General features: G+C 34.7%; 2 protein-coding genes across 4 annotated transcripts; one reads left to right on the top strand and one right to left on the bottom strand.

Annotated features, from left to right (window-relative positions):
• Positions 1-41,856: 41,856 nt before the first annotated feature.
• Positions 41,857-43,360, top strand: LOC121243088 (intracellular ribonuclease LX-like). Its single transcript, XM_041141149.1, has 3 exons — positions 41,857-42,039; positions 42,304-42,553; positions 42,978-43,360. The coding sequence occupies exons 1-3, from the start codon at positions 41,880-41,882 to the stop codon at positions 42,997-42,999; spliced, it is 432 nt and encodes a 143-aa protein (XP_040997083.1). The 5' UTR covers positions 41,857-41,879; the 3' UTR covers positions 43,000-43,360.
• Positions 43,361-43,944: 584 nt separating this feature from the next.
• LOC121243678 (F-box/kelch-repeat protein At3g06240-like) lies at positions 43,945-45,532 on the bottom strand. Of its 3 annotated transcripts, XM_041141796.1 has the most exons (3): positions 44,818-45,531; positions 44,552-44,606; positions 44,335-44,485 (listed from the first exon to the last, which is right to left on the bottom strand). In XM_041141796.1, exons 1-2 carry the CDS (start codon positions 45,412-45,414, stop codon positions 44,568-44,570), a joined length of 636 nt encoding a protein of 211 aa, XP_040997730.1. In that variant the 5' UTR covers positions 45,415-45,531; the 3' UTR covers positions 44,335-44,485; positions 44,552-44,567. The 3 variants fall into 3 exon arrangements, with proteins under 3 accessions (XP_040997728.1, XP_040997729.1, XP_040997730.1); XM_041141794.1 differs by having other exon boundaries at positions 43,945-44,485; positions 44,552-45,532; XM_041141795.1 differs by lacking the exon at positions 44,552-44,606 and having other exon boundaries at positions 43,945-44,372; positions 44,818-45,530.
• Positions 45,533-72,089: the final 26,557 nt, after the last annotated feature.

Below are 72,089 nucleotides of genomic sequence, written 5' to 3' on the forward strand. Positions count from 1 at the left end.
TTTCTCTAATTCTTGCTTACTGTTTATGATTCTTGTTAAGTTTCATGCTTGTGTTGCGATATACTGTGATATATTAGCAATCTGTTCAAATCGTGTAATATTGGTATTTCTTTGGTTGTGAATAATATTAAACTGCGATCCTTGGGATTTTATTATATCTTTTGTTTGGTTGAATAAAAACTGGAGTTTTTATCTCTAAAGAAAGAGAACCTTTTTATCACAAACTAATGAAAGTTATTCTTTATAAAACAAATATTTTATAACCTTTTATAACAAACTAAGTGTATTATTATTCGTATTAAATATAATGGTTGAGAATTAAAAGAGAAGACATGATTTTCATTATCTTATTTAAATGAGTTATTATGTTTTGATTTTATGTTAAAGGGATTTAATCTTTTATTAGTCTTAACCGATCAATCTGTTTTGATTCAAATTCATTTATATGAAATTTAAACATATTAATTTCAAATTCATTTATATGAAATTTAAATATATCTGTTTTGGTTAAAGCACTTGGAAGAGAGAGATCAGAGAGAGAGTTGTAATGAATTTCACATGCAGGTCTGCGAATATTTATAAGATTTCGTGAGTTTGGGTCCAAGTACGTACATTGTATTATTTTTATTTTTTATTTTTTGTCATCGTTCACTTTATAGCTCCCTTATTAGTATTGATCTATGTATATGCACATGCAAAATCATATTTGCATTGCTCCCTTGTTAGCATTGGTCCAAGTAATAATATTTTTAATAACATTTCTTTTTACCGTTGCTTTCCTTCACATAAATGGCAGCATTCAAGTGCTAAAGATAGGTATTAGGTATCTTCAAAGTTGTTTTTGACGGGCCGGCATGAAAAAGTTGCCCTTTTTTACTTTGGGAAGAACGTTGGCTTTGAAGTGTTTATTAAAGACGGTTATTTAAGTTGGTTGCCTTCATTGTTTCTCACGTTTACGTCCAGACCGGTGGGTTTTTTGTCCAATAGGCAATATATATGTTTGTTTATTTCGGATGTACGAGTGAGATAAAAATATTTTTTAGTTAATAATATTTTTAATAACGTTTTCCTTACCGTTGTTTTTTATGTTTGGTTCATACCGGCTATTTGTTAATGGTGTATGTTATGGATATGTTTAACCGCCACTACCTCACGGTCACCGGCAATCAAAGTGTAGAGAGTACGGGGGTTCGAGAGAACGCCTCCAATACCTAAGCCAGTAATTTGTGGATAACAATAATAATAACAATAATTCGATCCCCTTACTTACCTGTATTTTTCCTTTATATAGAGCTTTGTGAGCTATCTTCGTTCCCTCATGGATAATGGTTATCCTTTATTCAAATTCAAATTTAGAGATGAGGATTCATCTCTTAGCAAATTCGAATAACAACCTCATTTGCTGAGTAAAACTGCCCCCCAGAAAGGTGAGAGCACCAAGGTGGCCACTTCTCAGAAAGAACCAAGTGTTATGGATCCACTACCTCTTTCTTTGGATGACGTTATGTTGCAGCCGATGAAGACCTTGATAGTATACTCGCCGCAGAGACAGCCACTGAAGCTGCTGCACAGCCTTCGACCACTCCCACTGGTGATTCTGGACAGCAATGTGATGATACTCCAGTAGAAGAAGACATTCTTATTTTGAACCTTGTCCTCCTTACAATGCCACCTCCTGCTCCTACGAGCTTCCTGCCCTTTGAAACTTCTACGCCTCTACTAACCTCGCCCTCGCCAATTGTTTTTGCACCGGTATTGTTACGTTCTCCTTATTGCTTTGGTCAATAATTCCAAAGAACATATTTTTAATCCTTCTTCCCCCCCCCCTTTTTTTAGGGGATTGATCCTCTTGCTGCTGAGTCCAAATCTGAATATGCTTTTCACCTGACCTCTCTTGGAGATGAAAAGAGGTAGTTACTTATAAAGCCAGAGGCGGCTGAAGGGATGAAAGCTGAAGCTGAGAAAAGCTTGGCTGAGGTGAATGGCCTTCTTAAAAATAGCAATCATCAATACCTTCCGCTTGATGAAGTTGTTAAATCTACCAAGAAAACAATTTCTATCCTGGAATGCCGATTGTCTGAGATGGGATCTGCTTTGGAGAACTCTCAGAATGACCTTGATCGGGTTCTTCTCCAATTTTGGTTGTTGCCCCCAAGATTCGATTATGAGCCTAAGGTATAGGCTTCAAGTTAAGGGTAAAACAGCTTCATGAGCTTCTTCTTTGGGAACCCACAACGAACTTGTACACCTTGGAATGGAAGTCTATTCCTTCATTTTTGTGACTCCCTTGGTTGGGCCGAGATGCCTAATGCTTTTCACCGCCAATCCTAACGCCTTCTAAGCTTGGAGCTTTCTCTTTTTTATTTTTCTTTTTTTTAAGGCCTTGTAAATGACTGAATTTTGGAAACCTCTCTTTCTCTTTTTACATATTGGACTTTTGTAAGCCCTTTTTTAGGCTTTTGAACTTTGTTTGTTGGCTGTAAAATATTCATTGCTGCTTTTGCATCATGAACTCAATCCATGCTATTCGTTCCTTATCTATTGGCCTTGTGTTGTTCATGATTGTGAGCATTACGTCATTTATCGGTAGGAGCTTCTCTTGAATTCCTTTAACCCTTAAGGGCTAGTGCCAGAGTTCCTCGATCATGTCTCCTACTGGCTAGAAGGCGTCAATGGGGAATTTCTCGATCGTTTTAACCTTTAAGTTTTTCGGCTCGTGGGAGAGTTCCTCGACCACGTCGCCTTCTGGCAAGAAGGTGTTAATGGGAGGTTTCCTCTACCATTTTACCCTTTAAGTTTTTAGGCTCGTGGAAGAGTTCCTCGACCACGTCGCCTTCTGGGGAGAAGGTATTAACGAGAGGTTTCCTCTATCGTTTTAACCTTTTAAGTTTTTAGGCTCGTGGCAGAGTTCCTTAACCATGTCGCCTTCTGGCGAGAAGGCACTAACGAGAGGTTTCCTCTACCGTTTTAACCTTTAAGTTTTTAGGCTCGTGGGAGAGTTCCTCAACCACGTCGCCTTCTAGCGAGAAGGTGTTAATGGGAGGTTTCCCGTACCGTTTTAACGTTTAAGTGTTTAGGCTCGTGGGAGAGTTCATCGACCACGTCGCCTTTTCCTTATTTTTTCAAGTTTTGGATACTTATTGAAAAGCCAAAAAGGAAAAAAACAAAAGAAAGGGTGGACAAAACGTGCCGGCATTTATTGAAAGTGATATTCATATGTAAATTAACAAACGAACTAAAAGAAAACTACATATATTTTCCTTAAACGTAGTACTTTTGTAGGTGCTCTGCGTTCCCCGTGTGAGGTAGCTGGCATCTTGTGGCATCCTTGAGGTGGTAAGTCCACGGTCTATGGCTTACCACTGCAACGTAAGGTCCCTCCCACAAAGGGCCTATTTTCCCTTCTTCTCTGAAGGTCACGCTGGTTTCCTTCAGCACTGAGTCGCCTGCTTTGAATGACCTGGGCCTCACTCGTCTGTTAAAGTACTACTTCACCTTCTTCTTAGAAGCTGCAACTCTGACTTCTGCATCTGCCCTTATCTCCTCTAACAGGTCTAGGTTTTCTTCTAACCCTGCTATGTTTGCTTCTTCATCAAAATTTCTTCTTCTGTAGCTTGGTAAACCGACCTCTACTGGCGCCATTGCCTCACTTCCATAGGCTAGGGCAAAAAATGTTTGGCCTGTTGAGGTTTTTGCTATCGTTCTGTAAGCCGCCCACAAAATTTCTGGGAGCTCGTCGGCCCATAGCCTTTTTCTGTCGCCTATCTTCTTTTTCAGTATTCCCATGATGGTTTTATTAGTTGCTTCCACTTGTTTGTTTGCCTGGGGATGGCCTGTGGAAAAGTACTTGACCTTGATTCCTAGCTTTGCACACCATTGACGATAATGTTCGGAGTCGAATTGTCTTCCGTTATCAGAAATGATACAATGAGGTATCCCGAACCTACATATTACTGCCTTCCATAGGAACTTTGTTATGCTTTGAGCAGTTATTGTAGCCATCTCATCAACTTCTACTCACTGTGTAAAATAGTCGACAACAACAATGATGAGTTTGTTTCCTCCTTTGCTAGGGGGCATAGGGCCTACCAAGTCTACTCCCCATTGGGCGAACGACCATGGGGATGTTATGGACCACGACTCTTCAGGGGGTGCACCTGGGATTGGTGCATGAATCTGTCAATGAACACATTTTTTCGTAAACGCCTTCGAATCTTTGAGTGCGTTTGGCCAATAGTACCATGCCTTTACAATCTTTATGGCGATAGATCGTCCTCCTGAGTGACTCTCACAAATCCCCTCACGTACTCAGCTTCTTCCTTTGTTACGCATCACAACAATGGATTTGAGAAACCTTGCCTATAGAGTACCTTGTCAATGATGGTAAACCTGGTCGCCCTGCTTTTTAACTTTCTCGCCTCTTCCCAAGGTGAGGGAAGTTCACCTGTCTCCAAATACTTTTTTATATCAGTAGCCCATCCTGGCGTGTTCTCATCGATGTGTAAACTTTCTTCTTCTACCACTGGTCTAGCCATTGCTTGTAAACCAACCTTCCATGGTAGTGTTTCTTCTTGCTTTGTTGAAGCCGCGCATGCCAATCAGTCAACCTTAGAATTGTCTCCACAAGGTATCTTCTCGATTAGAAAGTACTTGAGATCTTTGCTTTGTTCCTGTACTTGGTGAAGGTATTTTATCAGCTTGGATCGCCTCGCCAAATATTCCCCTGTGATTTGCCCAACTACCACTTGTGAATCGACTTTCATCATGACTTCTTCGCCTCCTAATACCCTTGTGATCACCAAACCGGCAAGTACTGCTTCATACTCAGATTCGTTGTTTGTCACCTTGAACTCCAATTGTACTGCGTGGTACAATTCCTTCCCCTCACTTGTTACTATGTACACCCCAACTCCTCCACCTGCTCAGCTGGCTGACCCATCTACATACACTTGTCATGGATTCTTCTCAGGTAGTTTGTGGACTTCTTCTTTGAAATTGAAAAAGTCTACTACAAAATCAGCTAGTATCTGCCCTTTCACAGCGCTTTTTGGTATGTAGTTGATATCGTACTCACTTAGTTCAATTGACCATATGACCAACCGTCCTGAGGTGTTTTGTTTCGGCAACACCTTTTGTAGAGGTGACGAAGTGATTACCCTTATTGGATGGGCTTGGAAATAAGGCCGTAATCACCTTGCTACTTTTACCACTGCGAAGGCGACCAACTCCACCTTTTGATTCCTGGTGTCTGCTCCGCTCAACACCTTGCTTACATAATACACTGGCTTTTGCTCCTTCTCTTCTTCTCGTACCAACACAATAGATACTGCGTCTGGAGTTACTGCTAACTACAATGATAATGGCTCTTCCGGCTTGGTGTGACTGAGCAATGGTGGCTTAACTAGATACTCTTTCAACTGAGAAAATGCTTCTTCGCACTTGGCATTCCATTCTCGTGCTTTTATAAGCACCTGAAAGAAAGGAAGACATTTATCCGTTGACCGAGATACAAACATGTTCAGAGCCGCAATCTGGCCTGCCAGTTTTTGTACTTCGTTCAAGTTCGTGGGTGACTTCATCTCTATTATTGCTCTGAGTTTCTCGAGATTTGCTTCGATTCCTCTATTTGATACTATAAGACCGAGGAATTTTCCTGATTGTACTTCGAATGCGCATTTTGTTGGGTTGAGCTACATTTGGTACTGACGTAAAACTTGAAAAGCCTCTCTGAGGTCTTCTATGTGTTGGTCAAATTCCTTACTTTTTACTAGTAGATCATCAACGTACACCTCCATGCTTCTCCCGATCTGGTTTTTAAACATTTTGTTTACCAACCTTTGGTAGGTTGCCTTAGCGTTCTTCAAGCCGAAAGGCATTACTTTATAGCAATATAGTCCCCGATCTGTTATTTTAGAAATAAAATAACATTACTCATAAAGGAAATGGCTAGGAAATGAACGAAACCCAACAAATGGGGGGGAAAGGAAAAAAGCATACCTATTAATTGGCCGCACTGTATTACTGATGGGGAAAAGAACTAATGCTTGATCATTGTTACCGCATTAGCTGGATGGATATGGATAATCACGAAGCTTCTTTTGACGGTCAAAGCAAATATGAACCTCAACAAGCTGATACCCACTGTTTCTTATGTTGCATTTCGACTGTCCATATGTGCCAAGTGCTTCAGACAACATATTATAGATAGTTATCCGTTTGTATGGATTGGGGTTCGGTCGACATCCTTAGAAGCGTGGAAAAGAACTTGCAAATCAGTTGATTTACAAGGGATGAAGGCCAACCCACGCTAACGATAGGTACTCTTACATTTTTGTAAGGTGGACAACCCATTTAAATCTTACCTTATTTAAATTTTATATCAAATTTACAATTTTATTATAATTATATTGTTTTATGCACAGTTACAAATATAATACAAGATATTATTTATTTCCTAATTTTATCAATTCAAATAAAAGCATGCAAAACATTAATGTATAATAAATTTTAAATTTTCCTAAAACCTGCCATTCTATTCAAATTGATATAATTAATTTTTTAAAATAGGGATTGAGCATTACTATATGCAATTGCATCCATATAAATCATTAAAATAACAGGAAAAACAAAGAATAATTTATTCAATTACAGGCATTTTTACATTGGGTTATAAGTATAACCCCACCAAAATATGTTTTGGAAAGACCAATTCAGGTATATTGGATTATTTTAAATGGCTCGTAAGTCCAAAATTTATTATGATGAATTAATGGCTTTTATTGGGATAAAATAATTAGATTTAAAACTCATTTCATATTTATGGAGCAATAGAACTCATATTTATTGGTTCCTAAACTGAATAATTAATTTAAAAGTCCAAAAAAATACAGTGCACAAGTTGGACTCATTTTAAAATTTAAGATCAGTCCATTAGAATTGTTAATTGACGTAATTCTTTATATTATAGATAAGCCCTATAATTTAATATTAAATGATCCAACCCTTATGTTAAGAGGGTAGTGACTATTACTATCCTCTTACTACCGATTTATTACTTGTAGTGTATTTGAATTTGTTTTTTTATCATTTTTAAGTATTTCTTAACATCCTTAATTATTTAAAAAAAATTAAAAAAATATATAATTTTACTAATAGTCATTTCTTTAACTATTAAGTAAATAAAAAAATTTTAAAAAAATTAAATATAAAAATAATAATAAATAAATAATAAGAAAGTAGTAACCTTATCCCAACTCAGCTCCTAATAGACAACTCTAAAAACCAATGGATGAAAACCATCAATTATAATTATATCCCAGACCAATGAAAAGGCCCAAACATGATTACCTAACCCTCAGACCTGAAACCTTATAAATATTCCCAGACCCGCATGACAGGCCCGATAACCTTGTCTGTGAAATTTTCATTGTTATTGATAAGCATATTAATGTCGAATTTAATAAAAGTATAAATAAGAACTCATTTAATAATAAACTAAGTTTATAATCCTACAAATAACAAGAAATATGTGAACAAAACAATTTTTTTATAATTCTCTACGCATACTTGGGGCATGTTGGACACTATGACATGCACTACAAAAAATTAGAAACCGTTGGAAGGCGAGATTTAAGTTATTTAAACGATTTTTATGGTGGGAAGTAATAAATAAGTTTGGCGGGAATGGTTGTTATACTGGTCAAACACATTTATAAACTGTTCGAACTCTCATAAGAGTATTTGAACGGTGGCGTAAACAATCGAAATAAATTTAATTATAGAAATTTATTGAAAAACATTTAAATATTTTAAAAATAAATATTCTTTGAGTTTATTAATTATAACTTTCAAAAGATGACAAATCTATCTATACAGATTAATTATTATTTATGGTAAATTAAAATATATCATATGGTAAATTAATTATTATACAGATTAACTTAAAAATTAAATGATGACTTTTGTTATGGTAATAAGAATTTGCAATTAATTATTTTTTTAAATTTTCATAATTTCATTTCCAAACTTTTCGTAATTTCATTTTCAAACATCAATTAAATACTGAATACTTTTCAATTTCAAATTTCCAACATTTTTAGGTAATCATTGCCCAATAGTTATTGAAGCAAAAAATGGATATAACTTTTATAAAACTTCAAACAAAACAAGAAAATCAATATAAGTTTTAAACGGTTAGGACGTATTTGTACGCGTTTGTGATATAAATTCAAAATAATTAATTATCGTATCTTGTCCTTCATAGCACGACCTTCTCAAAGTAATATATATTATATATATCAAAACTGTTTTGAATAATACATGTCACACCATAGAGGTGGAAAAATCGAATTGCAAATATAATTTTAAACTCTTCTCACAAATCAACTTCTATTAGAAAAATAATATTTGCAATTATAAAGTACGCAAGTGTCACACACTCATTTTGAAAAATTTCTCTTTCAATAATGCGAAAAATATGTCTCGATATTGATTTTTGAGGAGGGTGACTCACTCACAATACATACACATATATATTCATCTCTTTCTTCTATTCTATTAGATTCATTTTTTTCCAAGAGTTGGAAGCTAAAGAAAACAGCAAAATTAAAATGGCAAGAAGGTATATAACATAGATGAGCCAACTAGTAATCTTTAGAGACAAAGGAAATGGAACAGTGGTGGCGATGAAAAACACAGTGAAAATGTAAAGTACACAATGTACAATAGGGCGAGAACTTGAGCTGTCTTTAAGAACTTGGGATGAATGTACTTGCTACCGAAGAAAGAAGCAAAAATTCCACTAAAATTGCTACATCGATGCCTGTGCTCAAGCAGAAAGCAACCATAATCTTCACCCAATCCTTGTTTGGGTGTTCATCAACCACAAAGCCAGGTACTGGAATTGCTGCTTCTGGGTCGGTAGCATCCTCACAAGGCTATGACCTCCATGGAGGTTTAAAAATGCTCATGCAGTAAGTAGGTATAGCCTGCACCATAGATTTCAGTAAAACATCTTTGCCAGCTTGTGTTAAGAATCTAACCTTCTAATTTTGCAATCTGCTTCTGATACATTTTAGAATAGAACTGAAAGTTGCTACCTTATGTCTCCTCACATAGGATGGAAGGCCCAAATACTTCTCATATGACCCAAATACTTATTCCAATAAAACATCGACTTCATTCTGTAATCCTTTAATAGAATCATTAAAATCCACTTGGTTCAACTTTTTCATTTCCTGAATTATTTCTCTCTTCAAACTGATATGCTTTCTCTGGTTGCCATCATAAGTCTTAGCCCAATTCTTCAGCTGATTCCTGAACCTCTGCAGACCACCCTTAACAGAGTTAAGAGAACGACCTCCTTCCACTGATGACCTCCAGGTCCTCTTGATTATCTCTTTACAACCCTATCTCTTAGACCAACATGCCTCATACCTGAATATCTAAACATTCCTACTCTCTTCTTCTCCCACATTAACACAAGAGATGAAAAGTGGAGAGTGGTTTGGAGTTTGTGCTGCCAGCACTTGAACATCAGTTGTTCCAAAAATCATTGGCCAATAGTTATTACCCAGGACTCGATCAAGCCTTTCTTTTGTAAACTCACCCCTCTTCTATTACTCCAAGTAAATTTTAAATCTTGGAAGCCCATATCACTGAATTCACATAACTCTAAAGCTTCTCTAAACCTTTCTATTTGAGAGAAAGGCCTATTAGCACCACCCGACTTCTCCTCACTGCTTATAATCTCATTAAGATCTCCCATGTATAACTATGCCTTCAGATCTGCAGGTTTAAGCATTCTCAGTAGTTGCCAACTCTCCTTCCTCTTTTCCATTGCAGGTTCCCATAGAAACCAGAAAGCAACCACTTAAGTGACCCTTCCTCATGTTCCATGTCCAAAGAAATATGGTTCCTTGAATAAACACTGCAATTTTTCCTTCACCACCTGCTTCCATAGCATAGCCAGACCTCCACTCTTTCCAAAACAATCGACTACAAAGCTTTGTTCAAAACCCAACTTATCCCTGATCTTCTCTACTTTTTCCCTTCTACACTTTGTTTCAGATAAGAACACCACATATGAGACCTCTTCCTTCACCAAACGGTGAAGCTCATGAATTGTTTGAGAGTTCCCAAACCCTCTACAGTTCCAACATAAGAGTTTCATGGTGATTAGCAGGGCTGCACAATAGCCTCTGCCTTAGTATTGATCTCCATAATCTCAACCTCTTGAGACCCCTTATGCCTTTTATCAGTTTTAACATTCTTCGAGCCCACTAGTTTCATCTTCTTGGGCTGTGAAACCATATCCAAATCCATCATACTTTTCTTAACTTGATCCAACACACCTGAACTGCCAGCCCTTGTTCTTCTCTTCTAGCTCAGCTGTGTTTTGGTGCCTCTATTTCCACCTGTAAATAAAGACCCCTCAAACTTTGCGGTATTGATTGGGTCAAGAAGGACCATGTCTCTTTGTTAATGCCAAATAATACACCCCCCACTCCTAAATTCGTGCCTTCAATCATGTCATGATTATAGATAGAATATTCCTTATTAACTGCCCCCTCAATCTCTGCCTCCCTTATAGCATCCTAATTCTAGTCCACTTGCCTAATTGGTGAGGAGTTATGCTGATTACCATAAAGAGCCTCAGTCTGCTTCTCAATCCCAACGTCTCTAGGATTCTTAATACCACTTTCCAAACTTCTACCTTCTTGAGAATTATGACCATCTTTAGTAGACCTTCCTAAAATAGCAGCTTCACCTTGTGACTCAACTGAGGTCTCCCGACGGCCACTCTCAGAGGAGCCTCCATGAACATGATAGGTCTTTGACTGTGAACTACTGCTATGAGGACCCTTAGATCTAGTCCTCCTCCAATCCCAAATTGTTGACTAAATCCACCACTGACAGTTTTACCTTCTTCTAACTGAGAACATTTTCTTGCATTATGTTTGATCAAACCACAGTGATAACAGAAATTTGGCATTCGTTCATACTTAAAAGAAATCCAATATCTAGTGTCACCAACTGATAGAAATCTACCTCTAGCAAGAGGTTTGGTGATATCAATCATCACTTTGACACGTAAAAATTTATCCCAGCATGATTCATTGTCAGCAACATCCACCAGAATAACATCACCTAAAGAACTACCCAACTTCTCACCCATTCCCTGAGTCATACCAGCAAATGGTAAGTCGTGACATTGAACCCAGAAGGGCTCATGCCTAAACAGCATCTCCTGCACTGACTCTGCCCCTTCACAATCAAGCATGCAAACTAAAGAGTTGTCAAAAGACCATGGACGACCCTTCAACACTCTCCTCCTATCAGAAACTTCCTTAAACTCTATCAAAAACTTATTCCAACTCACCTCTTTGAAAACTGCCTTACCTTCCACCTGCCAAACTCTTGATAAGGTCGACATGAACGCCCCTCTATTGATTCCTTTATCAGAAATAACACAAGACATAATGCCCTTCTTACTCTTAGAGATAGAAGATAAAATATCTGCAGAACTTACCACTATCTTATGTTGTTCCTCTTCTGTCAGCCTCAACCCCTCACACATTGTTGCTAAGTCACCAACCATCACACTATACTCCACAGACCAAGGCTTGACAGAGAGAGATCTCTAAGTTTACCAGGAAACTTAGAGAGAAAAAACTTACCTTCACTCAGTGAAAGAAGGACCGTGTGGCAGGTTTTGCCCTTAATGATAAATTTAATTCTGAAAATTTATAAAAGATTTATTTCATGAAATTATTTATTAGAGCTTTCTATACCAATGCTTTAAATTCCATTTCGGTAATTATTCCGATTTAAATATTGGAACGGAATATTTCAGTACTATTGTATTCCAATGTACCATTTGTAGTTATATATTATATATAAATATTTATATGTATATATAAACTAAAAATTAATACAATAAATACATATATGTGTGTGTGTATGGAAGAATTGAAGATTTATAAAATGAATATACGTTGAAAAAATCACAAACTTGTACAAAATCGATGATTAAATCATTTTCAATAATTCTATTTGGTCATCTGAAACTTAATGCTCATATGACCCTTTTGAAGTGGTGGCACTATGACCATACGGTGTCACATGATTTATTAAAAAAGAATTAAAACAAAAACACAAAAATAGTAGAGAAAGCCCATCCACAGGTACGGGTGTAACTGGTCCGGTTTTGGACAAAATCTAGGACCGAACCGGTATGTACCGGTTTTGTATTTTCTAAAACCGATTACACACCGGTTACCCTCATAGACCTATACTTCCAGTTTTTCCGATTTTTTTAAAATGTAAATTTCACAATTTGTCATTAAAAATTTGTTTATGAAAAAAAAAAACGGATTTAAAAAAAAAAACTGTTTAATACTTTTATTAATATATTAGACTATTGGTATAGATATAAGTTATATATTAGTATTAGTTATAAACTATATATTTAATATTAGTGTTAGTTATAACCTTTTAGTGATTTAGTATTAACATTTTATGTAATAATTTATAAATTATAATAAGAAATTATTTCATATATTAATATATATAATTATATATATTATATATAAAAATTTCACATAAAACTTTATAATTATATATAATATATAAAACTTTTATATATTAATATATATATAATATTTTGTATAATACTTATACATACAATAATACAAATATTATTTTATATATATTTTTTATCAACCGGTCCCAGACCGGACCGGTTCAAAACCAGTAAAACTGGTGCGGTCCTGTCCGGTCCGGACCGATTTTCTAGTTTTTTGGTTTGAATTTACACCCCTATCCATAGGTTTTGTGGTTCCCATTGCTTCTCAATTCATGGTTAGGCCTGAATTTGACAATGGAGCTACTAATGAAAATGAAATGTGTTTGTGAGTAAATTTTCTCAATCTTCCATTTTTGTATTTTTTGTTTCCGTTTTGTTTAGAAAATATATATATTTTTTAATTTTTTTAATAAATTATGTTCTACCACAAAGTAATACTCCATCAAGAACAACATATGAGTGGTAAGTTTAGATGACCATTAGTCGTACTTCTTAATAAAATTTCTAAATCAGTTTATATGATCAGTAGGCGATTGAAGCCTATAATGGTCTTTTTGAATTAAGAACCCAGTAATGTGCAGTAATAGGAACAATAAAGCAAAAAATAGAACCCAGAAAGAACACAAGATTAAACCAAGAAATCTACTTTTGATTTCTTGAGAGAGGTTTTCAAGTAATCTCCATACTCCTCACAATAATGAAATTTGCTTCGTAATTTTTCAGTCCCCTTCCATTTACAAGAGTTTGTTATTTATACTAAGGCTCCATAGTAAAACACAGCCGTTTAATACAACTAATAAAGTGAAAACAACGACTATATACAATTTCCCAATCGCGCCCTATCATTAAACGCAATGCACCGCTTCAAGTAGCCGTTTCACTTCTTCAGACTTAAACGCAACGCACCGTTTCAATCTTCAAATAACTGTTAATCTTCAAATAGCTGTGAAGCCCACAATTTCTTCATACTTCTACTGCTTCCTACTGCTTCTTCAAAAACTTACCCACGACAAATTCTTCTATAACTTTTCTGAAAGAGAGCCAATACATTCCCCCTCCCTTAAGACACTTGTCCACAAGATATTATTAGAAAAAATTTTCCTTCTGGAGAACCTTACCCACTTGGTGTGGATAAAGGCCTTTCAGGTTCCATAAGGATTCCCAAGAACTGTCCTCAATGGGAGCTCCCAACCACTTGACAAGGACCTCAGTAATAGACTGATTACCATGTTTCCTCATCCTCCTCTCTAAAATTAATTCAGGCTCTGGTTGAATCTATCCAGCTGCATTTGTTGGGGGAAGAGTTGGCAGTGGAGCAATGCCTTGACCCAGTTTCTTTTTTAAACATGACACATGGAACACAGGATGTATGGAAGAAGAAGATGGTAACTGTAACTTATAAGCAGCAGATCCTATATTTTCCAAAACCTGAAAAGGTCCATAAAAGCGAGGAGCAAGTTTCGTATTATGCCTCAAAGAAATTGACTTTTGTTTGTAGGGCTATAATCTCAAAATCACCCAGCCAGGATATTGCACATTTTCATGTTTATTAACTTGACAGATTTCACACTCTTGTACCAGTTTCTTATTATCTCACCTCATGCCTTCCCAAAAGAAATCGAACCTAGCCTTTTTAAGAGTTCTATGGTAGCCTACATGGTCTGCCTGTGGGTTATTATGAATAAATTGTAAAATTTTTGCCTGGAAGGGTGAAGATGGTATCACAACTAACCTTCTCTTCCTTAACAATAACCACTGCTGCAAAGAATAGTGTTTAGGACCCTTTTGCCCTTGTTGCAACTTAGATAAACTCTCAAAAGTTTTGGCACACAAGGAGTAACTATTTTTGAGTTCCTCTATCCACAAAGGGGTAGGGAAAGATATTAGAGCAACTGTGGCTAAATCTTATTCATTTCTTCTAGAAAGTGCATCAGCTACAACATTTTCCTTGCCCTTCTTATAAACAGCTGTAAAGTTATATCCAATCAACTTGGAAATCCATTTTTATTGTGCCTCAGTTCCCACCTTTTGTTCAATCAAATACTTTAAAGCCTACTGGTCAGTCTTCACCTTAAAAGTATGGCCAAGCAAGTAAGACTTCCATCTAGTCACTACAGAGACAAGAGCTAACAACTCTTTCTCATAAGTGGACAACAATAAGGCTTTACCTTTCAAGGCCTTGCTGTAGAAGGCAATTGGGTGGCCTTCTTGCATAAGGACAACTCCCATCCTAATGCCTGAAGCATCACATTCAATAATGAATGTTTTGAAAAAATCTGGTAAATTTAAAACCGGAGGATTGCTGACAGCTTTTTTTAAAGTTTCAAAGGCAACTATAGCTGTTTCATCCCAATGAAATGAGATCTTTTTTAACAAGAAGGTCAATGGGGTTACACTGGATCCATAATGTCTTATGAATTTTTTGTAATAGCCTGTAAGGCCCAAAAACCCTCTTAAGGATTTCAAAGTTTTGGGGCTAGGCCACTGCACCATGGCTAAAGTCTGGGAAGGATCTGCTTGAAACCCCTTTCTTGAGATGACGTGGCCTAAGTATTCGATTTTAGATGCCCCAAATTTACACTTTGACATCTTAACAGATAAGGTGTGTTGCTCCAATACTTGCAAAATAGATTTCAAATGATGAACATGCTCTTCTATATTTCTACTACAGACCAGTATGTCATCGAAGAAAACTAGTACAAACCTCCTCAAGAAGGGCTTAATATGTTATTCATCAGTCCTTGGAAAGTTGCTGGTGCATTGGTAAGCCCAAAGGGCATTACCAAGAACTCATAGTGCTCTTCATGAGTTCTAAAAGCTGTTTTGGGAATGTCTTGCTCTCTCACTCCGATTTGATGATATCCAGCCCTCAAATCTAACTTAGAAAATACTTGTGCACCAAAGAGTTCATCTTACAATTCATCAATGACAAATATTGGAAACTTATCTTTGATAATTACTTGATTGAGTGCACGATAATCAATGTACATCCTCCAAGTGCCATAAGCTTTCTTAACTAGCAAAACAGGTGATGAAAAAGGACTTTTGGTTGTGTCTCACCACCCCAAAAGCCAACAATTCTTGGACAATCTTTTCAATTTTTGCCTTCTGGTAATGGGGATACCTATATGGCCTAACAGAAACAGGATTTGCCCCTTCTTTAAGATTAATAGGATGGTTAAAAGCCCTTTTAGGTGGTAAGCCCATAGGTTCAGAAAAAACCCTAGGGTATGCATTCAATAACTCGGTAATGATCCTAGGAGTGAACTCAGGTGCTACCTTCTGATCTACACCCATTAGTTGTAAGAACCACCCTTAACCATTTACAAAATCAGGTTTAAGCCATTTGTCTCCCATCAGCACATCAATAGTGCCAGTACTAATTCCCTGCAACACTACATCTTCCTCTCCTAACCTGAAACTCATTGACATCTTAGTAAAGCACCAGTGAATAGACCCCAGAGTTTTGAGCCACTGCACTCCAAGAACAATGTCACAGCCCCCTAATGATAACACATGAAATGGAACAGAAAACTTAGACCCTTGTATCCTGACTACTTCTTCACCTTTTCCTCGACTCAGTACTTTAGTCCCATCATCAACCCTTACCTGCAAGCTTGAATCCCTTTTAATCCTCAACTCAACCTTCTGAACCACTAGTGGATCCAGGCAGTTATGAGTACTTCCTGAGTCCACTAAAATTTCAACAGCACATGCACCAATTCTCCCATGCAATCTCATTGCATTGCTGGTAGAACAGCCTGAGATGGCATTAAGAGACACCTCAACACCTTCCTCCCCTTCTTCTTGAACTATAGCATGTCCATCTTCATCTCCTACACGCAACTCATCCTCATTCACCCCAGAGGGGTCTGAAACTTCTTGATCAACTTGCAAAAGGTAAACAATGGGAATTTTACATTTATGAGTGGGATTCCACTTCTCATCACAATGATAACAAAGTCTCCTCCTCCTTTTCTCATCCATCTGAGAAGAGAAAACTTTTTTGACTGGTATATGCCTTCTTTGCACTATGGTACTATCCACACTCTTTTCTTGCTGAATCTTGCCTCCACTCAACCCATTATATTTCCAAGATTTCCTAGAAGCCCATAAGTACTCTTCTTGAATCTTTGCAAGACTAAAGGTTGCATTCAAATTGATAGGATTGAGCATTCGAACAGGCAATCGAATCTCATCCTTCAATCTAGTCATAAAACAACTTAATTTGAGCCTATCTGACAGTCCCTTAAGCCTATTAGATAAAGACTCAAACTGTGCCTTGTAAATGGCCACAATGGAAGTTTGCTTAAGACGAGTCAAAGCTTCCATGGGATCATCATAAGCTGTAGGCCCAAACTTGGCCAGGAGGGCCTTTACAAATGAATCCCAACTATTGAAAATGCTCTCATCCACAACATCTTGATACCAGAAGAGGGCCTCACCCTCCATGTGATAAGAGGTCATAAGAAGCCTCTGAGTTGAACTCAAAATACTGAGTTGCCTTAAACACCCAAGCAGAAGGATTGGTTCCCTCAAAGTGAGGAAAGTCCAATCTGACTCCCCGAGGCAAAGAACCCCTTTCCTTCTTTAGGATTCACACCCCCCAAAGAATCAGAATTACACTGGTGAGATTCAATTAAAGATTGCAGCAAATCTATTAACTGGTCTAACCTGCCTGTAATCCCAGAAATTGCAGCATGATGTTCCTCTAGTTGCTGACGCATGCCTTCTTGCTGCCTTGAAAACTCTTCTTGATGTGCCTTCATTGCTGCCGGCTCTGCTACCCTTGTATTATCCGCCATGAGAGGACCACCCAGCTAATACCACTTGTAATGGTCTCTCTGAATTAAGAACCAAGTAATGTACAGTAACAAGAACAATAAAGCAATAAATCAGAACCCAGAAAGAACACAAGATTAAACCAAGAAATCTACTTTTGATTTCTTGAGAGATATTTTCGAGTAATCTCCAAAATCCTTACAACAATGAAATTCGCTTCGTAATTTTTCAGTCCCCTTCCATTTACAAGAGTCTGTTATTTATGCTAAGGCTACACAGTAAAACCCAGTCGTTTAATACAACTAATCAACTGAAAACAACGACTATTTACAATTGCCAAAACGCACCGTATCATTAAATGCAACGCACCGCTTCAAGTAGCTGTTTCACTTCTTCAGACTTAAACGCTACACACCATTTCAATCTTCAAATAACCGTTATTCTTCAAATAGCCGTTAAGCCCACAATTTCTTCATACTTTTACTGCTTCCTACTGCTTCTTCAGAAACTTACCCACAACAAATTATTCTATAACTTTTCTAAAAGAGAGAGCCATTACAAAGCCTAATCCTCATGATATGTTTTTTGTTATGAAAGAGAGGATTGCATTAACGTGATCGAGTGGTAGATATTATAGGGATAGGCGTAATTGGTCCAACCCAGGTAGTCAAGTCAATAGATGTACAACGCATGCATATTATATAAGGAAAGCTATTAGTCTCCCATAAAATCAGCTCTTACCCATTTGTTTCTACAAAGTTTAAAATTTGAATGTTTACATTTGTGTACAGCTCATAGTTGACATTGTATACAGCTTAGGAAGTCAATTATAGAAAATCATAATTTCAGACTTAACTCAAGCCTTAGAACTTTATATTTATACCAACTAATGTAATTGGAAAATGTGTGCGAGTCATTCACTACAATAAATAAGATCTTTTGGGATGAAAAGTTTTGTCCCAAAAGACTGGATTTTCGTCCGAAAATATATTTTAGGATGAAAGTAAAGCGTTTCAAGGTCGTTCCAATATCACTGTCCCAAAAGGTATTTTGGGATGAAAATCGCAATTTCGTCCCAAAAAATATCTTTTGCGATGAAATTTTTCTAGACTGTTCAATCATGTTCGAATGGAATTTTTATTCTGGGACAATTGAATTTCGTCTTAGGAAGTCGTTCTGACGGCCAAAAAATCGTTCGAACAATATGTCTATTCAAACGGGTACTTCATGGCTGGTTGATCGATACCAGTACGTTCAACTAAATAGATATGAGGAAACGTTTCAACAAACAAATTGATAATCAAACATTAATTATATTAATTTTTATAATTGAATAAATCGTTTGAAACATGTTTGGGACGGAAAGATTGAGTTGCTTGTTCGAACATGTTCGAACGGTTCGCAACGTTTGTTTACCATTCGAATTCTAACTTGTGATGTTTGAACGGTTGTGTCTGATGTATATAGATTTGAACGTTTGATAATCGTTCGAACGATTAGTATTTTCATGGAGAATACTAATTTAAAACCAAATAGATATATATATTTCAAAAATAAATTACAAATTGTTCAATATAAATAAAACTAATCAAATAAGTCAGAATTAGTTAAATAAAATAATAATATTACGAATAATGTTATCAATACAGAATTTTATAAATCCTAAAATTTATGCAAAATACGAAAATCAATTGTTTGGAGGCCTGAATTGTTGCATAAGCTTATGCATTTGGAGTTGTATTTCTCTTTGCTGATCTTCTTGTTGTTTTATATACATCTCCATGTCTGCTTGTTTCATCAATTGAGCCTCTAACTCTTGTTGTTTTGCAATCAATTCTTCGATCCAAGAATTCGCATTCTCTAATGTAATGACAGTAGTACTTGACATTTATGAAGAGCCTGAAGGCCTTACACAACAATCCAAACCCTTCAAATATCCTGAACGTTGACCTAGAATTTGTGTAAAAATTTCAGCATCATTTGTTGATAAATTCTGATCTGATGCAGCTTCAGCACGGAGGGCAACCATTTTATTCTACACACAACATAAAAAATTAATATTGACACAATATATAATTTAAATATGTTTAATTAAAATAAATTATAATACTTACATAATTCTCACGAGCATCGGGATGAGTCCACTTTCATTTACTATTAGTATGTGATGCAGCATATAATTTTGTCAGATCATAATTGGTGTTTGACTTATGCTACAAGAGACATTGTTAAGATATAAAGTTAATATTAAAATTAGTAATTTAAAAAAAACTATATAGAATAAAAAAAAAAAAGAGTACATTGCTTGTTGTCCCTCGTCTCTGGTATTTTCATCAGGAATGTTAACCTTAATCTTACCCACTTTACGTTATTTTTCTAACGTCACGCCTCTAGTAGTACCTCGTCTGTGACGAAATTGTACTGTTATCTCTATAAAATAATCTTTAGTTATTTACCTTGTATCAATTATCAATTATCTTAATTTAAAAAATAAATATTAGCTATTTACCTTGTTCCGTAGAGTCAGTCTCTAATGGTGAGTCAGACGTAGAGCTAGGAACAAGTGGAGATGGGAGGCGAACCTCCTTCCTCGTTTGTGGCATAATTGCGAGATACTATGTAATGTGAACACAAAACCGATCAATCATCTGTATCAGTTTCATCTATAGTTTCGCTCTCATCATTTGTAGATACTTCAGATGACTCAACACTTTGATCAACTATCGCATCAACTATTTCAGCCTTAATATCTTCCCTATGTAATGGGATCATCTCATATTGGCTCAAATCCACAAATAAGCTAAAAACAGGTTGACTCTCTTGGTATGCTTCTTGAGTAGAGGGGTCATCATCTTCTTCATCTTGTCTCTCCGCCTCAGGGATAACGTCATATATATTTCTTGGAGAAAACTTTTGTACTATTTGCCATTGATTTCCTAACTCAGGATCGTCTAAATATAATACTTGAGATGCTTGGGAAGCCAAAATAAAAGGATCATCTTCATACCATTTTTTTGATGTATTAATACTCAGAAAATATTCATCGTGGTATTTTCCCCTTCGAGGATTGCTTAACTCCTACTAATCACACTTAATAATATAAACCACAAGCTTTCTGACATATCTCATTCCAATTATATTTACGATAACTCTATAGAAATCAACGTTGTCTCCATCTTGACTCTATTCGACAAGGATACCACTATTTTGTATTTTCCTATAAAGTTCTCGATTAATTGTGTGATAGCTAATTTCTCAATAAATACATGCAGAATATCGAGTAGCGCGTCTTGAGGGACCACACACCAGTGCATAGAGTTCGTCTGATATATCGTTCAAATTACTCGCATGCATTTGTACAACCTACATATTAAATAAAACATAAACGTTCAATCATGAAACATTCCAATCTATTTTTTTAATTTAGTGCAAAATCGCATCTGTATTAATGTCATTACCCGTTGTTCGAACCATTTCGGGAACTTTTGTTCATGTCTCTGGTCTATATTATTCACTCTCAATTCCTTGAGCACGTTAATATGATCACCGAAATTAAACATTATCAACAATAAGTATATTCGTTAATTGTTTAATAAGTAAATTATAATATGAATTAAAAATTAATTTGAATGTACTTCAAGTGACTCTCTATCTCAAGACAATTGTTTAGCACATACTACTGAACTTTCTCGAACTCTCTTCCACACAAATCATAACCACACTGAGCATCAAGCGGACGTACTTGTTGGAAAATATAGAAAACCCATTCCGTTGTCATGCTTGATCAACATCAAAGTTTATTTTCGGCCGATCAAACCTTGTGTCAACGCCGTGGAAGTATTTGGAACGGAATGTATGCCACTCATCATCAATATATGTTTCTGCAATTGATCCTTTTAGGTGGGCCTTGTTACCCACTGTGCGTTTCAACTTTCCAAGAAACTGTTCAATGGGATACATCCATCTATACTGGACTGGTCCTACAAGTCAAGCCTCAAGTGGCAAATGAACGAGTACGTAAAACATGATGTCGAAGAATGATGGTGGGTAACCACTCTCCAACTTACATAATATTATAGCAATTTCTTGTTCCATACGATTCAAAACTTCTACATTCAACGTTCTAGCACATAAATTTTTAAAAAATGCACCCAACTCAATTAATGCAACCCAAACATCTCTCGTCAAGAACCCATGGATACCAACAGGTAAGATACATTGTAAAAATATATGACAATCATGACTTTTTAATCCAGTCATTTGTTCGCATACACCTTGTTAGATTCGAGACATACCCGTCTGGTAGTTCAATCTCCTGCAACCACTCATAAAATGTAGCCATTTCATTTTTTGACAATGTATACCACATAATCGGCATGTAGGCAGACGAACCACTTTGTTGCAAGTGCATTTCAGGTCTGATTTCCAACCGCATTAGATCTTTTTGTGAGTTTATATTATCCTTCGTTTTGCCTTAAATTGACATCAATGTTTCTAACGCGGACTCACATATATTTTCCTCACTATGTATAACATTGAGACTATGCCGCAATTTTAACGTTGGCCAGTTGGGGAGTTTAAAAAATATACTCTTCTTTGTCCAATTCAACTTATTTACACTTCGTTTTCTCACATGTTATTTTTTACCAAAATCATTACTTCCAACATCCACAAACTGTGCAATAACATATTCACCAGACAAGAATGGTAGAGCATGCCCCCATTCAATAGTGCCATCAAATATCCTACCATTTCCACGCCATCTATGGTCACTAGGTAAAAATTGATGATGACCCATGAACCATAGTTTCCTCCCATACGTAAGCCATTCAGATTGGGTATGTTTGTTACAAGTCGGACATGCTATTTTCCCCTAAGTGCTCCAACCTAACAAGTTTCCATAAGCGAGAAAATCATTTATTGTCTATAACACCGCATCATGCATCTTGAACGACTTGCCTGTCGATGAATCAAATGTTAAGACCCCATTCTCCCACAATTCTTTCAATTATACAATTAGTGGCTGTAAGTGTATGTATATATCATTTCCAGGTGATCTCGGACATAGAATGAACAAATTCATCATGAAATATGGATCTTTCATACACTTGCACGGTGGTAGATTATACAGCATAAGTACAACTGGCCAAGTACTATGACTAGTACTCATTTTCCCAAACAGATTCAATCCATCTATTGCTAACCCAAGTCGAAACATTATGAGGTTTTTCAGCAAACCATGGGTATTCTAGGTCAAATTCCTTCTAAACTTAAGAGTCTGCAGAATGTGACAAAATATTATCATTCTTGACTCTAGATGATAAGTCCCGTGTCATGTCCACAACCGTTGAACGTGACATAAATAATTGTTATAATCTAGGTATCAATGGAAAGTGATGTACGACCTTCCACGGCACATTCTGCTTCTCAGTTGTCCATCTTGATTTATGACAAATGGGACACTCGTTCAGCTGCTCATTCTCCTGCCAAAATAACACACAATCATTCTTACATGCATGTATTACATTGTAATCAAACTCGAGTCCTCTTTTCAATTTTTTTGCTTTGTAGAAGTTGTAGGGTAAAATATTGTCTTATGGAAATGCCTCTTTAAACAATTCAAGCAACATATTAATAGCTTTAATAGATATTCGCCACATGGATTTTATATGGAGTAGTCTAACAGTAAATGACAACTTTCTACGCCTTCTATACCCTGGATATAACTCACGCTGTGAATCATTCCACATGCGGATAAAAGTGTTATGGCTCGGATCATTTGAATATGATAGGTCCGTATCACCTGCATCTATAAACATTCAAGCACCAATGTCGCCCAACATTTGCTCCATATCCTCTTTGGGATCGTCACCAATAACGTCGGGATGTACATCTTTATCGATGTCTTCTTCTTCATCTCAAACTTTGAATGACGTTAGATATGGTTTTCCGTGTAAGACCCAATCGATATAACGTTGGTCAATATATTTGACAAACAGATGCTCTCTCACCAATTCTATCTTATGAGAACGAAAATTCTTGCATTGTCGGCATGGGCATCTAATACGACTGTCACTGCCAATTGTACAAGATGCGAACTCTAAAAATTTCTTAACACTTTTAGCATATACATTGTAATCCTCACCCAACCGATTTCTAACTCGCATCTAACTCTTATCCATGTCTAATATCCTATTGCAAACAGTCACATGTATCAAGAAACAAAACATTATCTAACATATTGTGCAATTTCTTCCTTTCACCAAGTAGTTGGTCCTATCTCATTCGGGATCGTAAGATCATAATCGACAACCTACCAACTATTATTGGTCACGTCCAACAAAATTTCGGCAGCATCTCTCCATAGTTCTCCAAATATGCTCATTTGGTCGTGCACACCAACGAGTAATAACTCGTTGCACCATCCCCGAAACTGCATATCCAAAGAACATGATGACTCTACCAAAATCATAATGTCGGACACAACAAATATAATTGGATAGTTTGCGAGAATGATTTTACAATCCCAAATTGTCCACTCTGAACAATTCAAGAGTTATTAACCAACCGTTCAATAGGATTGATAAGTCTCGAACGGGTCAAAAGTTTATTTCAATGAAAAGTACAATATACAATATTAAAACACAACAACAATAGAGGAGACGAGAAAACAAGATACGAGAATACAATATACAATAATAGAAGATACGAGAATCCACAAATCTTAATTATTAACTATTTTAATTATTATGTATTTTAATTATCCTAAATATTATGTTTTAAAATTAAGTGTATTATTTTATATTTAAATTATTAAGTGTATTTTAAGTATTTTAATTAAGTGTATTATTGTGTATTTTAATATTAAGTGTATTTTAAGTAACTATACATATTAAGTGTATTTTAAGTATTCTAATTATTATAATTTTTTAATATTAAGTGTATTTTAAGTATCCTAAATATTATGTTTTTTAATATTAAGTGTATTTTAAATATTTTAATTATTAAGTGTATTTTAAGTATCCTAATAATTGTAATTTAATAATGGCAAATTGTTTTCTATGTTAAAGTTCGAACGTGTTCGAACATGGACTATCGTTCGAATGATTTGATATTGCGTTCGAACAGTCGAATCCAGAATACGAACCAGAGGACAATCACAAAACGTTTCTCCATCATGCCAAACATCAATACACAATGAAGACAAATACACAAATATATAGATTCGATGATAAAAACTATTTTGGAGATAAATACACAATGAAGATAAATACATAATGAAGATAAAGACATAAATATACAGTTCACAATGAAGATAAATTCATAATATGGACATACCTTGAGCTATGCAAACCGAAATAACTAAGAAACACCTACAAAATGGTGTTTAAACAAATCTTATCACTATAATGAAGAAAATGAGTTAATTTACATAAAAATTTAAAAAAACAACTTACCTTGAATCAATAACCTGCTAATGTTTATAGATTTTGTGGATAGAATGAAGGATTATGGTGGGAAATGTGGAGGATTGTGGAGAAGATGAGTGTTTTGGGCGTTGGTTGAAGAAGAAGAAATGATAAAATGAGAGAAGTTTGTGGGCTGAGGGGTTTTGTAGGGAAAGTAGGTTTTAAAACTTATAACGACGACTTTTGTCATTGTAATAAGTTCCCCACATCGTGACATGGCACCATTCTAATTAAAATACAACTTATTACAGCGGAATAAGTTGTCACATGGATCGTCAGCGACCATCCGAACGACTAATTGTGAAGTTCGAACGTGAAAATTCAATGGGTGCCAAAGTTTTTCTATTTTGGCAAAAACGTTCGAACGGTTAATTATGGTGCTTGAATGTGAAAATTTAATGTGCGCCAAAATTTTCCCGCAGCCAAAAATTTGGCGGCAGAAGCATTCAAACTCTCTTCTTTATGTATATTACCGTTCGAACTATATTACATACGGTCGAAAATGTGTTATATCACGTTCGAACATACTTGTGGATTTAAATAATAATAATTTTATCTCTTTTAATTGAACTATATTATTATAATTATTTAATTCAACCACAGTATTAAATTAGTTTATTAATTCACTATATATATTTTGATATATAAAGATAGTATTAGTATAAGTATATTAGTACATTCTGTAAGTATAATAACTATATATGTATTACTATATATTTGTACAAGTATATAGCATAAGTGTAATAACTATAAGTATATAGTATAGCTATTATAAGTTAAGATAACTATACTAATATAAGTTATATAATAATAACCACAAATATAGTTAATAATATATCATATAGTTATACAATAGTTACTATTATAAGTTAATTATACTATAGTTATTATTAGAAGTTATGATAACTATTATAAGTATAGTTATCATAACTTATAATAGTAACTAGTAACTATATTTAGTGTTATATTATTATATGACTTAAAAGAGTATAGTTATCATAATTTATAATAGCTATATTTATACTATACTTACAATATAGTTATACTATAAGGTAACATAAAGTATAGCATATAGTTAGTATTAGAAGTATAATATAAGTAGAGTAATGCTACATATAGTCATGGAGTGTGCAAGTACCGTGTAGTCTCTTTGGAAAAAAGTGGGGTCCATCATTAAAAAATTATTTTGGGGTCCATCATTAAAAAATTATTTTTTTTCATGTGGATCCCATATTTATTCACTTTTCTCAAAGTGATTGCGTGATATTTACACACTCATAACTGCAACTATAATTTCTCATATAAGTATTATATTATACTAACTATATAACTACTATAAGTTATAATAACTATACTCATATGTTATATAATAATAATATAACACTAAGTATATTAGTATATATAGTTACTATATTTATATGTAATTACTATATATTAATAAGTATTATATATATAGTCAACATGATTATATAGCTACTATAGTGTAAGTATTATATATAGTTACTAAATAGCTATTAGTAACATATAATATACTATATAGTAATATGTAATGATATAGTGCATATATGTTTGAACGTTACAATTGAGCGTTCGACCAGGAATTCGGAAGGATGTACGTTTGAACAGGATACAAAAACGTTCGAACTGTACAACACTATAAAGGGACCCAGCTTCACGAACGGACTCATTTCCGTTCAAACATTAAAACCTTTGAACGATAGTTGTATCGATGCCATTTCACCGCCGTATCACCGTCATCGTCGACCAACAGTACCACTATCAAAGAGGAACATTTTTTATGTTGTATTTTTGTTGTTATTTTCCATTATTATTTATAATTTATATAAAACTTATTCTAAGTTTAGATTTAGTACTCTAGGGTTGCAAAACACAAGGTCGAAATGGTTCTATGGACATTTCGGCCTTGCGTGTGTGTTATTTTGTTGAAGAAATGAAAGGAATCAGTGGATTCCTTTTGCTTCAATGGCCATTGAGTTGACTCAGCCATTGCTGAGCTCGATCCAGTTACCGTTCGAACGTTTTCATCACGTTTGAATGGCAAGAACCAAAAAGGCTTTATTGGGAACGGTGCCTCAACCGTTCGACTGCCTATATACAACACTGTTCGAATGGTTGTATACCGTTTGAATGATTAGAACCCAAAAGACTCTCTTGGGAACGGTGTCTCAACCGTTCAACTGCCTATATACATTACCAGTCGAATGGTTTGATGCCGGTCGAACGAGTAGAACCCAAAAGACTTTCTTGGGAATGGTGTCTCAATTGTTCGACTGTTTATACACAATACCGTTTGAACTCTTTATTAGTGTTCGAACGTCTATGACCCAAAAGCAAAACCTTTCGAACTCTATTAGCAGCGTTTGAACGGTTGAATATAGAAAATAAATTTATATTATTTCATTAATTATATAATTTTATGATTGTTTTGTATATTATATTTTGTAACTAATCCTTTTAATTTTATTATTTAAATTTCAGGTTCAAATGTTTGCTAGGGGAAGGTCAATGCATGCTAGACCAAGGGAACTAGATTCTTCTAATAGTATGGTTAATACAATGTTAGGCCGTAAAGTTTTACTGAAGCGTCAAGTGAAGATCGATGATTTTTAGAATATTCTCTTCAAGGGCTGCTACTTGACATCTATTCGTGGAGTGCAGTTGGTCACGATTTTGGATCACATGGACTAAGCATTCCAGTACGTGGCATATATTGATCTTGTCACCGACTTTTATAGAGGGCTTGGAGCCTCCAGTCTAGATGCTGAGGGTAAATATATTATCGGCATGAAAGGTATTTCATTCCCATTCTCGGCAGATATACTAGCTGATTTTTATCAGTATCGCATGTTTGTAGACTGCATATCCAAACGTGGTGCCCATGGAATCTACAACTGGTGAGGAGACAGCTGAGGATGAGGGCATTGATCCTCATGGACTGGATGGCCTCTCAGATGCAGAGGTGAGGCAGTTGGTTGTGGGTCCAGATGCTCCTCCTTATGATGGGATTCAGAGCATCAAACATGTTCATTTATCAAATTTTTTCAAGATTCTGAACATAATCATCGCCCACAACATTGACCCTCGGCAGCACAAGACGAAAGTTGACATGGATAGGGCGAGATTTATGATACGTGTCGCTTGTATGATGCCTATCGACCCAGTGGGTTATATATTCACTAGGATGCGATCAGAGGTTTCATACGTTATGACAGATATTTTGCTGTTCGGCCTCCTAATCACACGATTCCTATTGTCAGTTGGGGTCTTACCTGATGTTGCTGAGCGAATTCGAGAGCTGATTGGACCGATCAACGCCTCCACCCTGTCACGGAGCACGAGGCACTCGAGACTTCGTCTTTGTGCTCCTACCACAGAACTGGTCGATACTTTAGACTAGAGATGCACACCCGACTGATCATGAAGTATCAACTAGTCAGACATCCAAGCAGCCTGAGGCATCACACACTCTTACTGCTGATTAGATTGCTGATATAGTGCGTACAAAGATCCAGATTGCCTTCAGATGCGTACGTACAGAGTTCATGGGTGCCATTGATCACGTGTCTCGGACTCAAGAGACGATATCTACTCGATTCACACAGATAGAGACAAAAGTAGATTCAATCGAGGATGTCCTCAAAGAGTTGAGGACATAGTATTTTATATCTTGTTTTATTTTTGGTATAGACAATATTTGATGTTTTCTAAGTATAATTAATTATGCATTATATCTTTCTTTTAAAAATTAATCGTTGATTACTATTATTAATTCTTTAATTGATTAAATTTTTTATTAAATTAGTGTCATCGTTCGAACGTTAACTGACCGTTCGAAAATGATGATTTACATGTTCGAATAGTTTCAATGGAAAAATCATCCCAAAAGCTCAAAACTAAATAATAATATATAGTCCAAATCGGTGATAACAATATCATAATGATCAAGTGTATTGTTGCTCAAGCACATTCCTCCATCCATTAACTAAAACTAGGCTCTCTTTGTAACTCACCAGCTTAAACATTTCCGAGCCTTCGTCATATATTGGAAGATTCTTAAGTTCTACTGTTCTTGGATCAAACAGTACCAAACCATCGTCCCGAAATTGTAATTTAATATTTTCTGCAAAGACTCTTTGCTGTAATGTCTTAACCTTAGACATTAAGCATTAATTCCATACTTGTCGTTGCGTTATCAATCTTATCTGTGCAAAACCAATGTAATAAATGTTCATATTTGGGCAGGTTTTGTCCTTAAATGTGGGTTTTAATGATAGATTTAATGCTGAAAATTTATAAAAGATTAATTTGCTGTAATTATTTATTAAGCAGGAACAGAGAAGAAGGTTATATATGGGGCCAATTACCATATATAGTAGCAGGTTGGACCAATTATATATGCCTATCCTATTCAGTAATATCTGCCACTTACATTAATGTCCTCATGCAATATGCTTTCATTTCAATGATACTTCTTCCACGTGAGGATGAGGCCTCCATAAGTCGATTCAGTACAATAGCAACTGATCAGCTTTTAATTTTGATTTCCAAGCGTAGAAGCTGTCAAAGTAATACAAGGGTAAATCCCAAGATCGAATTCACAGGGACAATGAGAATTTAGCAAACATTTCATTTTCACAAGACAACATATTACCGTTTGGAGTGACATGAAAGTTTAAAATAATAAGAAAAGATTAAACTAAATGAGCTAGCAATGAACAAAAAAATAATAATAAGAAAAGAAAAATAAATTTTAGAAATTAACCGCTAACAATATTAACATCTAAATGGGGCTATTTACTAAGAGAGTGCGGAATGGATTATGAGTGAAATTGTCGGGATGATCAAACATAAGTAAAGCTGAAAATAAAAGTGAATCTATTTTTCTTTTTCTAAAATTGCTAAGAATCGAGATTTAAAGAAAATGTGCGGAAGTTGACTTAAACTTGTAAGAAGCAATTAAACAAACACTTGGGATGCAATTTTCACCCACTAATTTGGTGATGGATTTACTTCTCTTTTCATTTTCTCTCAACCATTCTCTCATTCCTAGAGATCATGGTCGGATAATATAGCAATAAACCACCATTTTTATTTTAATAAAACTACTTGACAAATTATATGACAATCATAGAAAAATGAAAGAAAAACATCAAAGTCGTGTTACTTGTTCAAGTATCAATTGTGCCTTACGTCTACAATTGATCTAAACCAAGAACAAAGAACTCTAATCTTTTCTAGATGCACATTGAAATATAATCCATCAAGTTAATCATCAAAAGCACTAAATATCAAAGAAAATCCAATCCCAAATAGTTATGGGTTACTCATTGAATCCCAAGCTAAAAATCTAGCCTATCATGTCAAGATTAACAAAATGTCCAAAAAGATTAAATTCAAACATCTTTAACTACTGCACTGAATGAAAATTGCAAAATAAAAATACTGTAATCTCAAAATCTGCTGAAGCCCCGAAAACTATGAAGAAAACCAAACGAAAATAAAGAAAAACAAAAAGAACTAGAAAAACGAAGAAGATGAACCAGCCGCCCGAAAATGAGTCCGAAAGAAAAATACAGAGAGAGGCGCTCGGCCAAAAATATTTCTTTTTATACTGTGCTTTCCAGCTGCGTTTTGAGTCTCCCCTCTCTGCGTTTCGCATTGCTTTTTCTGCGTTTCATCTCCATCCCAGGTTCCTGCATTGCACGTCCATGCCCCTGCGTTTTGCGTCTCAGCCCAGCATTTCGCGTGAGTGGGTCTCGTCTCTGCAGTGCGCTTGTTCCCATTTCTGCAGTTCGCGTCCAGGTCCTGCAGTGCGCTTCTTGCGCTTTCCTCCCCCAGCAGTGCATCTCTTGAGCCGATTGATTCTTGCCCGCGTGAGCTCTGCTGTTGCGCTAAGCTTCAGTCCTTGAAACTCCCTGCAATTTCGCGTGCGTGAGTGTGCTGTTGCACGGCTTGAGACCAGCTGCTGCCTTCCTCATTTTCTTTCTTTTCTTCTTTTTGATTCCAATCCCTAGCTGCTATGCATTTCTGTTACTGCCATGCTAATTGGGTACTTCCAATAATACCCATATATTTTTAATATCTTTCCCATAATGCCCTGCAACATTAGTAAAATATCAGAATAAAATTTGGGACATTAAACAGAATTTAACATTGAGTTAAGCATTAAATTTCACTATATAATTAAGTGCTTAATTCATTTTTTGATTAAACAAATCATTCATTTTAGCAACTTAATCATGTAATTTTTAACACTTTATCAGCAACTCCATATTGCAGTAGTCAAGACAGCAACTGGCAGCAATTGCAGAAGCACAAAAAGCTGATATTTAAATTTAATGGTTGAGAATTAATTAAAAGAGATCAAGACATGACTTTCATTATCTTATTAATTACTTGGATTGAAATAATTAAGAAGTGAATGATACCTTGTATTATATTTGTGATTGTGCATAATTAAAATACTATAATTATAATAAAATTGCAATTTTGATATAAAATTTAAACGAGTTATTATGTTTTGATTTCATCTTAAAGGGGCCGGGTTTCCTCCTTTATTAATAAGATCCTAACAGATCAACCTCGTTTTTATCCGAATTTATTAATATAAAGTCCAAATATACTAATTTCGTATCTGTATTAAGTTTATGAATCGTATCACATATTAACACCTCTAATTGATTGCTTCCAACAACCTGTACCAACCAGATGATGCTTTTCATGAACCCAATAAAACAAATTATTACCTATAAAAAGCTTTACACAATAATGCTGCTGCCTTCCCTTTTTTGCTCTTTCTGGAAATTGAAACTCCATTCTCTTTTTCTTCCTCGTGGCAATATCAGTCTTCTCCTTTTATTTAGTTTTGCTTACTAAGAAAGGTCAGAGCTCTATACTCAATAGCTCTAATTAAGATTTATATTGGTCGTCCACATTACAATAATGTAAGTGTACTATCGTTAGTCATGTGGGTTGGCCTTCATCCCTTGTAAATAAAAGTTTAGTGTACGAATTTACTGCGTTGCTTACACAAATGATATGATGACAACATAACAACCAATTACGGAACTCCTTAAGGTCTAAGGAAAAATATTTACTGCAAAGCTTTAAATCTGTAATTAATTAAATAGGAAGGTTTAATTGGAATTGATCCTAAAAGCAGTATTTAATTGGCACAGGCAAAAATAATAAAAAAAAACTATATTAAATAACGTTTGTTTGTTGTAGAATATAAAATAAAATTGTCTAAATTTGAGAGAGAGGGAAAAAAAAAAAACGATGGATAGTTTCTTAGAATATATCTCTAACGTTGATAAGAGAGATATATAAAAAGGTAAGAGCAGGTGGAAGTAGCACGAGAGGGAGAGGGTATAAAAAGAAATATTTTTGGCCGAGCGCCTCTCTCTCGTATTTTTTTCTTTCGGATTTATTTTATTGCGGCTGGTTCTTCTTCTTCGTTTTTCTAGTTCTTTTTGCTTCTTCTTTATTTTCGTTTGGTTTTCTTCATAGTTTTCGGGGCTTCAGCAGATTTTGAGATTACAATATTTTTATTTTGCAATTTTCATTCAGTGCAGTAGTTAAAGATGTTTGAATTTAATCTTTTTGGACATTTTGTTAATCTTGAGATGATAGGCAAGGTTTTTAGCTTGGGATTCAATGAGTAACCCATAACTATTTGGGATTGGATTTTCTTTGATATTTAGTGCTTTTGATGATTAACTTGATGGATTATATTTCAATGTGCATCTAGAAAAGATTAGAGTTCTTTGTTCTTGGTTTAGATCAGTTGTAGACGTAAAGGCACAATTGATACTTAAACAAGTAACTGTGGCGCCCCCAAACCCCCTTATATAAAATACACGGGGATCGAGACGCCGGGATGATGACAATACGGTCACGCTTCCCAACGAAAGTGCCAAGTGTGTGTACATGCAATAGTGTACAATAAAAACGCAGCGGATAATTAAGTCTACTAAGTACCAGAATTTAAATACAATCTAAACATCAGTAGAGGTTTAAAAGCAGTTATACAATCATCCAAAAATAAAGTTTAACACATGCCCCAAAATACAAATGAGTAAAATAAAATAACAAAGCCAGTGATCCCAGATCACTCCTCGGGCGGAGCCGCCTCCTCAGGCTCGCCCTCCTCCTCCTCATCTGCATCAAAATCTGCGTTACCACAGAATGGTACCGCAGGTAAGGATAACCCAAATAATCCTCAGGAATAAAATGCATTTAATGCAACCAACATGTATGCATATGATGAAATATGCATTTTTCCTCAAAACATCATTTTCCCCGAAAATGATCATTTTCCAACACATGCCAAAATCTCATTTGGCCCAAAAATAATCCGTAAAACATTTTCCCAGAAAATGATTTACACAAAATCCAACGCACACTATTTTCCCAGAAAATAGCCAATTAATCCGTTATTACCCTATGCACCATGGCCTCCCCTATGGACCATCCGCACGTCCTAGCTTCGTAGCGGTGCTCAGTTCTGCGCCCAGCGCGTACATGGCCAAGCACCCACACTACGCAACGAGCGATGCCCAGTTCCGCGCCCAGCGCGTACGTGGCCAGACATCCTCTAGTCCCTGCCAGCAGAAGGACCACCGAGTCGGCACGAATCTCTCGTCCGATCCCATTGTCGCCCGGCGATAATCCAGGGGATGTTACTCAGTATATTCCGCTCCCGAGTAACCAGAAGAGCTCCATGGAGATAATGCCCCATCTCGGCTTGGGGTCGTGATACACACGTACCCAAATTCCATACTCACATGAAAACTCAGTTTTCATAAACACATGAACATGAATGCAATACACGAAAACCCAGTTTTCCTTTACAAACATGATCATGCGTGCCAAATGCAATGTACATGAACCAACACAATATTCAAACCAACAATTACCAATCCAATCAAATCCAACCAAACAACTCCAATCACCAATCCATCCGACCCCCGTACTCCTCAGACTCAGTCCGACAAAACCAATCAACAGTTCAAATACAGTGAAATGTGTTAGTGCAAAAATACATTAAATTCACAAGAATTCTTTGAAGAAATACTTACAGCGCTATATAGCAATTTCCGATGGATCACGAAGCTGCAAGAAATGACGTCTGAGCAACGTAACAGTGCAAAATACACTGTGGCCGTGGGTCACAAATACCCACTTTCAAACGGGGACAAATGAAGACCCAAAAATGATAGGATAGGGCCTAAGGAGGTCGGTGAAGCTAGTGGTAGTGAAGGTTGGCCGTGGGTGGCGGCGCAATGGGCGGTAGAAGACCAAAATACCCAAATCAGAAATGTAGATGGTGGAGCTTCACCGGTGGCGGATCGGAGCTGGGGTTGGGTCCAATGGGTTGCCAAGAGGTCGAGGATGATGTGGTGAGAAGATGGTGGCCAATGGTGGTGCGACGGCGGCGCAGTGACGGAAAGAGTGCCGTGGCTTCAATGGGCTCGTGGTGGCTAACGGCGGCACGAATGGAGGTGAGGTTGGTGGGGTAAGGTTGCCGACGGCTGGGAAGCTAACGGGTTGGGCGGTGTCGACCACCGCCGACGCACGGCGGCGCTGGGTGGTGAAGAAGGAACGGACGGAAGAGAGAGGGAGGGGGGACGGGCCTCGCGCGCGGGAAGGAAACCGAAGGAGAAATAAGGAAAAGAAAAGAAGGAGAAAAGAAAAGGAGAGGAAAGAAAAAAATAGAGGGAAAAGAAATGAGGTCCAATCCTCATAACTTGGGTAGCAAAAATGATCCAACGGAAACGATTTTAAAACCATAAGTTAAATAAAATAATTTAAACGTAATGGTAAAGTCAAATTGAAATAATTAAATCCCACAGTAATTAAATAAATATTAAAAGCAATTTAAATGCATAACAAGAAATAAATATTAAGAAAGCACATAAAAATAATTTTCACCAAATTAAAATCATAGAAATAAACTCATTAAAAATCCAACCATTTTAAAATAAGAGGATAAATTTTTTGAACAAATAAAAATAATCCTTCAGTAAAAATACACTAAAATACGGGGTGTTACAGTAACATGACTTTGATGGTTTTCTTTCACTTTTTTTATGATTGTCATATAACTTGTCAAGTAGTTTTATTAGAATAAAAATTGTGATTCATTGCTATATTATCCGACCATGATTTCTAGGAATGAGAGAATGGTTGAGAGAAGATGAAAAGAGAAGTAAATCCATCACCAAATAAGTGGGCGAAAATTGCATCCCAAGTGTTTGTTTAATTGCTTCTTATAAGTTTAAGTCAACTTCCACATATTTCCTTTAAATCTCTTGATTCTTAGCAATTTTAGAAAAATAGATTCACTTTTACTTTCAGCTTTACTTGTGTTTGAACTTCCCAACAATTTCACTCATAAATCATTCCACACTCCCTTAGTAAATAGCCCCATTTAGGTGTTAATATTGTTAGTGGTTAAGTTTTGAAATTTATTTCTCATTTCATATTTTTTTGTTCATTGCTAGCTCATTTAGTTTACTGTTTTCTTATCATTTTAAAATACAAACGATAATATGTTGTTTTGCGAATATGAAGTATTTGCTAAATTCTCATTGTCCTGTGAATTCGATCTTGGGATTTACCCTTGTATTACTTTGACAGCTTCTACGCTTGGAAGTCGAAATTCAAAGCTAATCAGTGCTCCCATTCAACAGTGCCATCAAATATCCTACCATTTCCACACCATCTATGATCACTAGGTAAAAATCGATGATGACCCATGAACCATAGTTTCCTCCCATACGTTAGCCATTCATATTGGATATATTTGTTGCAAGTCGGACAAGCCATTTTCCCCTAAGAATACTTCTTCCACGTGAGGATGAGGCCTCCATAAGTCGATAAAGTACAATAGCAACTCCATATTGCAGTAGTCAAGCAACTGGTAGTGTAAGGCCCAGTTTCTTCATCAAAGTCGCTCGGACCGTGCGTGAAAATGGCCCAGCCATTTTAGTGCTTAGTAAGACCACCGAACGGCGTCGTTTTGGGAAGTAAGTGTTTCTCCTCTATTTTCCGTTTCTTCCTCCCTTTCTTCTCGCACAGTCAGGTTCCTTTCGGTTTCTTTCCCTCCCGCATTTCCTTTCTCCCACGTTACTCTTTCCTTTTCCGTTTCTTTTCATTTTTCTTTTCGTTGATTTCTGTTCCTGTTGCCGAAACACTTGCCCTAAACTTCTTCAATTTCGGTTTCTCTCTTGCGTTGCACTTAGTTTCAGTGGTTGCCGTCTGCTGCATTTCTTCTTCCTCTCCTTTTTGCATTTCAGTTTTTCCTCTGCAAGTCAGCGAGTGGTACCTCTCATCCCTCCATTTTCGACTGGTAAGGGTTTCTTTCTCATCCCTTTAAGTTTCGGTTTCTTCTACTGTAACCTTGCAGATTCTGCTTCTTAGTTTTTGGTTTGATTTATCTTCATTTTCTGTAGTTTCTGTTTTGGCCGTGAGGTTTGGGTTGCGTTTTGTGAGTCTGGGTGTTGTGCGTGGTGAGTCTTCGGGTTTGTGTGTTCCGTGTAGTCAGTGAAGCCTTTGCTGGAGATTCTTGTTGCCGTAGGTAAGTTTTCTTGCCTCTGTTTCCCACACACACTCACACACAGTTACACCTCCAGTTCTTTCTCATTGAAATTTATGGGTATTATATTCTTTTTAGATCAGTTTTATGGGCGGCTCTTTGGGCATTTCTTGGTATAATGAATTTCTTGTGGTGTAGTGTCCTAGGTTTTGGATTAATTGAAGTTACATTGTAATGGAATTGTTGGATTGGTGGTTGAGAAAATATTTAGAAGTATTAGTTTATACTTTCTGTTACGGAGTTGTGAATGGAAAGAAGTGTGCTTTGTGTAGTGTTGTTTGGTTAAGTTGGTGGTAATTGTTTGAAATTGTGAACGGTTGGAATTAGTGTGAGTTATTGGAATTTGAACCGGCATTGGTCTTGACGCTTGTATTGGACAATACTGAATTTAGTATAGAATATTTCGGGTCGAAGTGAGGGCTGTCCGGATTGTTTTTTTGGTTGTTTGAGGTTGATTAAACTCACTGAATTATGGTCTAGAGTGTGGGTCTTGAGTTGTTTAAGACCAATTTTGTGTTGTTGGACTTTAATATTTAGTTTATATTATTTTATGAATAGGTGACGAGACGGATAGAGACCATATTCAAGTCATAGATTATACACTGCAGGAGTCAGGTAAGCGGGGTTCCTATGCTGGGTTTTATACAAACTAATAAGACTGAGGTTGATTTTATGAAAACATGCATAATTTGTGTTGTGTTGGGAACTTGTGAAAACAAAGATCAACCTCGGTCACTTATCTGCATTATTCATGAAATCTGTGTGAAAAAGGAAAAATATATTCTGACATGCATTGTGTAGACATGAGCTAAATTCTGTCATGTGGTTTCTGAAATCTGGAAAAAGAGCGATATTGAGAATATGAAAAGTTGTGCATTTATTTAGAAAGATGTTCTGGCTTTTGTGTTCAGCGTGTGTAAACTGTATGATTCTGTTTTGGTACTCTGTATTATTTTGATACAACATCTGAAAACCTTTGGCATGGTGTACTGGTTTTTCGTATCTGACTCTGTCTCTGCTTTGCTCTATTATGCTCTGCTCTGTTTGAGTTGGTACCAACTTCTCTATCTCTGAGTGCACCCACTTTGGAAACAAAGTGGTTTTATTGTGGTCTTTCCTGTGTGCACACTCGGGGCTCCGAGAAGAATAAAGGAAAGATTTCACCTCTGTCTCTGCCTGGTTTGGCCACCGGGGTTAGCACAACCCTACCACGGGGGTGAAACATGGTCTCTGCTCTGTTTGATGCTCTGTTTTGATCTGATGATGATACTCAGTTTATGTTATGCCAAAGTATTATGGGTTTTACTTATCTTAAAACCATCGCTCTGTCATTTTGAAAATATGTTTTGTTCTGCATACTCTATTTTATAAATGCTCATGTTTGCACGCTAGCTTATGATTTCTGCTTATTGAGTTGTTGATAACTCACCCCCTATCATTATAATATTTTTTAGATGATGTGGTGAGTCCAAATGAGGACCTGGATTAGAATGTTGTTTGTGTTTAAGCTAAGGAGATGTTGGTAGAAGAAGGACTTCTGGTGTTCTTAGTTTTAATGTCTTTGAATTTTATTTATGACTTGAGTTTAGTAAGATTTATGAAATATTTAGTTGGTTTGTTATGACTACCGGGAGGTTATGGACCCCTTTGATTTATTATTATTGCATTAAAGATTGTGTGAAGTTTGTAACGAGATTATTGAGAAGATATGAGATTGATTTCATTTATGAAGTTTTTGGAGATTATTCTTTGGATGTGTTGGGAGACATGTTTATGAGTGACAAGTAGTAATTCTCCAAGCCACCCGGGTTTGGGGCGTTACAGGCAGCAATTGCAGTAGCACAAAAAGCTGATATTAATCGCGTGTATGTTAAGTGCCCTCATTTACTTTTACTAATTAACTTTTAAGGAAAATGGAGAAAATACGAACTTCTATTCCATTTTTATCAAACTTTTTCTTTTCATTTATTTTATTATGTTTTCCTTATAAAACCTGACTTTCTATGCAATTCTACAAAAGTTTGAAAGAGTGTATACTATTTCAATAGTTCATAACTATTTCACAACGTCCGGCCTTATACCTTTCATGTAGAGTAATTTTATAATACTAAAATTTACTTTTAATGGAATGAAACAATTTTATTGGTTGTTTGAGAATTTGTTCATATAAAAGACTTGTAAGTGCATCATTATTCGTATTTAAATTTAATGGTTGAGAATTAATTAAAAGAGATCAAGACATGGTTTTCATTATCTTATTAATTAGTTGGATTGAAATAATTAAGAAGTGAATGATACCTTGTATTATATTTGTGATTGTGCATAATTAAAATACTATAATTATAATAAAATTGCAATTTTGATATAAAATTTAAACGAGTTATTATGTTTTGATTTCATCTTAAAGGGGCCGGGTTTCCTCCTTTATTAATAAGATCCTAACAGATCAACCAGCTTGTTTTGATCCGAATTTATTTATATAAAGTCCAAATATACTAATTTCGTATCTGCATTAAGTTTATGAATCGTATCACATGATATTAACACCTCTAATTGATTGCTTCCAACAACCTGAACCAATCAGATGATGCTTTTCATGAACCCAATAAAACAAATTATTACCTATAAAAAGCTTTATACAATAATGCTGCTGCCTTCCCTTTTTTGCTCTTTCTGGAAATTGAAACTCCATTCTCTTTTTCTTCCTCGTGGCAATATCAGTCTTCTCCTTTTATTTAGTTTTGCTTACTAAGAAATGTCAGATCAGCTCTGTACTCAATAGCTCTAATTAAGATTTATATTGGTTGTCCACATTACAATAATGTAAGTGTACTATTGTTAGTGTGGGTTGGCCTTCATCCCTTGTAAATACAAGTTTAGTGTACGAATTTACTGCATTGCTTACACAAATGATATGATGACAACATAACAACCAATTACGGAACTCCTTAAGGTCTAAGGAAAAATATATATTTACTGCAAAGCTTTAAATCTGTAATTAAATAAATAGGAAGCTTTAATTGGAATTGATCCTAAAAGCAGTATTTAATTGGCACAGGCAAAAATAATAAAAAAAACTATATTAAATAACGTTTGTTTGTTGTAGAACATAAAATATAAATTGTCTGAATTTGAGAGAGAGGAAAAAAAAAACGTTGGATAGTTTCTTAGAATATATCTCTAACGTTGATAAAAGAGATATATATAGAGGTAAGAGCAGATAGATGTAGCACGAGACCTGTCCTGATAAGAATAAAAATATATATTTTTTTTTCATTCATTTTTTTATATTTTTAAACATTTTTTCTTTTAAAAAAAATCACAACATCATTAAAAAATATTTTTTTAATCATTAAATAAATTTTATAAAAATTTATGAAGACCCCAAATTCAATGACTAGCATTTTTGTAAAGGTTGTATTGAAACCTAGGCGCTCTCAATATATCTTTATTGCACCATTATTGCATAAGGCTTTTTATAGGTAATAGTTTGTTTTATTGGGTTCATGAAAAGGAATGTGGTTGGTACATGTCAATATCACATAATATCGGAAGCAATGAAATCAAAATTAGGGGTGTAATTAATATGTGATACAACTCATAAAATTAATATTGACACGAAATTAGTATATTTAAATTTTATATAAATGAATTTGGATCAAAACAAGTTGATTTGTTAAGATCTAAATAATAAAAGAGTAAACCCTTTTAACACAAAATCAAAACATAATAACTCGTTTAAATAAGATAATGAAAATCATGTCTTCTCTTTTAATTCTCGATCATTAAATTTAAATACGAATAATAATACACTTATTATTATAAAATTGTTTCATTCCATTAAAAGTAAATTTTAGTATTATAAAATTACTCTACATAAAATGTAGAGACGTCGTGAAATAGTCATTAACTAATGAATAGTACTATTTCAAACTTTCCTGGAATTGCATAGAATGGCAAGTTTTAGGAAAAATTAACAAAAGAAATGAAAAAGGTTCAATTTTATCAAAATGGAATAGATGAACTTTGTCTTTTCTCCATTTTCCTTAAAAGTTAGTAAAAGTAAAGATCAATGGCCAATTTTACATGTTGAAGATATATTTATTTATTACTGAATTAATGGTGATCTCATCCACTACCCATGCATTTATTTAGTCCAATAAATTGTACTGAATCGACTTATTGAAGCCTCATCCTCTCGTACGTGGGTTTATATCAATATTGGTAAGATATGGAAGAAGTATCATTGAAATGAAAGCATATTGCATGTGGACATTAATGTAAGTGGCAGATATTACTTAATAGGATATGCATAATTGGTCCAACCTGCTATTATATATGGTAATGCACATATATACCTGATTACATAAAAAGCAAGGAGAGGTCGTGGGCTAGTTTTGAACCTGAATTAATGGATATTAATCTCAACTTCGAGTCTTGAGAGAGAGTCGTGGGATGGTTTCCTATAGAATATAAAGTTTCCTAAAATATACATCTCTAATGTTGGTAAGGGAGCTATAAAGTGAATAAAGATAGAAAAAAAAAAAAACAATACAATGTACGTACTTGGACCCAAGCTCGATTATCCAACATCCCAAAACCTTATAAATATTCCCAGACCTACATGACCGGCCACATAACCTCATCTGTGAAGTTCTTTGTCATGGAAGTGAAAATCACACTTTTGCTTGCTGCTTCGTTCTTATTACTCACTAGTCTTGATTTTACAGCTACAGTTTTGGGAGGTAATGTTTACATCTAACCCCTATTTTGGCTTTCACTCTGATTAATTTGTGCTTTGAGCTAGTTCATTGTGCTTGTTATTTTATTTTGCAATTTTCTTGTGGCAGTTTTAGTACACCGAAATTGATTTGCTTCTTTTTTTTAATGGGGTCTCTTATAGCATACTTGTGTTCTCTCCCTGATCCCTCCCTCCCCTGTCTCTCTCTTCTTCTTCTTCCATTTGGCTTTATTCTAGAATTTTATGGTATCCTCGTCTGTTTCAACAAAAGTTGATTTTCATTCTGAAAAAAAAAAACAAAAAACAAAAGTTGGGTTTCTACGTTCTTTATTTTTCATCATTCAAGTCTTAGCTTCTAGCAATGTTGCAGAGGAATTCTCATATTATAAGTTGGCACTCCAATGGCCAAATTCTGTATGCAATGTCGGTGTTCCTTGTTCAAAGAAACCCGATGAGATTAAAACAGACTATCAAAGATTTTTAATACACGGACTGTGGCCTTTCTGGCCAAATAATTCTGCGCTAGCTCCTTGTCCGGGAAAGGAATTGACAAGTAGCCAGGTACGTAATTAGACTACATTACAGTCATGTTTGCTCAAAAATCGTTGCACTCGGTTTAAATTTGATATGTATATATCTTGGCATGACTTGTAGGTAAAAGGTATAAAAGATTCGCTAAAAATGTATTGGCCAAACCTTCTTCGCCCAGATGACTTTAGCTTCTGGAAGTACGAGTGGGCGACACATGGTAGATGCCTTGGTCTAGAGCCATCCGTGTACTTCAAGGATGCAATTGAACTTAGAGAACGCTATAACGATTATCTTGGTTTAGATGACCAAGGTTCGTTTTATAATTTTTCATGTGGTTAATTTGAAGGTAGTGAAAAAATTAAGATTTCTCAGATGCCATCTAGTGCAAATTGTTTTTATTTATAGAATAGAGCCATAGAAATGCTTAAATCATTTGTTGTTTCGATTATTTTTTTTATCGGTTGGTTTGACAATTACAAATGGGTACTGTAAATAATTAAGGATATTCGGGTTAGTGCCACTTGATTTTTCATATCAATTGATTTGCAAGTTCTTTTTCACCTGCACTTCTAAGGATGTCGACCGAACCCCAATCCATACAAGCGGAAAACTATCTATGATGCATTGTTTGAAGCACTTGGCAAAAAACGTGGACAATTGAAATGCAACATGAGAAACGGTGGTTATCAGCTGCTTGAGGTTTATATTTGCTTTGACCGTCAAAAGAAGGTTCGTGATTGTCCATTTCAGTACATCCAATGCGGTAACGATGATCAAGTATCGGTTCTTTACCCCACCAGCAATACTGTGCGCCCAATTAATGGGTATGCCTTTTTTTTTTCCCCCTTTGTTGGGTTCCCGTCATTCCCCAGCCATTTTCTTTATGAGTAATGTTATTTTATTTCTAAAATATTATCATGCTTAGTGATAATTTTCTTTATGAGTAATTTGTTCATATAAAAGACTTGTTGATTTGACACATTTTAAATAATTCTATATTTCAATCACTTAGAAAATTATCTCTAACATTTTATAATCTTTATTTCTTTTTCTTTTTCTTTTTTTTTTTTTTTTTTTTTATATAATCTTTATCATTCGTTTTTATTTTATATTATTTTTCTGAATGAATGAATGTTGCAGAACATAAGAAATATCCTGCATATGTTAGTGGATGACATGTAGAAATAGAGGATCGTTTTCTCTTTTATCATGCTGATCCAAAACTTCTGTAACACGCTGAACGCACAGATCCAAGGAGATCCAAGGATAGGGACGACGGAAGGGTCTGGAAGTCTTCTAAGAGTGAAGTATGAAAGGCTGGAGAAGTACAAAGACAGACCCGAGAGCTTGATCTAAGCTGATTTATGAACAACTGCAGATTTTCTTGTTGATTTTTCTGTTTTGCTGTTTGTGCGCTTCAATTACAACTGTTGTGGTGGCTGAGATACCCTTTTGAGTGGTCTAAAACAGGGTAAATCAGTGACTAAGGTGGTGAGAGTTGAGAAGAAGGAAGGTTGAATATTTTCCTTACTGCTACAACAAGATTTTCTGCACTGGTTTGGGAGTGTGCATGTTGATCTATTGCTGTTTGTATATTTCTGTTTTCTTCAATAACACAGTGGTTTAAGGTTTAAGGTTAAGAATGGCTTGAGCTCAACTAAGTAAAAATTGAACGCTACCTAAGTTGATCACAAGATTGAAGGATATATAGGAAAGACTTAAGTGCTGACTTACAAAACAAAATCCCCCAAAACAGAATTATATTCTCATTTCACCTCTTCATTTCATTCACTACACACTCTACTAGCCCACAATATGACTCTAGTGTTGAGGATAGTCAAAAGGAACAACACACTAAATCAAAATGGCAGAAACTTGAAGGAAAAGGAAAACTGTTTTATGAATTGCTGCCCTAAGACTTGGACCAGAAAATTAATCACGATTTTTCACAAACCAAGAAGGAATGATATGAAGAAAAGAAAGTGACACTTACATTATATATGAAATTGCTATAAGTGCCAAAACAAGAAATTCAAATCCCTATTTCAAGAGGTTCTCAGCATGGCTGAAATGGTGAAGAGGGAAAGAGCCAAGTAAGAGAGGGTTGAAGCATAAATTAAGTATAAACCTGAAAAGTATAAAACGCCTACTGCAGCAAGTATATATAAATTCCCTGTGCTTTCACTTTTTGTCCAATATTAAGCCAATGGCCATATACTTTAAAGTGAAACCATCTCAATTGAAGCTAAAATCTGTCATACTCCTGGACGTCATGGTCCTCATGTAATTCCAATCCACAAACCATTGTATTTAAGCAAAATAGGACCAACTCTTCAACTAAATCAACTTTTGTTACATAAGCAGTCAATTGACTCCATGACCAAAATCACAACATCGAAACCACTCAGTTTCACAGTAATTAATCTATAGTCCTCTTCGAATACATAAATAATAATAGTCCAAATCTGTGATAACAATATCATAATGATCAAGTGTATTGTTGCTCAAGCACATTCCTCCATCCATTAACTAAAACTAGGCTCTCTCTGTAACTCACCAGCTTAAACGTTTCCGAGCCTTCGTCATATATTGGAAGATTCTTAAGTTCTCCTGTTCTTGGATCAAACAATACCAAACATTTATCTGAAACACAATGGCCGCCGTTAAGCACAATCAAACCATCGTCCCGAAATTGTAAAGGACGGCTGGGTACTGCAATCGTAAATAGTTTAGTCCAAGAACATTCCACAATAGACTCGTTCATCACCCATATTTCATACTCCATTGATAATCCAACGTCATTCCTACTACTATTACTATACGTAGGAAAAATCACAGCTACAGAGTCATTGATAATGGCAATGTCAGCAGGAGATCCTACATCATCAGGCAACATTATTTCCCGGAACATCTCATTGCTCATATCAAAGGAAAGCAATAAATTATGCTCCCTGTCGCAACGCCGAGGAAAAATCAACCAATAACAGAATCCATTTAAGTATGAAGGAAAATTAGATCTACAAATAAAATGGGCTAAGTTGAGGGATGCATCAATCACTCTCCAAGAATCAGTAGTAAGGTTGTATACCTCAACTTGGTAATGCCGCGGAGAATAGAAGCACGTGATTTTAACCACCTTGAAGTCATTGGTGTTGAGATCGATACCAAAGCCAAAATAGTAACTCGGGACGCGAAAATCAGGGGGGAAAGGGACAAAATCAGGCGGGCGAGGGACAAACGGAAGCCTCTTAGATTCGCTGGTTGCAGGATTCCAAAGCCCTATCTCCCAAGCCCGGTCTGGATCAGGACCAAAATGAAAACGCTCTGAAGAAATACCAACAACACAAACTATTCCATTACAGGAACCGATGAAAAGTACTGGGTTAATATCTTCTGAGAACAATTGTGGGATGAGATGTATGTCGCCGGAAAACTCCAGGGTGTCGTTAGAGTGCATGGAGAAACGTGGGGTATCTATTGCTCGGTAACGCTCAAGGATGACTCGACGACAGTGATTGCGATTGTGATCAGAAATGGCGAAATTGTCGTGCTTTGCGATGAAATGAGGGTTTCTGATGAGAGCATACCAGGCTTTACTCACAGATTTAAATCGCATCAACGATTTTACCGGCAGCGTCGACAAAATTTCAGTCACCACGTCCTCTGGGAGATGGCGGCTCAACATTCTTAATTCAATTTCACCACCAGTTGAGAGTATAAAAAAGTATTACTTATAGTGAATTTGAATTTTCTGTAAAGACGCTTTACTATCTGTAATGTCTTAGACATTAAGCAATTCCATACTCGTCGTTGCGATGTCAATCTTATCTGTGCAAAACCAATGTAATAAATGTTCATATCTGGGCAGGTTTTGTTCTTATTGTGGGTTTTCATGATAGATTTAATGCTGAAAATTTATAAAATATTAATTTGCTGTAATTATTTATTAGAGCTTTCTATATATTAATTTTTCTTTTATTTAACCCATAAATAAATAAGATTGGTTTTGTTCAGTTAATGGACTTGTTCTGACTTTTATCATATGAATAACTCATCTGTGAACGTAAAATTTTAATTAATTATTAAGATGGTTTTGTTAAGTAGATGAGGTAAGATAAAAGTTAAAAATTAATTAAATATTATTAGAATAAAATATTTTTAATATTATTTTTATTTTAAGATTTCAAAAGGTTAAATTATTTATTTTATTTTATTTGAGAGTTTAAAAAATTATAATAATTAGATAAAATGAAATAACATGAGATAGTTTATTTTGTATAACTAAACCATCTATAAAGTCCAACTTCGAATAACTTGTACAAGGTTGACGATTAAATAATTTTGAATAATTCTATTTGGTCATCTCAAACTTAATGCTCATATGACCCTCTTGAAGTGGTGATCCACCATATAGTGTCACTTGGTTTATTAAAAAAAAATTAAAACAAAAACATAAAATTAATAGAGAAAGTCTAGAGTTCAGTCTTCTCCCTTTGTATTTTTGGATTTCGTTTTGTTTAAAACAGCATCTGAGTGGTAAGTTTCAAATTACCACTAGTTAGAACTTCTCAATAATTTTTCTAAATCAGTTTATATCAGTCGGCTTTTGAAGCCTCATCCTCATGTGTTTTTCGTTATGAAAGGGAGCATGGCATTAATGTGATTGGGAGGTAGATATTCCAGGGATGGGATGGCAACATGTTGAAGTCGCACTACCATATGATGCTACGTGATTTATTAAAAAACTTAAAATAAAAATACAAAAATAATAGTGAAAACCTAGATCAGTTCAATCTTTCCCTTTTGTATTTTTGAATTCCATTTTGTTTAGAAGATATATATATATATATATATATATTAGTAAATTATATGATACCACAAGGTAATGCTACGTCAAGAAGAGCGTTTTTTATAGAATAACTGTGTATACCTTTATTGAATATATCTAAACATAGTTCAATCAATACAATATTTCTCACTGAGAACAATATTTGTTTACTGTCGAGGGCCTTCTTCTATCCACACCCTCATCATACACTCCGCATATTTGTTTTCTGTCGAGGGCCTAATCCATCTATCACCAAAACCCAACCTCCTCATCATACACTCCGCATATTTTCACTCAATCCTATCATATGCTTTAGCCATATCTAGCTTTAAAGTCAAATTTCCCACCCTTTCTTTTTGCCTTGTTTCATTGTATGGAGGGCCTCATATACTATCATCACATTATCCATTATAAGCCTCCTAGGAATGAAGGCACTTTGGTTGCTGGAAATCAGATCAGGGAGTAGTTTCTTTAGTCTATTTGCCAACACCTTTGAAGCTAACTTGTACACAACGTTGCATAGACTAATGGGACTGAATTCACTAGCTTTAGAAGGGTTCTTCACCTTAGGAATAAGTGTTATGTAAGTATGATTGATGCTGCTACCAAAGTCCCCATGGCCATTCAGGATACTTAGTAGGGCCTCACTAACTTACTCTGCCACTATATTCTAGTATGCGTGGTAGAAACAAGCCCCATACCCATCAGGGCCAAGGGACCTCGAGGGTGCCATCTGTTTCAAAGTTGCCTCAACTTCCACTCTTGTAAACTCCTTTTGAAGCTCTTCATTCATATCACTCGTCACCCTTGGTTCTATGTCTTTCAAACACAGTTCTATAGCTTCCATTGTAGGGCTCGAGGACCCAAACAAATTCTCAAAGTGGCTATGAAAAGCCTGCTCAATCTCTCGTTGCTCAGTCAACACCCTTCCTTCCTCATTCATAATTTCCTTTACCTAGTTTTTATTTCTTCTCTGGCTAGCACATGAGTGAAAGAACTTTGTATTTTTGTCCCCCATCTGGTACCAGCATCTCTTGGCTCTTTGTTTCCATTTCATGTCTTCTTGCTCTAGAAGCAAACCCAACTCTCTTTGCAGTCTCTTAACTGTGTCAGCATTGGGAGGTCCTTCATTCTCTTGTTCCTCTTCTAGTATTTCTGTTTTCTCCTTTACTAGTTGCTCTTCACTCTATCCTTTTTTATGATTCCAGTGCAGAAGTTCTCTTTTGCATCTCCTCAGCTTTTCCTCCACCAATCCAAGCATATTCTGACCAACTACTCTTTTGTTCCTCACTTCTTCTATCACAGATCCACCTTCTTTATCCATAACCCACTTAGCTTCAAACCTGAACACTCATCTTCCTTTTCTTTTCACCATACTGTCCCTATCCAGACTCAACAACAGAGCATTATGATCTGATTGTCTAGCAGTTAATAACTCTACCCCATGACTTTGGAATAATTCTGTCCAACTATAATTGGCTACTGCTCTATCTAGTCTTTCCTTCGTGAAAGTGTGGTCTTCATGTTTGTTACTCCAAGTAAATTTACACCCCTTCCACCCCAAGTCAAACACACTATTGGCTTCCAAGGCTTGTCTGACCTCTCTCATCTGACCCTTAGGTCTAGGTCTGCCTCCAACTTCACTCCTTGGCAAGTCACCTCATTAAAATCACCAATTATACACCAAACCATCTACTCTGGTGGTTTTATCATTGACATCAAGTTCTAGGCTTCCCTCCTTCTACTAGCCTCAGGTGGCCATAAAACCCTGTTAACAACCACCTCTCCTCCCTACCAATAAATTGACTGTAACCATACTTCTCAATAATTTTTCTAAATCAATTTATATTAGTCGTCGATTGAAGCCTCATCCTCATGTGATTCATTATGAAAGAGAGCAAGGCATTAATGTGACCGAGTGGTAGATATTCCATGGATAGGCGTAATTGGTCCAACCCAAGTAGTCAATAGATGTACAACACATGCATATATTATATGATTCTTGGATTTGATTTTCTATAAATTTGTTCCCTTAGTTTTTTTATTTTAATTTTTCTTATTGAGAGAGACACACGTCCTGTGACTAAAAGTTTTTCTGGCACCTACAATTTGGACGCAAAGAGCAAATTTTGATTTTTTTGAGAAAAATTTTCTTTTTCGTAGATACTATTGTCACCGCAAATACTTTGGCTGACAATATTCTATTGCGGCACTTTTTAACTTTTTATACCTACAATAGATTGTCATTAAAGAAATTTCGTAAATTGACACTATTTGCAAGGGTCAAGATTTCAGTCTTGTATCTCTATCTATCTCTTTCTCACAAGATTCATGCTGGGACCACTACTGTCCCTTCCCACACTTTGCCCGCTACCGCACCATTGCTACCTTGCCTAGCCGTCAGTCTCTCTCTCTCTCTCTTTCTTTGTTTTTTTCTGTCTCTCTCTATAACAATCACAGAACAAAACCTAACCAATTGGTCCCCTGTCTCTTTCTTCTCTTTCTCTCTCTGTCCCTTTCTCTCGCTCTTCCTCTCTCAATTTCTCACTTCGTCCATTCCTCTCACTCTTCCTCTCTCCAAGGCTAAGCTCGTGTTCTTTGGAAATTCTAGACCATTTCGCCCTTACTGAATCAAACTCTCAATATGTACTCGATTCCAACTCTCAATTTCCTCGTCTCGCTTATGATACTCTCTTTGTTTATAGATTTCAACTTTTCCTCTTGTTGATACTTGTTATTTTAAGTTTTGTTATTGTAAAACATATGTGTATTGGCATATTCATGTGACAACTTGTGTAATAAAATTGTGTTGTAACAATGTTAGAGTGGGTTAAAGTGAAAAGGCATTCAAGTGAGCTCAACATGGCTCAAGCAAAACTCATATAGAGAGTTTGCTCGATAGGTGATCAACATGCCACTTGAGTGGAACTCATATAGAGAGTTCGCTTGACTGGTGCTCGATATGGCGCTCAAATGGAACTTAAATAGAGAGTTCGCTCGACAGGCCCTCGACATGGCGCTCTAGCGGACGTCCAAACATAGTGTTTGCTCAACACCAGATCAACGTGGAACTTGAACAGAACCCAGATAGAGAGTTCGCTCAACATCCACTTGACTCATGGCATGAGCAACTCCTAGAGTATAACGTGAGTTCGACACTCTCTCAAGCGAATGTTCAGAAATGACTTTGACTAGGGTTTGAGCATAGTCTACCTTTGTGGCTATAAAAGGAAACTTAAGCTCAGTTTCGTGATGTGGAGATATAGAGCTAAAATAGAGCCCTTTGTAAGAGCACTTGGGAGAAACACCATTCCACATCCAAAGCTCATTCTCTCTTGAAAATATATTTCCATCGTGCTGCACTTAAGATCAATCATAATAGAGTCCACTTGTGTGGACAAGTTCATTGGCTTGAAGGGATTCCGAAGCTATCGTTGACGCAGAGATCGAGAGGTTCTTGTGGTGAAGCTATAGAAAGGCCATAGTTTTGGAGTTGCATGCGTGCATAGATCGAATGGGTAGTGGTGTTGCGAGCCAGATTTAGATACTACAATGGTCTTGTGAGTGTTTCTAAATTGATTGTAACAAACTAAGTTTCTATAGTGGATTTTAGGTGGTGACTTATACCTAGAGTGATTTTAGATTTTGAAGACGTTCTTCAAATGAGTTTTCCAAATTTATGTTTTGATTATTTTTGAGTGATTTGTTTCATTGATTAATTGTTTGTTTGACAATACTTTTGAATAGACTATTGAAATTGAATTACACTTATTCACCCCATCATGGTATTGTGTTCAGGTAGAACCACTGATTTTTCAATTGGTATCAAAGTGGGTTCACTCTGCTAGGATTAGTTCCTTAGTGTGATCCTGCATTAGTGGTTAGAATGGATAGGTCTCAATCACTCTCATCACCACCATATTTTGATGGCAGCAACTATGCTTATTGGAAAGTTTGAATGAGCGCTTTTCTGAAATCCATAGATGAACGAGTATGGTAAATATGGCAAGAGATGGAAACAACCTGTTACAATCATTGATGGAGCTAAAATTCCCAAAAGGGTTGAAGATTGGACTAGAGATGAAATTATTGATTGTAATTGGAATAGCCAAGGCCTGAATGTGATGTTCATGGCTGTGCCACATGAGAAGTTCAAATGAATCTCCATGTGTGAAATTGGAAAAGAGGTGTGGGATATTCTAGAAAATGAAGGCACTAGAGCTGTCAGGAATTCTAAACTTCAAATGTTGACCACCAACTTTGAAGAACATAGAATGAAAGATGATGAAACCTTTGATGAGTTCTATGCCAAGTTGAATGATATTGTCAATTAAAGCTTCAATCTAGGTGACGAAATTCTTGAAAACAGAATTGTGAGAAAAGGTGCTCAGATCTCTACCTAAGAGATTTTGTCCCAAAGTCACTACGATTAAAGAGAGAAAAGACTTGGACAACATGAGAATTGACGAGTTGGTGGGTTCTCTACAACCTACGAATATACTGTTCTACAGTTTAAGAGAAACAAGTCCGTTGCTCTCAACACAATTAGAGAAGAGTTTGATGAAGCATCTAATGACTTTGACATGAGTGACAAGGAAATAGCCTTTTGTGCAAAAAAAATTTAGGAAAATGTTTGTGTCAAGAAATAATAGAAATTAGGGACAAGAGAAGAAAAGTTTTTAAATGTGTTTGGATGTTGAACTGAGTTGAATTGAGTTGAGTTTAGATAATAAAATATTGTTAGAATATTATTTTTTAATATTATTATTATTTTAGAATTTGAAAAAGTTGAATTGTTTATTATATTTTATGTTGAAATTTGAAAAAATTGTAATGTTGAGTTGAGATAAGTTTAAGTTCTAAACGAAGCCAAAACGGAAATTCGAGTTTACGAAACAAGGAATGAGCTCTAAGAAATATATTAGAACTACCAAAAAGAAGTTACAATCAAATTTCAGTCACCACGTCCTCTAGGAGATGGCGGCTCAACATTCTTAATTTCACCACCAGTTGAGAGTATAAAAAAATATTACTTATAGTGAATTTGAATTTTCTGTAAAGACGCTTTGCTGTAATGTCTTAGCTTAGACATTAAGCAATTCCATACTTGTCGTTGCTTTCTCAATCTTATCTGTGCAAAACCAATGCAATAAATGTTCCTATCTGGGCAGGTTTTGTCCTTAATGTGGGTTTTTATGATAGATTTAATGCTGAAAATTTATAAAATATTAATTTGCTGTAATTATTTATTAGAGCTTTCTATATATTATTTTTTCTCTTATTTAACTTATAAGACGTGATTGGTTCTGTCAATTAATGGAAGTGTTCTCACTTCATTTCCTCGTACAAATAATATAAAATTTGAAATTTAAATAAAATATTATTAAAATAAAAATCTTTAATATTATTTTTATTTTAAAATTTAAAATAATTGAATTATTTATTATATTTTCTATAAGAATTTAAAAAAATTATAATAATTAAATGAAATGAAATGATATGAGATAGTTTGCGTTGTATAACCAAACAATCTGTAAAGTCCGACTTCAAATAACTTGTACAAGATTCACAATTAAATAATTTTGAATAATTCTTTTGGGTCATCTAAAACTTAATACTCATATGACCCTTTTGAAGTGGTGGCACCATCTTTTAGTGTCACCTGGTTTATTAAAACAAAATTAAAACAAAAATACAAAAATAATGGAGAAAGTCTAGAGTTCTTGAGTCTTTTGCCTTCGTATTTTTGGATTCGTTTTGTTTAAAATATATATATATATATATATATATATATATACACACACACACACACTAGGAAAGAACAAGGTGCCCTGCACGTGTGTCTTGTTAAATTTTACATATTTTTTTTTATTTTCTAAACAAAGAAATTACTTTAAAAAGTAGAAATAATGAATTATGGAAAAAAAATTCAACTCATCATCTCCTATACTATACAATAACGTGTGATTTCTCATTTTTACCATTCAATTCAAATATATATATATATATATATATATATTGATGTTTAAATCTGTGTATTTACACAAAAAAAAAAATCACATATTGATGTGTGGTGTGGAAATGATGAATATCATTTTTTTAAAAAAAAAATCATTTTAAATATAATATCTTTATTTTAAATCTAGTCGATGATTTTTAACTTGAGTCAAGTATTCTAAAATCTTCTAAATATTTTATCAAAATCATTTTAAATGAGGTATTTGTAGTGTTATTGAACAAAGACTAATTTTCAAGTAAACTTTTTTATATTTTGAAGTTTCGAAAATAATATAGTTTTAAAAAATTAATTTATTTAAATGATTTTATTATTTTAAGAATATTATTTAATATTCATTAATTTATTTTATGTTAAGAACTCTTATTATTCAGATGACTCTATACTCCTAAGAAATTGTGGCGCCCTTGACCCCCACGTGTTATATTAGTGGAGTTCGTGATACCGGGATGATGACCACACGGATCACGCACCCTATCGACCAGTGCTCAGAGTGTGTACAACATGCAATAAGTGTACAAAATAATATTCGCAGAGGAGAAATAAAAAGTCTTTCTTTATTCAGTACCAGAATTTGTTCAAAAACAATAAAATAACTTTACAAGAATTATACAGTCATCCGACAGATAAATTAAATACAGAAAATAACAAAGGGGAAATAAATCCCAAAACGCTGAACAACAAATCAGCAACTTATACTTCTGGCGAAGTCGGCCCCTCAGGTTCAAACTCGGGCTCTGCGTCAAACTCTACGGCATCATAAAAAGGAACCGTAGGGTAAAACACCACAATGAGATTATGACATCTCAGCAAGTAATTAACCAAAATAACATCCAAGAGTTGTATAAAATCACGCATCCCCATACGGACATAATCCACATAAAACATCAGCACATGTTCTTTTTCCCAAAATACCCATTTTAAAATCACTCACTCCAAAATCTCATTTTGGTCCAATCATATCCATTATTTTATTAAGCATGCGCCACGGTCTCCCCTATGGACCGTCCACACGACCTGGCTCTCTTCGTCACATCGCGGGTAAGGTCCGTGCATGAGACTTTGTAACGAGCGATGCCCAATTCCGTGCTCAACGCATACATGGCCAAGCATCCTCTAACCTCGCCAGCCAAAGGTCATTGAATCGGTACGAGAGTGTTACTGTCTCGTCCGTTCCCGTCGTCACCCTGCGACAACTCAGGAGATGTCACGTCAGTCTGTTACGTTCCCGAGTGACCAGAGGAGCTCCGCCGAGATAATGCTCCATCTCAGCTTGGGGTCGTGAAACACACGCACCCACGCAATAGTATCAATATCCAACAGACTTCGTGACATTACCGCATAATTTAATAAAACGATAAATATGCTTTTCAACAGTTTATTGGAATACGCATTTAAATAATTCATTTACAAATTCTCAATAAACGCCGAAACACAATTTCACAAATACACGCATAGTCCCATCTGCCAATCCGGCCCAAGGCCCAATTACATTTAAAATCTCAACAACTTCGACGGCCCAAGGCCCATTTTTCCACAATACCATTTAAAGCCCAACACTTCAACAAATACAATACATTTCCAACAAACCAACAATGTACAATTAAACAACAGTTTATAAAGCCAATAAATACAACAATTTATTTATAAAATTGGGAAATTACAAATAATATTAATAAAAGAGAAAATTACATACACACGACGAAATTGATAAAATCTGGAAGATCACGTGAAAAGAAGTGCTGCCAACAGTGGCGACGGTGTCTCACGGCTGAACACTGCCAAACTGTTCTCTCAACTCACAGGTTGTGACAAAACACCAGATGGAAACTCAACAAACAACCCAACAATAAATCAAGAATCCGAGTAAAATACAAGATTTTGAAAGCACAAAGAGCTCGGCAAAATCACAACACCTCACGGATTTACAAACCAAAAACACAGAAATAATCAACTCAAAAATGAAAGAGCTCAAGAGGAAGTTGTTCTCGGATCCCCCAACAATGGAGATGCCGAGGCCTATAAATAGACCAAAGTGGCGGTTCATAAAGTACGCGTGTCGCACGGCTAGACGAAGAGGAAAACGGCAGCAAGCCGTGCTTGGCGGTGTGGGTCGCGTGGTGAAGCTTCGGGTTGACAGAAGATGGTTGCCGAAGGACACGGGGCAACCAATGAAGCTTGAGGTGGAGAGTGGTGGCCGTGGGGAGTGGTACACACGACAGCAAACTTTCAAAAATCACCAGCCGAACGACATCGAGATGAAGATGCAAGGTGGAGGTGGCAGCTTGCGGCTGAGTTGCATCACCATGCACTTTCGGTGTTGGCAGCAGCTGCGTGGAGAAAGGAGCTCACTAGAAGAAGAAGAAATGAATAAGAAGGAGGAAGATGCAGAGTGCGGCGCAGAGGAGAAAAGAAGAAGAAGAAAAACCCTAAAGCGAATCTTCTAAACGGCACCGTTCGACTTTAAGGAGGGGCTAGGCTTCATATGCGCACGGGTTGCTCGCCAGGCACACGGGCTGGGCCCTGTTTTGCTCGGGCTGGCCTTCAGGCACACGGCTGGCTCTACACGGGCTGGGCTGCTGCTCGGTTTTCGAGCTTCTCAAAACCGACTGGGTCAAAAACCGGGCTGGGCTTCACACAAACGGGCTGGGTCATATTAAAACTCACACGACCCAGTAAAATTAAAACACAAAATTTATAACTAAAAAGCCCACAATAATAAAAACCCAACATACCAAAATAAATAATAAAAATAACACACTTAATTAATAAAAAGCATGAGTAATAAAATTACACAAATAAAATTACACTAATTATGCAATGAATTATAAACACAGAAATTATGGATCTCACAGAAATATTTATTAAAACTCATCATTTTATTTATAATAAAAAATTTTAATTTTAGATCAAGAATAAAAAATTTGATTTTAAAATTTAATATTTTTTTTCCTTATCTATTTCTTTCTCTTTTATTTTTCTATGTATTATCTTCACCTCTTTTCCTTTCCCTCCAACCCACCTGTGCCAAGTTCTTTGTTTTTCACATGTGAATAGTAAAAGTCCAAAATACCCCCATCTTTTCCTTTACCCCCAACCCACCTACTTTTCTCTCTCTCTCTCTCTGTCTCTCTGTTCTCTTCTTCCACCGACATGTCACTCAGTTTCTATCCAACCTTTTTACTTCCATACAAAAACACCCTCCAAAAAGATGAGATAAGGGTGGTCGTTCTCGTTTTATTATCTTGTGCAGATACTTTGCCTCAATGTGTACTGTTCACACATTCCTAAAGCCCGTTGTTTTTCTCTTTGTTTTGTTGGCTTTGTATGGTTGGTAATGGCGTTGGGAGTCCGAAGAGGAGTGAACAACATTGTGTTCTCCTTTTCTCATGCTGATGGAGACTAACTCGGTATGCGTCGTCATCCTCACCATCGTCACGCACAGACTCTTCTAGGTTTTTTTTAATTTCTACTATTTCATAAAAACCTTCGAAAATGTATCATTTTTCTGAATTTCTTCGTAAATCTAGAGGATTGTGACGCACTGGTGTTTGTGAAATTGGTGGATTTCTCGATTGCATGTGAAATTTGTTCTTCTTTCCTCTGGGTTATTTTTCTTCGCTAATCTGGAGTGTAGATCCGTTTGTTTCTGGGTTGTGTTTTCTTTTTGGTTCCATTTAAAAGTTTGAAACTTGGCTGTGAGTTTTCTTTATGGAGGGTGTAGATTTTCGTCAGCGTGGTTTAATGGTAAGGATTAATGGGTTATTGTCATTTCTTGGGTTTTTCTCTATAGTATATACTTCCTTATTGGAAATCAAGGACAAAATTGGAAAGAAAATAGTGGAGGAAAACACTGTAGATCTCCAGAAGGTTTCAATCCTTCAGAAGAAGCTAGAAATTCATAAATGTAAAAAGACAATATAGCCATAATCGGAGAAATAAAAGAAATAGAACACAATGTAAATTCCTCATAAAATAAGGGACAAAATTGAAAAAAAACATGCTAGAAAAAAATACTGTTCATCCAACATTGACACTTATATATATATAGTAGATATATATATTTTAATGTTGTTAATAAATTATGTTGTACACAAAATAATGCTACGTCAAAAGCAGCATCTGAGTGGTAAGTTTCAATAATTTTTCTAAATAAGTTTAGGAGAGGTTTGGATTCAGAAATGAGTTGAGATGGATTGAGATGGTTTGTGAATAGTAGAATAAAAATAGAATTATTTATTATATTTGGTGTAGAAATTTGGAAAAGTTGTTTTGAGATTTAAAAAAGTTGAATTTTTTATTATATTTTGTGTGAGAATTTGAAAAAGTTGTAATGATGAAATGAGATGAGTTGAGGTGGATTTTGAATTCAAACCTCTCCTATATCAGTCGGCGATTGAAGGTTCATCTTGATCATGTGTTTTTCGTTATGAGATAGATGGCATTAAGGTGATTGAGTGGTAGATATTCCAAGGATAGGCATAATTGGTCCAACTCAAGTAGTCAATAGATGTATAGCACATGCATATATTATATGATTCTTAGATTTGATTTTCTATAAATTTTTTCACTTAACCCAAGTAACTCATATGTGAACCTTAAATTTTAATAAATTATTAACCTTGTTTAGTTAAACAGATAAGATTGGATAAAAATTGAAAGTTAATTAAATAAAATATTGGAAGAATAAAATTTTTTAATATTATTTTTATTTTAGGATTTTAAAAAGTTGAATTATTTATTGTATTTATATGAGAGTTTGTAAAAGTTATAATAATTAGATGAGACGAAATGACATGAGATAGGTTGTGTTGTGTAACCAAACGATCTCTAAAGTTCAACTTCAAATTACTTGTATAATATTGATGATTAAATAATTTTCAATAATGTTATTTGGTCATTTGAAATTTAATGTTCATATGTCACTGTTAAAGTGGCACAATCATATGATGCTACGTGATTTATTAAAAAAATTAAAATAAAAATACAAAAATAATAGAGAAAACCTAGATCAGTTCAATCTTTCCCTTTTGTATTTTTGGTGTGGTGTCGCAGGCAACCAAAAATAAAACTTACACTCCTAAAAATACATGTAGTAGTGCAAGTAAGGATCGTTCCCAGGAAGAGTATTTAGCCTAGTTTTATGCTACGTGAATAAGGATTGGGGGGGTTTGAGTATAACAAAAACAATTTTAAGAAGAACAACTAAGAAACAATTCAAATTAAAGTATCGAAATCAATCAAAAGAACAAACCTTGGTCTAAGTCAACATCCACCATTGGAATTTTACAACTGATCATCGATGCAAATATATATTAATTCATACTTTGAATATTCACAGTTGGAATTATTTTCCTATCTCTCTTTAGTCGTAGTTAATTAGAAAACAAGCGATCTAATTAACCTTTACCACTAAACAACCCAAGACAAGCGCTAAAGGTTTAATCTAGTAGCAACCTTAAGAATTAGACAGATTGATGAAGCTAAACAATATAAGCATAAACGGTTGCATTTAATTTCGTCGAGCCTTCTTCCTAAGATCTAATAATTTCTGACGCAGCAAATCATCAAATCTTAGTTGCTTCACAAATTAGAGGAATCAAACAATTACGGATTTGATGTCTAATCTAGCAATAGATTGCAACAAATAATAAACTAGTAGGCCTCCTAGCAATTAAACGAGACAATCATGGAAATAGACATAGAAAAACATTCGATACTCAAAGCATAAATTGAACACTAAAAACAAATCAGATCTCACAGTTTTATTGATTCTGAAGTTTCTGTTTCCTTCGATCAATTATGAAAGTTTAGCCACACAAAACCATCATGAAAACTAGAAGGAGGAGTTAGAGAAGAGGGGAGAGAGATGCCCTAGTATGATGATTTTCTTTTTCTCTTTTACACGTCCATGCCCCTTATTAGAATCCTCTCAAATCTCCTAAAATATTCTAAACATTATCCTCAAATAACCATATCCAAATCTGACTTAATTAGGGGAAATATTAAAAATAAAATAGAGTCCTAATCTAACTAGGAAAGTGGTGTTTTCCAGCTGTAACTTTCATGCTCAAGATCTCCAAAACATCTGCAATTAAATGGCATATTTGAATTGCACGATAAGGCCAAACATTCTGAAACGTCAGCAGTGTGCAAATGCGTTAACTTCAAGCCCCATTTTGACCTTTATTCAGCCAGTATCTTTCAAAACTCAAAACATGAAAGTTGTAGATCCTTGTCTTGGTGTTCCATAGTATCTTGAATCATCTCAATCGAAACTTGGATAAGAGATTTATGCCCAGATTATAAAGTAGTGTCGAAACTGTCCAAAACCGCCCAATTAAATTCGTTTTGCATTAAACGACTCCGTTTGCTTCTTAAGGAATGTGAAGGAGGCCGTGAGATGTGAGGGAGGAAGGGATGTGGGTGGTTTCCAACGTGCGTAGGTCTTGTTTCCTTGGTAGTTTACGGTAAAGGGAGTGGCTTGGGCGTGCGGGTTTGAGGGGAGGAGGCGGCATGATAGTCTAGGAACGTGAGGGGCTGGCTACAGCAACCAAATCCTTGGGCAGGTTCCCTTTGAGCGTAATGAGTCTCTATATATAGACCAACGGAAAACCCTAGTGATGAAGAAAGAAAGACGTACGTGCATGGGAGTGGAACTAGATTCGTGTGTGGTTGAGATTTATAGAAGGAAGTCCTGTAGTTAAGAGTTGTATTATGAAAAGGAAAGCAAAATGGTATAGTGTTTGGAGTCTAACACTCACGAGCTTGGAGTTTAAAAAAAAAATTAATGGAGCCTTAACTCTAGTTTAAAATAAATATAACTTATTCGATAAACTCTCTTGTGGGTTTTAACTCATTTATTAAGTCTAATAAAATTATCTATAATTTATCCCTAATAATATAGGATCGAGTCATTAAAGTCACTACCAACTGTACATGATGCGAACTCCAAAGATTTCTTAACACTTGCATCATATATATTGTAATCCTCACGTAACCGATCTTTAACTCGTATCCAACTCTTATCTATGTTTAATACCCTATTACAAATAGTCACATGCATCAACAAGCAAGCATTTATCTAACATATTATGCAATTTCTTCATTTTACTGGGTAGTTGGTCCTATCTCATTCGAGATTGTAAGATCATAATCGTCAACCTACCAACTATTATCTGTCACATCCAATGAAATTTCGGCAGCATCTCTCCATAATTCTCCAAATATGCTCGTTTAGTCGTGTGCACCGACTAGTAAAACGTCGATGCACCATAATTGAAACTGCATATCCAGAGAATAATATCGGAAGACTCTACTAAAATCATGATGTTGGATGCAACATATATAATTTGATAGTTTACGATAATGATCCTACAATCTCAAACTATCCACTCTGGATAATTCAAGAGTTATCAATCAACCATATAACAGGATTGATAACTCTCGAAATGGTCTAAGGATTATTTTGATATGACATAAAAGATACGATAGTATCACACAACAACAATACAAGATACGAGAATACAATCATACAATACAACAAAATGTATTTTTAAGTATTATGTTTTTTTATTATTGTTTTATATTATTTTCATATTAAATATTAAGTAATTTTTAAGACTATTCTCATTCTAAATATTCTAATTAAATATATAAAGAGTTTTTTAATATCTTTTTTTACTATTATTAAGTATAGTATTTTTTTTAAGTATTATTTATTTTCTAAGTATTAATTATAATTTTTTCATTAATAATTTTTTATAATATTCTTATTTTAAGTGATATGTATTTTTATTATTTTTTTATACTATTTTCATATTAAATATAAAGTATTTTTTAAGACTCATTCTAACTATTCTAATTAAATATGTTTAACAGTTTTTTAATAAATCATCTTTTATACTGTTTACCTTTTATATTGCTATTTTAATTGCTGTTTAATTTTGAATACTTTATGATGGATTATTATTATGCTCATAATACTGGTTTTCGTGATTTGTATGAGTTAAAATGTACAGAATATAATTTAAGACTTGATTTAGAAATCTTAATGGATAACATAAAAGATCTTAAAAGACAACAGCAATTGATGAGACAAGATTATACATTAATGATGACTAAATATCACATATATCAAAGTAGAGAAGCAGCAATAGAATATCTAGAAGCTGACTGCACCTTTTTAAGAAACGAAATTAGAAGTGTAAGAAATCATTTAAGGATTCTTGCTTTAAAAAAAAAAAAAAAAAGTAAGAAATCACTGATACAGATTTTTACAAGGATAACTCATAACTAAAGAAGAAGTATATTGAGAAGCTTGTGTTGGTAAGCCATGAAAAACAGATGGTCAGCCCATTTATGCATAAGGCTTTAAAGGTGGTCCAGGTGGTGTTCTCTCAAGTTCTTAATCTACTTATTCCCCTTTGGATATAGGAAATCTTTGCTTAAAAACCGTTTCAATGAAATCTTTATTCAAACCTAAGGAACCCACTAATATTATTCCCACAGAACCTAATAACATCAATCAAGAAGATTACAGTATAATAGATATAGAAAGAAACTTACAAGACTGGACAATTTCTAATGTTCCAAATCATCAAATATATAAACAGTCTACTTTTTCTAAAACATCATTTCTTACAAATTACACAATTAAAACAGTAGAAAAAAGTATTAGTTTAAATAATGATTATGAATCGTTACACCTATTAACAAAGGAAGCAATTACTCATCACAAATAACAGAAATACTCTTTCATACATATTGGATTAGTACAAGTGGCTATAAAACCACTTACTAGAAGTGGATTAAACACCTCAGTATTACTCTATTTAAGAGATGAAAGGCACTATAACTTTCATGATTCCTTACTTGGAATGGTAGAATCAAGTCTGTTTGAAGGACCAGTTTATTTTAATTGTTATCCCAATTATTCCCTTTCATTATTTGATAACAATATCTTACATTCTTTAATATTAAATATTAAAACAAATGGTTATCATATGATGAAAGGATCACATCCTTTAACAGTAGTTTATAGGATCCACTATAAATTAATGAAAACAACATTAGAACCACAAGCTCTTATTACCAATCCAAAAGGATATACATTACTATTACAATCTAGTACACAAAACTCTAGTATACAAATTTCTAAACAAATTAATTGGAACCAAATTACACTTCCAAATGAATGGCAATTAGAGAATATTATCTCATTACCGAAGATAGAAAATAATTCTAAAGATGATCTTGAATATATAGATAAAAAAACAGACGGAACAGTTCAAATAGTTTTTCAACCTGTTAGAAGATCATTTTCACATTATTCTTCTCCAGCACCCTCTAGTTATCAGACACCTATATCTGCGTTTACATCAATCTCTCGAAATAAATCTCAAAATTTTGATACTAGATCCCAAAATCTTGACACACAGATTTGGGAAATTATTCCTGGAAATATTATTGGTACACCAGTATATACTGTTAGCCATCCTGATAAAACATCCACCTCTCATAATCCTGAAAAAGAACCTGAACCTTCTTCCCCAAGATACACACAAGTAGTTGGAGATAATGCCCAAATATATACCCTGAATAAAAAAGGCTTTAAAATCAATAAGGAATATCTCAAACAAGATTATATGAAAGAAGAAAATAGTCACAAAAGAATAATATTTTTCACAACTTTTACAAAATTAGAAAGAGATTATATTCAAGAAAAATATTATGAGGATTTAGAAAAAATAGAAACTAATATACCTTTCTTAACATGGTTTGAGATATATAAATCCAATCGATTATCTACTATAAACAAGACTACTAACCAATGGATTAAAGGAGAAAATAACTAAACTATTTATGAGGAATACCCCCATTTTGAAGTTATCAAGTTTAATCAAAGAAACACTCAAATTTTAGCTTCACTAATTAAAAAACATAATATTACAAATACTGATAAAAATCTTGATAATATAATTCAACAAAATAATTATACCAATTTATATTTAAAAACTATGGCTAAACAATTAGAAAGAATTGAAACCCAAATATCTCCTATAAAACCCACTATTAAAGAAGAAAAAGAAATCTCTTTGTTTGTTTCCCACAAGATTCCATCTCATTTAAAAACTATTTTTTCTAAAAGCAAAAATGATTTATTAGAACAAATCTCTAGTAAATTAGAAAAATTAACTATTAGTAATACTGCGTCTACCTCAAAACAACCCCATATTAATGTATTAAGTAAGACAGACTCGCCTGTATTATCTGACTCTGAAATTAGTAATATTGAAAACCAATTTAAAAATCTAGATCTACAAATAAATAAGATTAGAAGAGATTATGTTAATAGCTTTTCAGCTAGAGATTTTAAACATCATGTTTCTATTACTCGAAATTGGTATCCTAGGCCCACTCCGCTGGATATGCAATTCGAGAAAATAGAACATATAGTAAGATCTACTTTCGCACCAGATGTATTATATGAATGGAATATAGATGGATTATCTGAGTATGAAATATTAAATCATTTTCAAGAAATGATAATGGTTGCCAACGTCTATAAAAGTAATAGAAAGATTGATCATCAAGTAGCACACATTATTATCACAGGGTTTACTGGCCAATGAAAAGGCTAGTAGGATCACTATCTTTCATACGAACAAAGGTCACAAATATTAAATGCTTATAAATATGATGAAAACATGCAAATGATTAAAACTGAAAATGATTTGCACATAGAAGATGCTGTAAATACATTAATATATGCATTAACTAGACACTTTATTGGTGATCATGTTCAATTCAAAGAAAGAACTAGTAATTATTGATTAATTTAAAATGTCCCCAATTATCTGATTTCCGTTGGTATAAAGATGTATTTCTAACTAAAATTATGATCAGAAATGATTGCCAATAGCCATACTGGAAGGAAAAGTTCATAGCCGGACTTCCATATTACTTTGCCCAAAAGGTACGAGAATCATTATTAAGATCAGATGGTACTATTGATTTTCATAATCTCACATATGATGATATAATAAGTAAAATTAATAGGATTGCATTAATTATGTGCAATGATTTAAGGCTAAAAAAGCAAATGGAGAAAGAAAAGAAATTTGCTAGAAAAGAATTAGGTACCTTTTGTGAACAATTTGGCTATACTCCATTATTAGCTCCTTCAAGAAGACATAAAAAAGGGAAAAAAGTTTACAAAAATTATTCTAATAAAAGACAAAAATACAAAAAACCCTATAAAAAGATAAAAGAGAAACAAACGTATAATAAGCCATTAAAAAGTCCTAAAAAGACTAATAAAAAGAAAAAACAGATTGTTTGTTATACATGCGGAAAAATTGGACATTATAAATCAAATTGTAAAGTCAAACAACAGATTAATGAATTAGATATATCTGAGGCATTAAAAGACAGATTATTAGATATTTTTGTAATACATTCAAGTGAAGAGAAAGATAGTTCTTTAGAAGAAGAAGAAATCTATCAATTAAAATAATTAAGTTTTTCATAACAATATTCTGATAATGAATTAGAAGAGGATGAAGTACAGATTTGTAATTTTCTGAATAAAGCTAATTGTATCTGTAATAAGACTATTAATGTACTTTCAAGGCAAGAAGACATTATATTAGAATTAATAGACAAAATTAGTAACCCTCAAGAAAGAAAAGATTAATTAGAAAAGTTAAAAGATACTTTTAGTAATCAAAATTCTTCAGTAACGACATCTTCAACACTTTATAATTTTTCAGAAATAATAGGAAGATTTAAAATCGACAAACAGAAAATTACGATACAAGATATACAACAAGAAATCAATGAGATAAAACAGGAGATTAAAAATTTAAAGACATCAAATCTTAAACTAGAAGTTTCAAATGAACAATTATTACAAGAAATTATACTATTAAAAATAGAGAAGAACGGAAATAATTTTCATAATAAAGAACATGATAAAGAACAAGGAGAATGTTTAACTTTAGCTATAAAGGATAAAACAGATAGTTTTATTAATATCCTTGAAAAGATAAATTTTCAAAAATGGTATGTTGAGGTAACAATTTCAATTAACCAAGAATTTTCTTTTACTACAATTGCCCTCTTACATACAGTAGCAAATTTAAATTGTATACAAGAAGGACTAATACCCTCTAAATATTTTGAAAAGACAAAAGAAATATTATCCCAAGCTAATGGAACAAAATTAAATATAAATTATAAATTATCCAATGCACACATCTGTAAAAATGGAATTTGTTTTAAAAACAACATTTATTTTAGTAAAAAATATTAATACTAAAGTAATATTAGGAAATCTTTTTCTTGCTCTACTTTATCCTTTCTCTGTAACAGAATAATGAATTTTTACTAAAATACTTGGAAAGAAATTCAATTTAAATTCTCATTTCCTCCAGTATCAAAACAAATTAACTCTTTACAAGAAATCTCATTAACCAAAGAAATTAATTTTTTAATAAAAAATGGAATTAGAACAAAAGACAATCAGATAAGTTTTTTAAAACAAGAATTACAATATAAAAGAATCCAAGAACAACTAAAAGACCTGTTATTAACCCAAAAAATTGAAAATTTTAAAACTATAATTGAAAATGAAGTATGCTCTAACCTACCTAATGCTTTTTGGAACAGAAAACAGCATATAGTTGAATTACCTTATGAAAACAAATTTTCTGAGAAAAATATTCCAACTAAGGCTAGACCTATCCAAATGAATAATGAATTATTAGAATACTGTAAAAAAGAAATTGAGGATTTAAGATCAAAATGATTAATAAGAAAAAGTAAATCACCATGGAGTTGTGCTGTTTTTTATGTTAAAAAACATGCAGAATTAGAAAGAGGAGTTCATTGCCTAGTCATCAATTACAAACCTCTAAATAAAGTATTACAATGGATTAGATATCTAATTCCCAATAAAAAAGATTTATTATCTAGACTTTACAATGCTACAGTATTTTCAAAATTTGATATGAAAAGTGAATTTTGGCAAATTTAAATTGCTGAAAAAGACCGATATAAAACAGCATTTACAGTTCCTTTTGGACATTTTGAATAGAACGTTATGCCATTTGGATTAAAAAATGCCCCTAGTGAATTCCAAAATATTATGAATGAAATATTTACTCATTTTACTCATTTTTCGATAGTTTAAATAGATGATGTATTAATATTTTCTTCATCTATTGAACAACATTGAAAACATTTAAATTCTTTCGTTCAAATCATCAAACAAAATGGATTAGTAGTTTTATCACATAAAATAAAATTATTTCAAGATAAAATTAGATTCTTTGGACATGAGATTTATCAAGGAACTATTACACCAATTAGCAGAGCTATAGAATTTGCTGATAAATTTCTAGACGAAATAAAAGATAAAAACCAATTACATAGATTTTTAGGAAGTCTCAATTATGTTGCAGACTTCTATCAATCTCTCAGGCCATTATGTAAACTATTATTTAAAAGATTAAAAAAGAACCCACCTCCTTGGACAGATAAACATACTAATATTATAAAACAAATTAAGGCTCTTGTTAAGAAATTACCATGCTTAGGAATTCTATCTCCACATACCTTTAAAATCGTTGAAACAGATACCTCTGATCTTGGATATGGAGGAATTATGAAACAAAAATTATCAACTAATTTGGAACAAATTGTTCAATTTCATTCAGGATGTTGGAATCCTGCCCAAAAGAATTATAGTACTATTAAAAAAGAAATTCTAGCTATTGTATTATGTATTTCTAAATTTCAAGATGATCTGTTGAATCAAAAGTTTTTACTTAGAATAGATTATAAATCAGCCAAGGAAATTTTGATTAAAGATGTTAAAAACCTGGCTGCTAAGCAAATATTTGCCAGATGGCAAGCTATATTAAGTATTTTTTATTTTGATATTGAACATATTAAAGGAGAATCTAATTCTCTTCCTGATTTTCTATCCTGAAAATTCTTACAGGGAAAATCATGTCATCTTCAAAGTACACAGTAAAGTCCAAATCCTCATACGCGCGGCCACCATCTCCTCCTTATTCTTCACCTTGTCCCTCCGCAACTCCAAGATCATATACGGTATTGGGGTCATTACCACAAAACATTAGACTCTCTTATAATTCATTTTCACCATTAGCTTCTCCAAAATTACCGACCTATTCGAAAGCTGTTTCTCTCTCTTCCTCTTCTCCTTCCCAAATTATTAATCCCCCATTATTATCTCAACCTTCTTCATCTCCTATTATCATCAAATCTCATTGGCACCTAGTCTTTCCTATTCAATCTGAAATTCAACACCTGTCTGACTCCCATAAATTACTTGATGCCTTCCTTTTACCAGATTGGTATTATATTCCACAAAATATTAAGAAAACTCAGCATTTTTATGAATTCATATTAGTAGATACCGACTCAATTATTCTCTCTAAAATTCCTAATTCTCTACAAACCAAACTTTCTCCACCCGTATTACCAATTATTGTTTTTCATAAAGTCACCATTAAACAGGTTCTCACTTTGGAACAATGGAAAAAAATTCCTATTTAACAAGAAAGTTCTCTCATTCTTATGATCATCATTATTATGATTATTATGATTACAAACAAGTATGGACAAAAATTTTTCTAAAACAAAATAAAAAACTGCGTCATTCATGGTTCCTTCATTTTGACAAATTACAAGAAATCACCACACTCCCGAAATGGTTCTCACTATGGTGGGAATATTACGGACCTAAACCTCTTCTCCTTCCTCTTCCCCTTCAAGAAAGTCTCTGAATTTCATTTCACAAAATGACAATACACCAGCATTAAACCATTGTTCACCACTTCTGCTCTTCTTTCTCAAAACAAAATTAAATTGGATTATGAAATGGGAATATGTTATCAAACCTCATCCCTCTCTCAAAACAATCATGTTTCTAGCCCGCCAAGTTTCTGTCAAATGGTGGGAAAAATACAATTATGATCATGTATTAAAAATGTTTTCAAAAGTTACAAAAACTCCAGAAGTCCTAGTCCAACGAAGCAGATTTTAAGCACAATTAGCATCCATTACCAACAAGAAGGATTTGAAAAAATTAGCTGAAGCAATGTCACAAGTATCAGACAGTGACGATGAAGAAGAAGCACAACACCAAGCCAGATTATCTCCACTACAACAACCCGCATTATCACCAGCTCATCAGGCCTCTCCTTCTCAACAGGCCTCCCAAAGTAACCAAGCCACCTCTCCCTCTCAAGATTACTCACCTTATCATCCAGTACATCTGATGGATTCTCAAGACCCGTTTGAACTTGAATTAGCAAATTATGATCCTCAGAATATGTGACTCCAAAAGAAAATTACTTTTCGATTAGTTAGCATGATAGACGGAAGTTGTCAGGAATATTATCTCTCCAAAAGATTATTATTGTCCAGCAAAACAACAAATGTTTTTGTACATACAAGTTTACGTGTCCTGCATTGTGTTTGTTTCAGCGTCGGCTGAAACTGTTCTTGTTTTTAGCGTCGGTTGATACTGTTCTTGTTTTTAGAGTCGGCTGGTATTGTTCATATATTATTAGACTTACTGTTTAAGTGTCCATATAAAGGGGTTCACGAGGAAAGAAGGGCATTCAGAACTCCTGATCTGAAATCCCTTCCTCTCTCGCTCAAACCTCTCTGTTCCATTCCATCCTTCCACTGTCCTCTCCCAATCTTCTTTTCCTAATGTCTTCAATCTTCAACTCCTTTGAGAATTAGTCTCCTTGTAAGTATTATGTTTTAATGAAGAAGTTAATTTCATATATCTTTCCTATATTATTTACTTCATGTGGCGCCCTCAATCCCCCTTATATAAATACACAGGAATCGAGACGCCAGGATGGTGACAACACGATCACACATCCCAACGAAGTGCCAATGTGTGTACATGCAAGTGTACAAATAAAATAACGCAGTGGATAGTCAACTAAGTACCAGAATTTATTTACAATCAAACATCAGTAAAAATTTAAAAAGCAGTTATACAGTCATCCATAAAAATATAATACAATAGTTTTCAAATAAACAAACGAGTGATCCCAGATCACTCCTCAGGCGGAGCCGTCTCCTCAGGCTCGCCCTCCTCCTCCTCCTCATCTGCATCAAAAGCTGCGTTACCACAAAATGGTATCGCAGGTAAGCATAACCCAAATAATCCTCAAGAATAAAATGCATTTAATGCAACCAACATGCATGCATATGATGAAATATGCATTTTTCCTCAAAACATCGTTTTTCCCGAAAATGATAATTTTCCAACACATGCCAAAATCCCATTTGGCCCAAAAAAAATCCGTAAAACATTTTCTCAGAAAATGATTTACACAAAATCCAACGCACACTAGTTTTCCAGAAAATAGCCAATTAATCCGTTATTACACTATGCACCATGGCCTCCCCTATGGACCATCTGCACGTCCTGGCTTCGTAGCGGTGCTCAGTTCCGCGCCCGGCGCGTACATGGCCAAGCACCCACACTACACAACGAGCGATGCCCAGTTCCGCACCCAGCGCGTACGTGGCCAGACATCCTCTAGTTCCCGCCAGCAGAAGGACCATGGAGTCGGCACGAATCTCTCGTCCGATCCCATTGTCGCCCGGCGACAATCCAGGGGACGTTACTCAGTATATTCCGCTCCCGAGTAACCAGAGGAGCTCCACCGAGATAATGCCCCATCTCGGCTTGGGGTCGTGATACACACGCACCCAAATTCCATACTCACATGAAAACCCAGTTTTCATAAACACATGAACATGAATGCGATACACGAAAACCCAATTTTCCTTTACAAACATGATCATGCGTGCCAAATGCAATGTACATGAACCAACACAATATCCAAACCAACATTTACCAATCCAACCAAACAACTCCAATCACCAATCCATCCGACCCCCGTACTCCTCGGACTCAGTCCGGCAAAACCAATCAACAGTTCAAATACAGTGAAATGTGTTAGTGCAAAAATACATTAAATTCACAAGAATTTTTTGAAGAAATACTTACAGCGCTATATAACAATTTCCGATGGATCACGAAGTTGCAAGAAATGACGTCTGAGCAACGTAACAGTGCAAAATACACTGTGGCCGTGGGTCACAATTACCCACTTTCAAACGGGGACAAACGAAGACCCAAAAATGATAGGGTAGGGCCTAAGGAGGTCGGTGAAGCTAGTTGTAGTAAAAGTTGGTCGTGGGTGGCGGCGCAATGGGCGGTAGAAGACCAAAATACCCAAATCGAAAATGTAGATGGTGGAGCTTCACCGGTGGCGGATCGGAGCTGGGGTTGGGTCCAATGGGTTGCCAAGAGGTCGAGGATGATGTGGTGAGAAGATGGTGGCCAATGGTGGTGCGACGGCGGCGCAGCGGCAGAAAGAGTGCCGCGGCTTCAATGGGCTCGTGGTGGCTAACGGCGGCGCGAATGGAGGTGAGGTTGGTGGGGTAAGGTCGCCGGCGGCTGGGGAACCAAATGGGGTGGGCGGTGACGGTCACGGCGGCGCGACGGCGGTAGGCTGGGCGGACGAAAAAAATGCACCTGGGAGAGGGAGGGGGAGCAGTTCGCGCGGGAGAGAGGGCCGAAGGAGAAATAAGGAAGAAAAGAAAAGAAAGAGAAAAGAAAAGGAGGAAAGAAAAATAGAGGGAAAAGAAATGAGGTCCAATCCTCATAACTTGGGTCATAAAAATGATCCAACGAAAATGATTTCAAAACCTTAAGTTAAATAAAATAATTCAAACACAATGGTAAAGGGAAACTAAAAAATTAAATCCAACAGTAATTAATTTAGAATAAAGAGATTTTAAACGCATAACAATAATTAATAATAAGAAAGCACTTCAAAATAATTTTCACAAAATTAAAAATCATAAGAATAACCCAAATAAAATTTAATAATTATGAAATAAGAGAATAAATTTTCGAATAAATAAAAATAATCCTTCAGTAAAAATACACTAAAATACGGGGTGTTACACTTCCTCATGCATATGGTCGGTTATACCACCTGCTCTATCTGTTATCATGCATATGGCTAGTTTTACCGCCTATTATCATTTCTATTAATATTATCTATTAATCATACCTGGGATATACGCCTTTAGTATTATTCAAGTATTATTTATAATTTACATATTATTTATTTTTTAAGTATTAATTATAGTTTTTTAAATAATTACTTTTTTAAGTATTAATTCTAATTTAGGTATTAATAGTTCTTATGTTTATTATTTTATAAGTATTAATTATAATTTAATTATTACTTATTTTTTAATTACACATTATAGCTTTTTTCATTAATTATTTTTTAAGTATTATTTATAATTTAAGTATTAATTGTTTTTTAATTATTATTTATAATTTTTGCATTCAACATATATAAATCAGGAGTAGAGTACAAATATTCGAACCCGTAGAAGTCTATTTGAACAGGACAAACTGTTTGAACGGAAAAGTATAGTGTTCGAACGGTTGCAACCCAGATTCCAAACGCGAAACACAAATAAATCACAACCTTAGATATCAATTCACAATAGATATAAACACACAAATGCATCGTTTATATATACAAAACACGAACATACCTTCAAAGAATTTGTGTGCAACTCCAAACACTTCTATAAACATCTACACAATATGTATATAAACTATAAAATCAATACAATGAAAAAAATTAGTTAATGTACAATTATGTTTAACAAAAATCATACCTTTAATCCATACAAGTGTACAGCTCTCTTTGTAATGTGCATAGAATGAATGATTGTTGGAAGAAAATGGAGGATTGTGGAAGATTTTGGAGATAAAATTTCGACTGTGCGTTGGGTTGAAGGAGAAGAATGATGAAATGAAGGATGGACGGTGTCTAGAAGGGTTTAAACCTTTCATTGAGCGTTCGAATGACAATATTTGGCGGTCGAACGTGAAAATTAATTCAGCGCGCAAGTTTTTCCGCTTGACAATTTTTCGTGCAAGTGGTCGAACAGTACTAAAGTACCTTTCGAACGATGTTCCATTGCTCATTGATTGGCGGGATACATTCTCACTACTATTTCAGGAGATGCTAAAAACCCTAGAAAAAGTTCGAACGTTTTTCTTCGTGGCTAAAAAACGTTCAATGGCTAATATAGCATTCGAACGGTAAGTATATACAGTTCGAAAATTTATTACTAAATGTTTAATTATACTTTTTTTTTACACTATACGTTTTAAGTAATAGTATACTATAATATAATATAGACATATATATTATACTATAGTTTAGTAATATATAGTATCATCTAATTATTATGTAGTATCATATATATTATAGTATAGTAAAATATAAAGGAATATATAGTATATAGTATAGTATATGATAATACCATCGAACACTGTCGTTGCCGCCGTAATCACCGTCTCCCTCAAAGCCTCTTCCTCTCAAGTACCGGTATGCTCCTCAAGATTTATTTT

The sequence above is a fragment of the Juglans microcarpa x Juglans regia genome, chromosome 8D (assembly GCF_004785595.1).
Source record: "Juglans microcarpa x Juglans regia isolate MS1-56 chromosome 8D, Jm3101_v1.0, whole genome shotgun sequence".
NCBI classification, from domain to species: domain Eukaryota; kingdom Viridiplantae; phylum Streptophyta; class Magnoliopsida; order Fagales; family Juglandaceae; genus Juglans; species Juglans microcarpa x Juglans regia.

Coding starts and splice junctions, on each gene's coding strand:
- LOC121243088 (XM_041141149.1), top strand. CDS start 41,880: ATGTATTGGCCAAACCTTCTTCGCCCAGATGACTTTAGCTTCTGGAAG. Junction 42,040..42,303: donor TCTTGGTTTAGATGACCAAG/GTTCGTTTTATA, acceptor TGCACTTCTAAG/GATGTCGACCGAACCCCAAT. Junction 42,554..42,977: donor ACTGTGCGCCCAATTAATGG/GTATGCCTTTTT, acceptor CTGAACGCACAG/ATCCAAGGAGATCCAAGGAT.
- LOC121243678 (XM_041141794.1), bottom strand. CDS start 45,414: ATGTTGAGCCGCCATCTCCCAGAGGACGTGGTGACTGAAATTTTGTCG. Junction 44,486..44,551: donor GTAGCTGTGATTTTTCCTAC/GTATAGTAATAG, acceptor GGTGATGAACGA/GTCTATTGTGGAATGTTCTT.